Here is a 72,089-nt window from a genome sequence, read left to right as displayed (position 1 = left end):
GACGCGGTGGGATGGCTTTTGTGCTATTTTTTGATCAAAAAATAGTATTACTAAAAACTCTGTTATTTAAATGCACTTTGCTTTTTTACTTAGCAACATCAGGGTTTTTGCTTACTTTTTTTTTTCTCTTGTAGGTATTAAAGTTTTGTGGCCAATGTGAACATGCGTTTAACCTCTGCATGTGTACCAACTCAAGTTAAGCTCAATTTTTGTGTTTTTTTTCTACATAATCACCAGAGCAGCACCGGAAACACAGCACTATACAGGCGGAAGGCAAGTAAAGTGTCGTTTATTTTTTTTTTTACACCGATCTGTGGTGTCAGGCAACATTTTTCTGAAAGGGAACAACCCCTTTAAGTTCAAATCATTGACTTATTTTTATTTCCTTTTCACAATATTTTGATATATTGAAATTAAAAAAAATTAATTTAGTACATGAGTCTATCACTTATATTCAACCAGTCTGGTATTGGCTCCAACACAGAAGTATTATCTTCTATCCCACAACCCTGGTCACTAACTGAATATCTGATAAAGTGAGAAAGTACAAACTAAAAACAAGTGGAACAAGCGCTGCAGAGAGCTGGGAACCGAGGAGGAAAGAAGGAGATCAGACGATATGAGGGCAAGTTCCCATGACTTGACTAGTGAGTATATAGTGGATGTGTTCACCTCACCCCCGTTAACCAGATTCCGGATCTTATTATTACCAGGAGAAGGAGGCTGCCACTGCTACTTTATTGTATTTCTTAAGAATAAAATGTGTTTTAGTTCTTTTGCATATTGCAGAAACCTACTTACCTGTATGCCATATACGCAGACATGGTGGCAGAGGAGACACAATCTGTGCATTCTCAGCCCTTCCTTGTTATTCGTAACAGTGATTGATCTCTGGCTTCCTCACATGCATAGACAATTGGCAATTGTACCATTGTTACCAAACTGTGGCTAGAATCGTAACTGTGACTAAAAGAATGAAAAAAATAAAAATTTATAAAAAAATGGTGTGAGTGAACCTGTACAGTTTTTGGCAATAATTACCTGTACCTTCCCAGGTTGAGCAGGTTATATAACTCACAATATAGTACAGAGTAGACCAGAGGTCTCAAACTGCATTCCTCAAGGGCCGCAAACAGGTCATGTTTTCAGGATTTCCTTGTACTGCACAGGTGATCATTTCATCATCTGCACAGATAATGATTCCAGCACCTTGTGCAATGCAAAGGAAATCTCGAAAACACGCACGGTTTGCGGCCCTCGAGGAATGCAGTTTGAGACCCCTGGAGTAGACCATATCATGGATGCAGTACCATCGATCTTACATTGATGACCTATTGTTACACACCTGTCCCAGACAGGTATCCTGGTCTTCGCTTCCTTCCCCTGGGTCCGCTGCTGTCTGCTGTGCTCCACATTGGGTTTTGCAAGTTGCCCGGCTTGGATCATTTCCTTAAACCCACTAAGACACACATCTGTGTCTTGGGATTGAAACTCTAGACGTAAATTTGGAGTGATGCACCATAATTTTGTGTTTGCATTCATTCCCGCTGGGTTCCACTTCATCCGTCCTACTGTTCCTGACATTGCTCTGTGTGCCAAGCCCCCATTGCCTTCCTGCCTGAGGCATCAATACTCGGGGCCCGTGTGCCCACCCAGACCAGAGGCTTAGAGAATCAACCTCTCCAGGTGAGCCTTACACCTACCCTACAGATAGGTCATCATTTGCAAAGTCCCAGACAACTCTAACCCTCTCAAGATGCTGTGGCATGTCTTGGAACAGGTTATGCACACGTCATTACAGAAATATCAATGTACTGATATGCATTTGCAGGAGAGAATGGTCCACAATTCCTCCTAAATATTGTGTAAATCCAATTTGCAGCTATAAGAAACATATGTGTACATATGAGAATTATCAGGTTACTAAAGTCAGTGGTTCATGTTTTTTTGTGCGTGTGTATGTTTAAAACTGTTTTTAGTGTGTTTACAGTGTGTTTTTATAATTGTGACCCATTCTAGTAGTAATCAGTGCAGAAATAGAAGTAGTTGCAAAGGGTTTACTAACTTTTTCTTGCAACCTTAAGGCCCTCATTCAGGAATATCACGTTAACATTTCAATATCCAAAATCTGGATTTTTCAGCTCCACCCCCAAGAACTCTTCATAACCACTTTAGGGGTAGGGTTAGCATAAGGTTTAGTATAAGCTTTGACTCCTTTGCAAGTCAAACCTCCGGTGAGTCAGGACTTTTGTCCACTGTGTAATGTCAGCACTTTATGAGAACTTTTTAGTCACAGGCAAAAAAACCTCTCAACTCTTCTCCATCCTCCCATTGCCGGAGAAAATACGATGTAGAGTGTACAGAGAGTAACAACGGCTCACTGTTGTCAACCTGACCTACTCAAAACTCAAGTTGTAAAAATCATGTTGTGTAATAATCTGTAGTTTCCTTCACTCTGACACTGAGAAAGTTAAGAAGTTATGGAACAAGACCAGTGAGAGTGATGGGAACCTCCCTTCTGACTTAAAAAAAAGAACAGGAAAAGCCAAGGATTTCTTCAGTTTATATGTTCATGGAATAAAAATGTCTCTCAAAAGCAGCACAGGAACTAGACAATTTGAGGACCACCTAGGCAGACCATAATCCCTGAGCTTTGATCTACTTTACAAGCATGCTCGCACTTCCTTTGCGTATTCTAAACGTCATAATCCTATGGCGCTCCTTGTCCTATTATTTGCACGGAATTACTACAAATGCCCGAGATGAATCCCATATATCTGCATCGTTGATCCTTTATTCATCTATCATCTTTTATATACTTCGTCGTTAGCAGACGTAAAGGTAGAGTCTTCTGTTCTGTGGCAGTGAAGGGTTACTCTTCACATTTCCTGTGTAATTCCCTCCGCTCTTGCTATGCTGTAATTGCTTTCTTGATGTTAAACATTCCCAGGCTCCCATAACCTTGTAGCCTTCAAGCACTGGCCAAGTCTGTCCCAGGTGATCATGTGGGCGAGCCTCCTGTTTGTGAGGATAAAATCTCTCCTTCTTCCTGTCTAGAATGGGCTCGGAATACACTCTGCTCTTTTCGGAGACTTTTTGAGCGCAGTATACGTTAACAGACAACGGCGCGACATCGAAAAAGGAGCAAGATTCATTCATTTTTTATATGGTTTTTATTTCCCAAAGTTCATTTCCTTTTCATATAAATAGGGTTAAGCGCTGGATTTGCTAAACCAGTGCAAAAATCTTCAATGAATCGTTCAATTTTCCTTTAAAAATTATATAAACATTACTCACTTAATAGGTTGATATATTTATTAACGACCTGTTTATATTTTCTCTGGCAAAGAGAACGCGAAGCCTTATATACTTCCCACGTACGACGTCCCATGCTGATGTTATTTGAGCCGAGCGCATTGCAAATTCTTTACTACAAGTACGAGTGTGTCTGGAAACGGCGAACATGGGAAAATGTCACCAGTGGGAAATGATGAAAACAACACAAACAACTCATACGGTGCTTAGGAAAAGTGTTTGCACCCTTCCAGACTTAAGTGATACGTAGATACACTGTTGGTGATGAGTTGACGACCGGTGGGGTGCAGTCACATATTGAAAAGGGTTATGCCGTGAACAACTTTTATCATCTATCTCAACTTTTGGCTCCCTGCCGATCACAAGATGATGCTTTACACGTGGTACTGTGCACTGCTCCAGTGAATCACTTTGGAATGGGTAGTGCATGTGTGATCATTACTCCCATAAAATGTGGATGGATCGGTGGTCATGCATGCAGTCTACGGCTTCCGTCACATGGTGAACATGGGACCACCATTCACGTGATTTTATATGCGTTTCAGTGGCCAGACCGCCGGTGATTATAAAGGTATCATCCAAGGTATAAACACTATTCTACAGCTCTATTTCATTTTTGCCCTTCACTCCGGCTTAAAAAAAAAGTGAGAACAGGTACCCCAACCAGGACCACCAATGTTATCACCACTTATTGGATGTGGCACAAGCAAGATACCCACCGGTACTAACTGCAACCGTCAGCAGGTAACATGCACATGCCATGGCTTATCCTGTATGAAGATACTGTAGAGATATTTAGGGCAACAAGACGAAATTCAGGCTATATTCACACATTGCTTTTTTACAGCGTTTTTTTTCTCCAAGCAAAACCTGCTCTCTTGGCAGTAAACAAGCTGCCAAGTTTAGTGGTAAAGTTTAGTGCATAAAAAAGTATGATGCAACTTCCAGAGGTTCTTGCTCTAAACAACACCCCCCCCCCACCACCACCACCACCTCCGGATACCTGAGATTTTTTGCTGCGTCTTTGCACTTACGCATTGCTTTCTATCAGGAAAAAAAAACAATGTGTGTGCATGAGATTTCTGAAATCTCATAGGTTTTGTTGGTAATGTAGAAAAACGCACCAAAAACGCAACGTGTGAACAAAACCTTAAAGTTTAAGGCTTTAAAGGGGTTGTTCACTGTCACGGTCAGGCTCTCACTCAGCCACCGTGAAGTGGGGTAGGGGGCTAAAGGGGGTCCGCATCACTCTACAGCACAATCTCTCACTCTCACCTACAGATTCAACACAGCGCATACCCCCAACCAGTCCCCACACCCAAGACACCCAATGCTGCCACCACTTACCAAAAGGGCGGTAAGTCCCAGTGTCATGCACCCTATTTACTCATGGCCCACAGGCCATACACAGGTCACATGCACAAACTACCACTTAGTCTTATGGAGACACTTAGGTTCTTTAGGGCTACAAGGCAAACCTATTAAATTTTAGGGTTTAATACATAAAAGATAAGTGTTTAAAGGGGTTGTCCAGTCTAAATTGATATATCTGCAGTCACTCTGTGTGACTGCAGACTTATGAATCTCCCCAGCACACGCACTGTGCACTGCGAGGATTCTCCCATTTCTGAGCCGGGACCAGAGGGTATGTATGAGTTCTACATACTCCCGCCTCAACCACACGCCAAGTCTGGGCGGCTTCGCTCCATCCAAGTGTATGGAAGCGAGGCCGTGGGCACTGGACACGCTCTGGCTGCGAGTATGTAAAATACATACCGTGGCATGTAAAAATGTGGCCACCCATGCTTTCATGCTTAATGGTTGGTGGAATGTTCTTTTCCTTGAATTCTGTGCCCTTTTTTCTCCACACAAACCTTTGATCATTGTAGCCAAAGCGTTCTATTTTAACCTCCACAGGGCTTGTTTCCAAAATGCATCAAGCATATTTATATGTTCTTTTGCATACTTCTGACATTGAATTTTATGTGGAGCATGAAGGTTTTCTTCTGATGACTCTTCCATGGAGACCATATTTGTGCAGGTGTCTCTGAATAGTAGAACAATGTACCACAACTCCAGAGTCTGCTAAATTTTAATGAAGGTCTTTTGCAGTCAAGCTGGGGTTCTGATTTGCCTGTCTAGAAAGTCCACGAGCATCTCTTACTGAAATTTTGCTTGGTCTTCCATACCTTATCTTGACCTCCACTGATTTGGCCTCTCACTTAGCGAAATCAGATCTCATTCTTTGCAATGATGAGGAGCAATACCCCGAAACATTGTGTCTGCAAATTGAGATTCTGGTTTGGCTTTTATCTTAAGTCATATGGCAAGGCTTGTTAAAGGGTCAATATTGACATTTAGCAGGCCTGCGCAAAGTGCAGCCTGCTGGCGACATCCGGCCCGCAGATCAAGACAGCCGAGGGGCTGAAAACAGTGGCCCACGGGCGGCACTGTGCACACCCGCTTGCTGGCTCCGCAGTCACTCTCCGTCCACACTGACTACATTGGCGGAGGAGGGACCTCTGACTCCTTGCTCCACCAATCAGCGTGTGAAACAGCTGACGCAATGATGTCATGTCATTGCATCAGCTATGTACTGCGGCGAGTCAGCACAATGGAGACAGCAGCAGAGGCAGAGAGCCATGGAAACGGGAGAACGGTAAGAATGTGGTTTTAAATTTTTTTTTTTATGTGTGTATGGGATGTTTGGCTGCACATGGAGAGGCTATGGGGGTCTTATCATGGACATGGGGAGGCTATGGGGGTCTCATCATGTATTCGGGTTTAAACGGTATAGGGACATGTCAGCATACTTAATGCTCAATATTAAGTGATATAATTAATATTGATATCTTATTTATATATTATAATAATATGTTGCTATTAATATTGAGCTTAAATTTCAGCGCTCCACAACAGTCACAGTCTCTCATGTGGCCCCTCAGGAAAATTAATTGCCCACCCTTGACTTTTAGGATTCTCCTTCCAATAGGTGGCACTAGAGTTACAGTCCTCTTCCTCACTGAAGAGGCAATTTACATATACAATACATATAAATTAGTGGCCCATCTCCACTGCATTCACTAAGAGACCGCTCCTTTTAGTGCTGAAGCACTGCTATGTATAGCACAGCTGATCGGATGAGCACAGCTTCAAGTCTCCTAAGGGGACTAATAAAGAAAGTAAAAAAAAAAAAGAAAGTTTCTAAAACAAATGAAAAAAAACACACAAAAGTTTAAATCATCCCCCTTTTGCCCCACTGAAAATAAAACAATTGAAAAAAATGCACATAGTTGGAATTGCTGTGTTCAGAAATGTCAAACTATAAAATCAATCAAATCGGTAAACAGCATGATGAAAAAAAATGTCAGAAATACGTTTTCTTTTGGCTGCTGCAATATTGCAATAAAAGGAGATCAAAACATCATATCTACCACAAAATGATATAAATAAAATGTCAGCTCAGGGTGCAAATAATAAGCCATCACACAGCCCCAGATCCCAAAAAAATGGTTCTCCGAAAATGGTGACAAATACACTTTTTTTTGTACAAATTTCAGATTTTTTTTCACTACTTAAATGAAAAATAATCTATACATGTGTTTGGTATCTGCGTACTCATATTGATCTGGGGAATCATATTGCCAGGTCAGTTTTACCATGTAGAGAAAATGGTAAATAAAATCCCCTCAGCTGTGGAATTGCCCTTTTTTGCCTTTTCATAGCACTTGGAATTTTTTTCCTCGTTTTTCCAATACACTATATGAAAATCAATGGTGCCATTCAAAAGTGCAACTCGTTCTGCAAAAAAATAAGCCCTCATACAACTATATTGACGTAAATATAAAAAAGTTATGGTTCTTTGAAGAAAGGGAGGGAAAAGTAAAATTAAAAAAAAAAAAAGGAAAATGGCCTGCGGTTGAAGGGGTTAAACATGAGAACTACATGCTCGATGGGGTTTAGATCTAGTGATGACTCGGCCATCGCAGAATATTTCACCTCTTTGCCTTAAACTCCTGTGTTGCTTTAGCAGTGTATTTTGGGTCATTGTCCATCTGTCCTGTCAAGCGTTGTCCAATCATCCTTGCTGCATCTGGTGGAATCTGAGCAGAACGTACGGCCCTGTACTCTGCAGATCTCATCCGGCTGCTTCTGTCTTCAGTCACATCATCAATGAACATTAGTGACCCAGTGCCGTTGGAAGCCATGCATGCCCATGCCATCACACAGCCTCCACCATGTTTTGCAGAGGATATCGTGTACTTTGGACCATGAGCAGCTTCAAGCCTTCTTCTGGAGAAGGTTCTTCACTTGGGAGGATTTTGTGAAGGGGTGTTTCTTCACCATGTTGTCTTCCATGGACGTCCAGGTCTTTTTGAGTTCCTAAGCTCACCAGCGTTCTTTTTTTCTGAAGACTGTACCAAACTGTTGATTTGGAAGCATGTCTGAAATCTGAAGATAGATTTCTTCCCTTCATTTAGCCTAATGATGGTCTGTTCCTCTTTCGCTGAGAGCTCCTTTGACCGCTTGTTGTGGGTTCACAGCAACAGCTTCCAAATGTAAATGCCAGACCTGGGATCTGCTCCAGACCTTTTACCTGCTTACTTGATTGATGATGGATTAAAGAGGGTGTAGCCCATTAAAGAGATTTTAAGATAACTGTCCAATTACTTTTGGTCCCTTTTAAAATGGGCAGCTATACACTCACCGGCCACTTTATTAGGTACACCATGCTAGTAACGGGTTGGACCCCCTTTTGCCTTCAGAACTGCCTCAATTCTTCGTGGCATAGATTCAACAAGGTGCTGGAAGCATTCCTCAGAGATTTTGGTCCATATTGACATGATGGCATCACACAGTTGCCGCAGATTTGTCGGCTGCACATCCCAAAGATGCTCCATACAAGGCAGGATGGATCCATGCTTTCATGTTGTTTACGCCAAATTCTGACCCTACCATCCGAATGTCGCAGCAGAAATCGAGACTCATCAGACCAAGCAACGTTTTTCCAATCTTCTACTGTCCAATTTCGATGAGCTTGTACAAATTGTAGCCTCAGTTTCCTGTTCTTAGCTGAAAGGAGTGGTACCCGGTGTGGTCTTCTGCTGCTGTAGCCCATCTGCCTCAAAGTTCGACGCACTGTGCGTTCAGAGATGCTCTTAGGCCTACCTTGGTTGTAACGGGTGGCGATTTGAGTCACTGTTGCCTTTCTATCAGCTCGAACCAGTCTGCCCATTCTCCTCTGGCATCAACAAGGCATTTCCGCCCACAGAGCTGCCGCTCACTGGATTTTTTTATTTTTCGGACCATTCTCTGTAAACCCTAGAGATGGTTGTGCGTGAAAATCCCAGTAGATCAGCAGTTTCTGAAATACTCAGACCAGCCCTTCTGGCACCAACAACCATGCCACGTTCAAAGGCACTCAAATCACCTTTCTTCCCCATACTGATGCTCGGTTTGAACTGCAGGAGATTGTCTTGACCATGTCTACATGCCTAAATGCACTGAGTTGCCGCCATGTGATTGGCTGATTAGAAATTAAGTGTTAACAAGAAGTTGGACAGGTGTACCTAATAAAGTGGCCAGTGAGTGTATATTAAAGAGCTATAATTCCTAAACCATTATTCCAATTAGGATGTGAATACCCTCAAATTAAAGCTGAGTCTGCACTTTGAGGTCATATTGATTATATAACTGTATCTTAAAGGGAACCTGTCACTTTTCTGTCCTACCAGCTAAAAATATAATTTTATTCAGTGTCAGCTACGCATTCCCTAAATACTTATGTATTTAGGGAATGCATAGCTGATTTATATTTTTATGATTTATATTTCTCCCGCAATGTATGTAATAGGGTCCGTTCGGTCCGATGGGCGTGGCTTCAGTTCACTCACTCCACCCCTCTCCTCGGCTGCTGCACGAAGTCCTTGACATGGATGACGTAGATCACTGAGATATTGAACCTACACAGTCAAATGGTTTCACGCGCGTGTGCACTTCTGCTTTTTGGCTTTGCCCACAGTTGGGTAAAGCATACTGTGCACTTTTCTCTGTGTGTCTTTATTATTTTTTGACTACTGGGGAGTCTGGCTCTTTACCAGCCTATTAATATCAGCCTGCAGCTATCTACTTTTCCTTAGCTGGTTATTAATAACAAGCTAAGGCAAATCAGACAGCTGCGGGCAGATATTAATAGGCTTGGAAGCTCCATGGATATTGGCTTCTTCCCAGTCTAAAAATACCAACCCCAGCCATTTTCCATCATCTTGTTTTGAAAACTTAGAGGACTGCCCCCGTTGTTTTTTTTTTTTAATTATTATTAACTGTCCGGCCAATCACAGCCATGCCATTACTTGTAAACCTGCCTGAAGAAGGAGCCCCTGTGCAGGACAATGCCAGACCTCATGTGACTGGAGTGTGTCAGCAGTTCCTGCAAGATGAAGGCATTGAAGCTATGGACTGGCCCGCCCGTTCCCCAGACCTGAATCCGATTGAGCACATCTGGGACATCATGTCTCGCTCCATCCACCAACACCACAGACTGTCCAGGAGTTGGCGGATGCTTTAGTCCAAGTCTGGGAGGAGATCCCTCAGGAGACCATCCGCCGCCTCATGAGGAGCATGCCCAGGAGTTGTACAGTAGGGAGATCATACAGGCAAGTGGAGGCCACACACAATACTGAGCATCTTTTCCTTGTCATGAGGCATTTCCACTGAAGTTGGATCAGCCTGTAATTTGATTACAACATGCTTATTTTTGTTTTTTTATTTTTAAGTAAAAAGTCACACCATCCTTTCAATAATGTTGTACGGTAGTCTTCAAATGTGCAAAGAAAAATTAGATTTTGTATTCTGCTTGGGTTTTGGAGTACAACTGTGGGTAAATTTTATGAAATTTCAAAACGTTTCAAATGATAAATTACGCAACAGCATCTGGATAACCCAAATCATGTCTAGTCTTGAGATTTTATCACTAAGGAGCAGTAAACCTGATTCCACGTAGTCCTCCATATTCATAAGCTCTGTATAACCGCACAACCACCACAGATTGGCAGCTTTCTGCCTATGCACAGTGTACACAAAAAGCTGCCAATCAGTGTTATGGGCGGAGTTATACAGAGCTCAGCATTCAGAGAACTGATACATCTACAACAGAGAAAACTAAAGGAACCAGCCAGATAAGTGACACATCGCTGGAATCAGGGTTATTGCCCCTACACCATGCTGCTATCAGATAAGGTAGCAAAAAGTTGGTCACATACTCCCTTTAAAAAAGGTGCGAATTAAATAAGGAATAAGGCACGGATATAAAAGTTACCATTTTTACTTCAGAAAAAGAAAAAGCATAAAAGCAATGATGAATCAGCCCCCAAATGTTCTGCTTGCCAGGGCTTACAATCTGGAGGTGTGGGTCTAAAGTGACAAACGTGAATGCAGTTGTCTACGGCTTCTTTATGCTATTTTAATAAGTACGAAACCTAATTACACTTTCCTATCCTTCCAATCAGTCTGTATTAATCTACAGGCAGAATGATGCACGTCCCACTATATAAGTCTGTATGATAAGTAACACTATAAACCTTCCCCTGGGATTCACCATTTCCAGACCGTGCATCTGTTCCAAGCCAAATACAGAAACCCAGTGACGTGGACTGGAGTGTGGGAACATCTGCCCAGAGACCCACTGCACTTCAACAGCTGCTTAAAATGGGAAAATATGTGGAGACTCGTAGTTCATATCTATAATACACTCCACGGCCTAATGTATGCGGAAAATCACCATTACTGAGTTATGGGGTTTCAAACAATATCTATTGCAAACAGGTGCACAAACTAAAACACAAAGCCATGTGTTCTCTACTCAAACTATAGTAGTAGGATGGGTTGTAATGAAGAGGTGAAAGATTTTAAAGGCCGATAACTTTTGCCATGAAACAAAAAAGATTTTTACATGTTAGTAGCTTTTAGTTAAAAAAAATTGCATTAAGATTCAGTTTGGAATTGTCATTCATGTTTTCTCTTGTGGGAGCGTCTCTCCCAGTAATATAGGCTGGATGTGAGCTGTGTGTGTCTCCAAGGGGCAGCTGTGTACGCACTTGCTTTCATGCATCTGCACAGCTGTAATTTCCTCTGTATGCACTTTCCTCCTTGTCTATAGCTTGTTTTCTTTACTCTCTCTGGGATACTTTCTCCCCTCTCCACCTTGTGGGACCTGTGTACAACTCCCTTCTTCTTCCTAACACTATTGAGAGAAGGGAGGGGGAGAACAGAGCTGTCAGAACCAGGAGCCCTGACAGATTTCTAGAGTTTCTAGGCAATGAGCTAGATAAAGCGCTTACAGACACTACAACAGCAACATGGCAGAAAAGTTTAATGGAAACTATTTAGGAAGTTGCTTAACTTTGCATTTAGGAAGCAAATATTGAATGAATAATTCTGTACAAAGATTTACATGGCCTTTAAACATGGCACTGTGAAAGGGTGACACTTTTAGGGCACACCACACAAGGTTACAGATGGGCTGAGTGCTGCATCGTGTGGTGGGAAAAATTCACTGATCCTCCATTGCATTACTCACTACAGATGGAAATCATTTTGTGAGGAAAAAGAAAAATAAAGAAGTAAAATAATGTGGTTGTATAAATCTGCACACTCCAACTAATAATTTGTGGAAGTAGCTTTTGAATTTACATGTCCTGCACTGTTAACACAGTACATGCAGTACGGAGCAACATCACCACCATCATCTCTAATACATGCAGCACACGAAGGGAACCTCACAGCTCCAGAGAGAAGGAAGCAAACGGACCTACACACGGACGCTTGAGAGAAGAAGACGCAAACGGACCTACGCACGGACGCTTGAGAGAAAAAGACGCAAACGGACCTACGCACGGACGCTCGAGAGAAGACGCAAACGGACCTACGCACGGACGCTCGAGAGAAGACGCAAATGGACCTACGCATGGACGCTCGAGAGAAGACGCAAACGGACCTACGCATGGACGCTCGAAAGACGCAAACGGACCTATTCACGGACGCTTGAGAGAAGACGCAAACGGACCTACGCACGGACGCTTGAGAGAAGATGCAAACGGACCTACGCACGGACGCTCGAGAGAAGACGCAAATGGACCTACGCATGGACGCTCGAGAGAAGACGCAAACGGACCTACGCACGGACGCTCGAGAGAAGGCGCAAACGGACCTACGCATGGACGCTCGAAAGAAGACGCAAACGGACCTACGCATGGACGCTCAAGAGAAGACGCAAACGGACCTACGCATGGACGCTCGAGAGAAGAAGACGCAAACGGACCTACGCATGGACGCTCGAGTGAAGAGGAAGACGCAAATGGATCTACGCACGGATGCCCGAGAGAGTAGGAAGACGCAAAACGATCTATGCACAGACGCCCGCAAGAGGAAGCTACGCAAACGGACCTACACATGGACGCCCGCAAGAGGAAGACGCAACTGGATCTATGCACGGACACCCGCAAGAGGAAGACACAAATGGATCTATGCATGGACACCCGCGAGAGCAGGAAGACATAAATAGATCTACGCACAGACGCCCGCGAGATGAGGAAGACACAAATGGATCTACACATGGAAGCTCGAGAGAGGAAGAAAATGTAAATGGATCTACACATGGATGCCCGATACGTGCTCTGGTCACTGCAAGAACTGGGAACCATACAGGACTGAAGGAGAAGACACCTGCCATACATGAACACACGGCACCGCGCAAACAACACACTACACACGCAAGGCTCCGCACTAACCATACTACACACACACAGCTCTGTGGCGTGTACATTACACACACGGATCTGCCGGGTGCACATAATATGCTCACACAGATCTGACAGATGCACATTACACACTCACACGGATTTGCAGCACATTGCACACACATAGGGATCTTCAGGGCACATTACACACACACAGCTTTGCAGCGCACATATTTAACACAAAGCTTTGCAGCCCACACATTACACACACCGCTCTGTAGGACATACATTGCACACATACTGTGGCATGTAGTTTGGGCACCCCTGGTCAAAATTAATGTTATTGTGAACAGCTAAGCAAGTTAAAGATTACATGATCTCTAAAAGGCCTAACGTTAAAGATGACACAATTCACCTGTATGCAAAAGTTTGGGCACCCTGTACGGTTAGTACCTCGTAGCACCACTTTTTGAATGCATCACAGCTTTTAAATGCTTTTTGTGGCCAGACAAGAGTCTTTCAATTCTTGTTTGAGGGATTTTCTTCCATTCTTCCTTGGAAAATTCCTCCAGTTTTGTGAGGTTCCTAGGTCGTCTTGCATGCACTGCTATTTTGAGACCTAGTCACAGATTTTCAATGATGTTTAGGTCAGGGGACTGTGAGGGCCATTGTAAAACCTTCAGCTTGCGCCTTTTGAGGTTGTCTATTGTGGATTTTGACATGTGTTTAGTATCCTTATCCATTAGTAGAAGCCATCCTCTTTTCATCTTCAGCTTTTTTACAGATGTGTTATGTTTGCATCCAGAATTTGTTGGCATTTCATTGAATCCATTCTTCCCTCTAGCCATGAAATGTTCCCAGTGCCATTGGCTGCAACACAACCTCAAAGCATGATTGATCCACACCCATGTTTAATGGTTGGCGAGATGTTCCTTTTCCTGAAATTTTGTGCCCTTTTTCCTCTACACATACCTGATGATCACTGTGGCCAAAGAGTTCTACTTTAACCTCATCGGTCCACAGGACTTGTTTCCAAAATGCCTCAGGCTTGTTTAGATGTTCTTTTGCATGATTTTGACGTGGAATTTTATGGCGAGAATGCAGGAGAAGAGGTTTTCTTCTGATGACTCGTCGATGAAGACCAGATTTGTACAGGTGTGTCTGAACAGTAGAACAATGTACCACAACTCCAGAGTCTGGTAAATCTTTCTGAAGGTCTTTTGCAGTCAAGCATGGGTTCTAATTTGCCTCTCTAGTAGTGATGACGAGCTAATATACTCGTTGCTCGGGTTTTCCCGAGCACGCTCAGGTGATCTCCGAGTGTTTGTTATTGCTCGGAGATTTCGTTTTCATCGCCTCAACTGCATGATTTACGGCTGCTGGACAGCCTGAATACATGTGGGAATACCCTAACAAACAGGCATTCCTCACATGTATTCAAGCTGTGTAGCAGCCGTAAATCATGCAGCTGAGGCAATGAAAATTAAATCTCCGAGCGCTAACAAATACTTGTTGAAAACCCGAGCAACGAGTATACTCGCTCATCACTACTCTCTAGCAATCCTTCAAGCAGCTCACTGAACTTTTGCTTGGTCCTCCAGACCTTATCTTGACCTCCACGCTTCCTGTTGACTGCCATTTCTTAATTACATTGCAAACTGAGGAAAGGGCAACTTGTAACCGCTTTGCTATCTTCTTATGGCCTTCTTCTGCTTTGTGGGCCTCCACCATTTTCAGAGTGCTAGGCAGCTGCTTAGAAGAACCCATGGCTGCTGTTTTTTTGGCACAAGGTTAGAGAAGGCTGTGTGTTTATAAAGCTGGGAAATTTCCATCATCTCGCATTTCCTAATAATGACAGTGAACAAGCCATAACCATAACTGGAAAATTAAGGTCCGATACCTTGGTCAAAGATTTCTGAGCTCACAAATCTCCAAGGGTACCCAAACTGTTGCATTGTCCCATTTTCATTTTTGCAATTTTTAAAATGTAAAAGATGAAAATATATATAGATATTTGCCTAAGACACAAAGTAAATTTGTCATATTTAACTCTAGGCCTTTTAGAGATCATTTCATCTTCAGCTTAACTGCTCACAATAACATTAATTTTGACCAGGGGTGCCCAAACTTTTACATGCCACTGTAACTCTGCAGTGCACACATTACACACACACACCTCTGCAGTGCACACATTACACACACAGCTCTGCAGTGCACACATTACACACACAGCTCTGCAGTGCACACATTACACACACAGCTCTGCAGTGCACACATTTCACACACACACACACACAGCTCTGCAGTGCACACATTACACACACAGCTCTGCAGTGCACACATTACACACACACAGCTCTGCAGTGCACACATTTCACACACACACACACATACATACACACACAGCTCTGCAGTGCACACATTTCACACACACACACACACACATACACACGCAGCTCTGCAGTGCACACATTACACACAGCTCTGCAGTGCACACATTACACACACAGCTCTGCAGTGCACACATTACACACAGCTCTGCAGTGCACACATTACACACAGCTCTGCAGTGCACACATTTCACACGCAGCTCTGCAGTGCACACATCACACTCAGCTATCTATATACAGACACTATGCTATGACTCGCACGTGATGAGGTCCCGTGTTTCCCGCTCACGTGACCACACGCCTCGCACAGCTACAGCAGCACAGCCGAGCCTGACTCCTCCCCCGCACGTCTCTGGTCACATGATCCTGACGTCACCACAGGTCCTTCACCCTGTAGGATGTAGCTCACCTGCGTGCGGTGGAGGAGGGGTCTGCTATGCATCATGTGCGGGAGGTCAGTGCGGGCACCGCGGCGGCTCCAGGTACTCAGTCTGCTCCGCGGGCGGCGTCCTCTCTGTCATCACCGTCCCCACATTGTACAACTTCCTGCTTCTCTCCTCAGTGTAAGTTTCTTTCCTTCTCCCATGGCCGGTGCTGTATGTGCGGTGTACACTGCACAGCGCAGGAAACCCTGTAATAAGCAGCTTACCGGAAGTGACCGGAGTGTTTACATTCACTGACAGCAAGCAGAGGAAGCAAAGGGGAAAGTTTCACAACTTTATATTCTCCAGTGAACAGACATGAAGCTCCCAGAAGCTGATTCGCTTATTAATGGGGTCCGAAGGCCATTGCTCCATCCGAGACGAGGGTCCGCTGGCCCGCTATCCATCCGATATGAGGGTCCGCTGGCCCGCTATCCATCCGATATGAGGGTCCGCTGGCCCGCTATCCATCCGATATGAGGGTCCGCTGGCCCGCTATCCATCCGATATGAGGGTCCGCTGGCCCGCTATCCATCCGATATGAGGGTCCGCTGGCCCGCGCTCCATCCGATATGAGGGTCTGCTGGCCCGCTATCCATCCGATATGAGGGTCCGCTGGCCCGCTATCCATCCGATATGAGGGTCCGCTGGCCCGCTATCCATCCGATATGAGGGTCCGCTGGCCCGCGCTCCATCCGATATGAGGGTCTGCTGGCCCGCTATCCATCCGATATGAGGGTCCGCTGGCCCGCTATCCATCCGATATGAGGGTCCGCTGGCCCGCGCTCCATCCGATATGAGGGTCCGCTGGCCCGCTATCCATCCGATATGAGGGTCCGCTGGCCCGCTATCCATCCGATATGAGGGTCCGCTGGCCCGCTATTCATCCGATATGAGGGTCCGCTGGCCCGCGCTCCATCTGAGACGAGGGTCCGAAGGCCATTGCTCCATCCGAGACGAGGGTCCACTGGCCCGCTCTCCATCCGAGACGAGGGTCCGCTGGCCCGCGCTCCATCTGAGATAAGGGTCAGGAGGTCCGCGCTCCATCTGAGATGAGGGTCCCCTGGCCCGCGCTCCATCCGAGGTGAGGGTCCCCTGTCGCGCGCTCCATCCGAGACGAGGGTCCACTGGCCCGCTCTCCATCCGAGACGAGGGTCCGCTGGCCCGCGCTCCATCTGAGATAAGGGTCAGGAGGTCCGCGCTCCATCTGAGATGACGGTCCCCTGTCCCGCGCTCCATCCGAGACAAGGGTCCTGAGGTCCGCGCTCCATCCGAGATGAGGGTCCGCTGGCCGGCACTCCATTCAATCTTAGAATTACCAGAGATCTAAGATTTAAAAAAAGTGCAGGAAATTCATTTTAATGATTTGTTTTTCTGAATTTTAAAATAAATTGGAATGTTACTCATACCTTCAGCTGGTTATATGACCTCCATCATTCATGTGACCGCTGCAGCCAATCGCATGCCCCAGAGGTGAAGTGGAACCTACAACATCATTCACCGGCAGGGTGGCTCAGTGGTTAGCACTGAAGCCTTGCAGCCTGGGGCTCTGGGTTCAAATCCCACTAAGTGGGATGTAACTACCAAGGGGGCTTTGAACCCAGAACAACATCTGCAAGGAGTTTGTATGTTCTCCCCGTGTTTGCGTGGGTTTCCTCCGGGTTCTCCATTTTCCTCCCACGCTCCAAAGACATACTGATAGAGACTTTAGATTGTGAGCCCCAATGGGGACAGTGATGATGTCTGTAAAGCGCTGAAGAATTAGATAGGGCTATGTAAGCAATGCATAATAAAATAATAATTACATTCATGTGAGGGTTGCTGCAGCCAATCACAGTCTCCAGAGGTGAAGCTGAACCTATAACATCATTCATGTGACCACTGCAGCCATTCACTGGCCCCGGAGGTGAACCTGAGCCTATAAGTCATATGACCAACTGCAGGACTGGTGGGGACTATGGGAGCAGCAGAAGTTTTTGTGATGCGGAATCCGCATCAAAATCCACCTATAGGGCATATGTGACATTTTGTAATGAGTATAAAAAACGAAACACATGTCACTTTTTATCTCGGTGTGTGACAAGGTTTTTGCTGCAGAAAGGTGCCAATAACCAAACTAAATTAATACCCCCCATATAATGATTAAGAAAGCGTAAAAAAAAGTGTTTTCTTACAAAACGTAGCTAAAAACCAAACATCTTTTACTAGCGGTTCTTAGCTTTTGTTTTTAACTATTGTGAATATTCCCCAAATATTATTTCATTACGTTATCAAGGCTTTTAACCAAGAAGCTCCAGAATCTGAAATAACAAATAGCAATTTCCAGCATTCATGATGGGGTCTCTACAGGAAACGCGCTCCACTTCTCTGCTTTTTGCTTCCTTTCGGAAAAACTGTTACCTACAACAACCATAAATGCTATAAAGAAAAGGTTGAAATTCTTGATGTTCTTGACAGGCGGAATCTTCCGCCTTGGGTACAACCTGGTAATTTTCCTAGAAGTTATCAGGATCCAGAGTTTTCTTAGATGGCAGCGGAGTCGTTAATGACATTCCTAAAACGGCCTTTTATGTATGAATTAATTTCCCTACTTTGATCTTACAATTAAAATGTAATTTTTTTTTTACTAAATATTAATGTCTTAATTTTGCTTGCAGCGCTAGCGCAAAGCTTCAAAGACTCCCGTGTTTTTCTGGCATGTGACGTCCTGGTGAGCTGACCACAGGCACTTACCGCACTTGATCATCTTAGAAACGGGACCCTTTTTTTTTTTTTTTAAATAACTTCTTCAGTGCAATCACAGGAGTCACCGTTGACTTCTGATTTTGTAAAATTTTGTTCCAAAACCTTAATGGGTACTTTTGAGCTTTTCCGACCTACAGTCTGATTCTTGTCCTAGTCAAGTCAAGGTGGCTATCTTTTATAAGATCCCTTCTTTTTTTTTTTTTTAAACCGTTTACACAAAAAAATTGTTAAATTGTAAGTAGAGGTGAGCGACTATCTTCGGCTCCCTCCTTATTTAGCAAACTATAGCGCTTACAGAGGAAGCTGCAGCGGGTACCTGGAGCGCTCCCGATAATCAGCTGTACGGCGCAGCAGCTGCATGTGTTGCTGGTGTGTGCCAGTCACAACACACAGGCTCTCCATGCATTTGTTGTGACTGTCACACAGCCGCGACACATGCAGCTGCGGCGCCGTACAGCTGATTATCGGGTTCCCACTGCAGCTTCTTCAGTAAGTGCTAAAGCTTGACGAATAAGGAGGGAGCAACCAGTGATTGTTTACATGTTGTCGTGACACGTCATCGCTGGAGCTGATCAGATGGGGATCACTATGTTGCTGGGGAAGCACTGAAACTTGAGCGTCAAGGGATTTGGTAAAATGGGTATTTTTGTTATTTTCTCCCATTTTTGTTGTTGTTATTTTACATTATTTAAATTAATGCAAGTGATTGTTTAATCCCTTTAACCAGTATTAGTATCTGTCCCTACCCTGAGAAGACCTAAATATTTTTTTGTATATAGGCGCTACATTTTCTTTGTTTTGATTAGTGATGAGCGAGTATACTCCTTGCTCGGGTTTTCCAGAGCACGCTTGGGTGATCTCCGAGTATTTATGACTGCTCGAAGATTTAGTTTTCCTTGCTAGCCAGGCTGAGTACATGTGGGGGCTGCCTGGTTGCTAGGGAATCCCCACATGTAATCAAGCTGTCTAGTAGCCGCAAATCATCCAGCTGCAGCAAGGAAAACTAAATCTCCGAGCAGTCATAAATAATCGGAGACCACCCGAGCGTGCTCTGGAAAACCCCGAGCAACGAGTATACTTGCTCATCATTAGTCTCGATCCATTAAATGCAGAAATACGGTAATTCACCTTAGCTCTTTGAGGATTCATGGGTGTAAACTTCTGTTCTTTTGTCTTTTTAAGGTGTTTATTTACCTCTGATCTTCTTCTCAGTCTTACGTCAAACAAAAGTTTCCTAGGTAATCATATCACAGAAATGTGTCACTGTAAAATTAATAATAAAGTAGGAGAAGATGACTTACACCCATGAGCCCTCAAAGAGCGAAGTTAGGTTATTTCTGCTTAAATTTGGAAGTAGAGTTTCTGTCTTGCTGTCCTTTTGCGTTTTCTTATTATGGTGATATGTTTTATATTTTACAGATGAATCCAAGATCCACTCTGGATCGACTGTGGCTATGCACTGCAGGAAGACTGTTCCCAACACAACTCACTTTAGAACTATTGCACCGAAAGTGGCACCAAAGATTGTTCCTTCATATCCGTCATCCAGTTATCCTCCCTCCCTTACTGATGTTGCTGTGCCTGGAGCTAAACCTTTGGTTGTTAACACTCAGAACTATACTTTGATGAAAGTTGCTGGACACGATGGTGCATTCTCCTTTGTAGCTTTACCACAAGTCACATCACCAATGGGTGGATCTGTGATACAAACCACAGCTATACCTTTGCAAGAAAATCTCAAATTACCCATTCCAAGGTACCAACCCACTCGCAGCAAGAAGTTCTTTATTAAGAAAACAAAGGGTGCTTGTAAGCCAAAAACAGAAAAGTCTAATGTGCAGGTCAATCATAGTAGACCTTCTCAAGCCTCTCCTAAATTAAACCAGAAGACTGAAACAGAAAAAACGTTAATGGTGGTAGAGGAATCGGGTTCAGAAAGCGAGCTTTTTTTTGGAAGCGGACCAGAACTTTGCAAAGTAAATAACACAATAATTCCTTGTATAAAAAAGAGTCTAAACCCAACTTTCTGCACTAGAAACCCCGTAAATCTCGGTGAGAATCCTGAGAAGAAATTTGGTTCAGGAGACAGTGGGTCATTAGTTAGATATGAAAGCACCAGAGTTGTTGACCCTACAAACTCATTAACCGTTCTCTCGCCGGTTGTTTTTGGCAATCCACTTCATCTACTCCAACCTGTTCCTAAAGGAAAATTGCCCATTTTGCCGTATTCAAAAATTAAGAAACCGATTGCTTTGGAAACTAGTGTAACATTGCCAAATTTGGGTCAATCTGGAGCACAGACGGACCTGTGCCAAGTCCACGTGCCATCTCCTGTGAGTGTTATAAATGTGTCTGCTCTGGACAGGCCATGCCAACCAATTTTGACATCTGATTCGGACTTTTTCAGCAAACAAAATTGTAATTTAGGAAGGAAACGGGGGAAGAAACGAAAAACCTACAGCGACATGTTGGGTTATCAAACAAAAATGAGACTGGTTGGAAACAAGCTCATAGTGTGCAAAGATAAATGCAAAACTGTGGGTGATAGCGGTGATAAAAGCGACGTATCATTGAAGAAGTATCGAAGTATAATGCCAAAGCCGATGGTGGAGATTCACAGCTGGGCATCACTGAATGCCTCTAACCCTAGTTTTCAATCAAACATGGCTGAATATTATCTTAGAAGTAGGCTGATCGGTAGCCGTCTTCACCGATGGAGACAAGGGGACAATTCTTTTTTTACTCCAAAGAGTACAGAGAAGGTGTTCTACAAGTGTCATGTCTGTGATCACAGCTTCCAGCTGAAGCATCACCTCCAAGATCACCTAAACAGTCACAGCAACAAGCGGCCCTACCATTGTCGTCTGTGTCGTAAGACCTATGTGCACTCGGGTAGTCTCAGCACACACATGAAGCTCCACCACAGCGAGAGCCGTCTCAAGAAGTTAATGTGCTGCGAGTTCTGTGCCAAGGTCTTTGGACACATTAGGGTTTATTTCGGGCACCTTAAAGAGGTGCATAGAGTTGTTATAAGCACTGAGTCTTTATATAGGCAACCAGAGAAGAGAAACCTGACTCTCAAGGCAAAACCTGAAGATAATTTCTCACTACATAGGTAAGTGTTCTTGTAATATTTTATTATCACTCCATGGTGCAGCAAAAACTCTTCTCTACATACCTTGTTCTTTCACAGTTACAATTTCTTACGCCTTACACTCATATATACAAGCCGTGCTTCTCCATCTATTTTGCATCCTTTAAAATATACAATATTTCTTTTAAATGTTTTTAATTTAAAGGCTATGTACACCTTAGCACCGATTTGCAGAATTGGGCAGCTTTCTGAATGGTCTTTATTAAAAATTTCCTACCATTTTGCTGCAGCGTTTAAAAGCTCCCTTACACGGGCCGATAATTGCCAGAAAGAGCGCTCGTAAAAACACTTGTTCCCAATCATTGGGCTTTGTAAACATGGCAGCAATTAGCTGATGAACGAGCAAGACACTTGTTTGATTGGCCGGATCAATTATGCGGCCTAAACCAGAGATGTGCTGTCTACAGTATGGAAACTGTATTGACCAATCATATTAACGATCATTCCAATCCCATAGACATGTACCCATTTTAACGAGTCAACTTGAAAGTCGACTTGTGCTTGCTATTGGCAGAAGTCTGTCCTTGTAAACCCACTTTTAGTCCTTCATTTATCTTCATTGGATTGAGGTCAAGTCTCTGCGTCCAGTTACGTTGTTCCACACCAAACTCCCCCAATCATGTCTTTATGGACCTTGCTTTGTGTTTTGGGACACAGTCATAGGGAACAGAAAAGGCCTTCTCCAAACTGTACCAACAAAGGTGGAAGCTACAATTGTCCAAAATGTCTTATATGCTAATGCATTGAGATTTATCTTCATTAGAACTAAGGAGCTGAGACCAACCCTAAAAAACAAACCCATAGTATTATCCTCCTCCACCAAACTTTACAGCTTTCACATTACAGTCAGGCGGGTAACATTCTCATGTTATTCACCAAACCCAGTCTTATCCATCAGATGCCAGGTAGCGAAGCGCAATCCATCACTCCACAGAGCATGATTCAACTGCTCTAGGGTCCAGTGTTGGCATTCAACACTTTGGATTGTGCTTGGTAATGTAAGGCTGCATTCAGCTGCTCAGCCATGAAGCTCCCGGTGGGGGCACATTTTTTGTGCTGATGTTAACACCATATGAGGTTTGAAATTATGGAGTCAGCAGAGCATTTGTGACTTTTCTGCTCTCTCCCTCTGGGCACTTGGTGCCTCCACTCTGTTTTGTTATGTGACCCCATATGGTGGCTGAGTTGCTGCTGTTTCTCGCAAATGATCATTTCTTAATATCAGTCACAGGAGATGGAATATTTAGGAGGGAGGAATTGTCAAGTAAGGACTTGTTACACCGGATGCTATACATCAGGGCTGAATGTTATACACCGGGGGCACTGGGGCCAGATGTTATACACTGGGGCCGGATGTTATACACCGGGGCACTGGGGCCAGATATTACACACCAGGGGCACTGGAGCTGGATGTTATACACCAGGGGCACTGGGGCTGGATATTACACACCAGGGGCAATGGGGCCGGATGTTATACACCAGGGGCACTGGGGCCGGATGTTATACACCGGGGGCAGTGGGGTCGGATGTTACACAGCGGGGCACTGGGGCCGGATGTTACACTCCGGGAGCACTGGAGCTGGATGATATACACCGGCGGGCAATGGGGTTGGATGTTACACAATGTGGGCACTGTGGCCGGATGTTCTACACTGTGGGGCGCTGGGGCCGAATTTTATACGCTGGGGGCACTGGGGCCTGATGTTATACATCTGGGGCACTGAGGCCGGACGTTATACACTGGGGGCAATGAGGCTGGATGAAACCCCTGATTTCATTGAGGTGGTGTGTGCCCAGTCTTCTATCCATATATTTTAGCTCTGGGTGCATGAGTGGGTGTTGTACACACCAGAAAGAGATGAAGACTTTGCATTATAGCAGCGCCACAGTTTTGGTGTCAACTGATCCCAGTCATCAGAATCCTCCACACAGCCCTGATCTATGAGATACAGTGCCTTGCGAAAGTATTCGGCCCCCTTGAACATTTCAACCTTTTCACACATGTCATGCTTCAAACATAAAGATACCAAATGTAAATTTTTGGTGAAGAATCAGCAACAAGTGGAACACAATTGTGAAGTTGAACGAAATTTATTGGTTATTTTAAATTTTTGTAGAAATTCAAATATGCAAATTGCCTCTTCTGAGAAAAAGAGGACTTAACTCTATAGCGCCACCTGTTGGAAATAGCGATCCTACAAGTCACAATCAACCCTTTAACGAGTCGTGCAATATGACTTAGGATAAAAGCCAAATCAGTATCTCAATTCGCAGACACGGTGTTTCGGGCTGTTGGCCCTCGTCAGTGCGAAGCATGAGAACTGATTTGGCTAGGTGAGAGGCTCTGGACTGGGGTCTAAGGGGTAACGTTTCTCCTTATGGAGAGTGACATACCAGCTGAAAAGTGGGGCGTGCAATATTATTCGGCCCCTTTACTTTCAGTGCAGCAAACTCACTCCAGAAGTTCATTGTGGATCTCTGAATGATCCAATGTTGTCCTAAATGCCTAATGGTGATAAATATAATCCACCTGTGTGTAATCAAGTCTCCGTATAAATGCACCTGCTCTGTGATAGTCTCAGGGTTCTGTGTGAAGCACAGAAAGCATCATGAAGACCAAGGAACACAGCAGGCAGGTCTGTGATACTGTTGTGGAGAAGTTTAAAGCCGGATTTGGATACAAAATGATTTCCAAAACTTTAAACATTCCGAGGAGCACTGTGCAAGTGATCATATTGAAATGGAAGGAGTATCATACCACTGCAAATCTACCAAGACCCGGCCGTCCCTGTAACTTTCATCAAACCTCACTGAGCTCGAGCTGTTTGCCAAGGAAGAATGGACAAGAATTTCAGTCGCTCGATGTACAAAACTGATTGACATACCCCAAACGACTTGCAGCTGTAATCGCAGCAAAAGGTGGCGCAACCACAATGTCTCGTCTTATGATGCTTTCCCTGGATGTAGAGTTGGCAGATCAATTGACTTAGGATGTAGAGTTGTGCAATATGACTTAGGATGCAAATTGAGATACTGATTTGGCTTTTATCCTAAGTGATATTGCACGACTCCTTAAAGGGCCACTGTCACCCCCCTCCAGCCGTTATAAACTAAAAGAGCCACCTTGTGCAGCAGTAAAGCTGCATTCTACCAAGGTGGCTCTTTTAGTTTGTTGCTGTTATTCCCCAAATAAAGGTATTTATAATTCTGCCCAAATACCATTCTTTAGACCTGGAGGCAGGTCTGAACCCCCCTCTTTGAAGCGCCAAACTGCCGTCAGTCATATCTTCTGGGGCGCTGGTCGCCGCCCCCTCAGCGCTGTTATCCTCGGAAATCCGGCACCTGCGCTGTGCTCTTATGCCTTGGGCAGGCGCATTGCGCATTGGCCGTCTGACCTCACCTGCTGGGTTGCAGACTGCACCTGTGCGGGCAGTGCGGCCACCCACCTTTGGAATCCCAGCCCCGCACTGTGTTATGCATTATGCACAGTGCGGGGCTGGGATTCCTGGGCATGCGCACTGCGCTTGTCAGACGGTCCCCCGCCTTCCAGCCCTGCACTGTGCATAATGCATAACACAGTGCGGGGCTGGGATTCCAAAGGTGGGTGGCCGCACTGCCCGCACAGGTGCAGTCTGCAACCCAGCAGGTGAGGTCAGACGGCCAATGCGCAATGCGCCTGCCCAAGGCATAAGAGCACAGCGCAGGTGCCGGATTTCCGAGGAAATCAGCGCTGAGGGGGCGGCGACCAGCGCCCCAGAAGATATGACTGACGGCAGTTTGGCGCTTCAAAGAGGGGGGTTCAGACCTGCCTCCAGGTCTAAAGAACGGTATTTTGGAGAAGTTATAAAACGCTTTATTTTGGGAATAACAGCAACAAAAACTAAAAGAGCCACCTTGGTAGACTGCAGCTTTACTGCTGCACAAGGTGGCTCTTTTAGTTTATAACGGCTGGAGGGGGTGACAGTGGCCCTTTAAAGGGTTGATTGTGACTTGTAAGATCGGAACTTCCAACAGGTGACGCTATAGAGTTCAAGTCCTCTTTTTCTCTGAAGAGACAATTTGCATATTACATTTCCCAGAGGAGCATTGCACGGCGAATAAACCTCCTTACCTTGACAAGCCAGAGCTGGTGTATCAGTCTCCACAAGGAGAAACCTTAGACCCCATAAAATATTTGAACATTTAAGTCTCACTTTTATATATTGAACTGTGCATTTGTATACACTCACTGGCCACTTTATTAGGTACACCTGTCCAACTTCTTGTTAACACTTAATTTCTAATCAGCCAATCACATGGCGGCAACTCAGTGCATTTAGGCATGTAGACATGGTCAAGACAATCTCCTGCAGTTCAAACCGAGCATCAGTATGGGGAAGAAAGGTGATTTGAGTGCCTTTGAACGTGGCATGGTTGTTGGTGCCAGAAGGGCTGGTCTGAGTATTTCAGAAACTGCTGATCTACTGGGATTTTCACGCACAACCATCTCTAGGGTTTACAGAGAATGGTCCGAAAAATAAAAAAATCCAGTGAGCGGCAGTTCTGTGGGCGGAAATGCCTTGTTGATGCCAGAGGTCAGAGGAGAATGGGCAGACTGGTTCGAGCTGATAGAAAGGCAACAGTGACTCAAATCGCCACCCGTTACAACCAAGGTAGGCCTAAGAGCATCTCTGAACGCACAGTGTGTCGAACTTTGAGGCAGATGGGCTACAGCAGCAGAAGACCACACCGGGTACCACTCCTTTCAGCTAAGAACAGGAAACTGAGGCTACAATTTGTACAAGCTCATCGAAATTGGACAGTAGAAGATTGGAAAAACGTTGCTTGGTCTGATGAGTCTCGATTTCTGCTGCGACATTCGGATGGTAGGGTCAGAATTTGGCGTAAACAACATGAAAGCATGGATCCATCCTGCCTTGTATGGAGCATCTTTGGGATGTGCAGCCGACAAATCTGCGGCAACTGTGTGATGCCATCATGTCAATATGGACCAAAATCTCTGAGGAATGCTTCCAGCACCTTGTTGAATCTATGCCACGAAGAATTGAGGCAGTTCTGAAGGCAAAAGGGGGTCCAACCCGTTACTAGCATGGTGTACCTAATAAAGTGGCCGGTGAGTGTAAGTATCACATGTCCAGAAACATATTTTCATGCTCTGGAAATACAGTGAAGTTTTCTACTGAAATGGCTGCAAGTAGAGATCTTAAAAAATAAATAATAATAATAGAGAAAGTTTATTGGAAAATTGCACAAGTCTTATTCATTGTATAAAGAAATGTTTGCTGAAATTAGAATAACCCCCTTAATGGGATAATAACGGGAAAGTGTCATCAAACAATGAACTATCAAGTTTTTAGGTTAAACATATATTTTTCTTTTATTTTCTATATCACTTTTCAAAATCAAACAATATATAATTATGTAATTTTCACTAAGGTTAAAGTGTTGTTCCCATCTTGGTCGTACATGGCTGAGACGGGAATAACAGCGACCAAACTCCGGCTACATGAGGTGGGTCTATGGCAATGGGCGATTGAGGTGGGTATTATGGACGCGGTGTAGCTCTGCTAGTTGTGCTATTCTCATGATTCAAGTCTTAGAGAAAGGGCATTGCTCTTTATGCTACACTGTTTCTGTTTTCTCCGCAGGTCCATTTCCACTGTATGATTATCATTCTCAGGAACACTTGTTTCCCGATAATCGGCCACTGGAACCAGGCTGCCGGTCAGCCAACGAATGAGCAAACTGGGCAAATGTGCAGCACAAAAGATCATCGTTCTCGGCAGCGCATCGCTCTGTGTAAACAGGACTTGTGCTGCCGAGAATAATGGCAGACTATGTGTACAGAACGATCATTACGATTATTATTGATAATTTTGTGCGAATGTAAGAATAATAATTTTATTCCTATACCGGCAACATATTCCGCAGCACTTTACAATTAAGTAAAGCATGGTCTGTTTGTGTGAGCATCAAATGTTTAACCCTGTGCATGGATCATTCATTTCTATGAGAGTTATACATTTGTGTAGCTCAGCTGCAGTTAGCTGAGCTACACCCGTCAACTGTGGCTGCAGTTTGTTCAGTTATTCCCATTTTAGCAGTGATCTCATTATCATCAGAGGCAGGATTACAGGTACCACCTCTGTAACACAGGATCCATCATTTATAATAAGCGATGGTCACATCTCGCCTCCTCCCCCTCCCTGCACAGGTCACAGAGCATGCCTAGAACACTCACCTGCAGGAGTCGGTGAGATGGATCTTGTACGTTGCTGCCCACGGCCCATGTGGCTGCGGTAAAGCGCATCTCTAAATACTCTGACAAGGTGGTCGCCCCGTAATAATGGGCAGAAAATAGAATTGAAATCATTCGGTTGGGAGCTAAGAATTGAAAGCAGGTTGAAAAGATGAAAAAATCTGTATCGGTATCTGATTTTATTACATCAAAATAATCTAGGCGATACATTCTCTAAGTTTTTATAGACAAGTTTAAGGACTTGTGACACAGAGATCCAAAGGTTGGTCGTTTCTTGAGATGACTGACTGTGGTTTTCTTTCCAGGAATAAGAGCATCACCAATGAGGATGACGCCATCACCGGATCTACCGATGAGATCAAGTTACAGATCAGATGTGGACGTTGTCAATTCGCAGGGCCGACTTTTTCTGATATGAAGTTCCACTTGCTCAGTGTTCACGGAGATGAATCTCAAGAAATATTGCCCGAAGGAGTCCTGGAAAGCCGTCAGGGAGTCCAGGAGGAGGTGGTTAAACAAGCCACCCATCACTGGAGGTTACTGAATGAGAGACGAAACGAGGCCAAGGGCGGGAGCAGTGACAAGATGTCGGCCGGTGCGGGCGGATTGACGGAACCGGTCTTTGATCCTGACGTAGCCACTTTTGAAGTCTCTGAAGGCGCGTTCTCTCCATCAGCGGAAGCGAAGGATGACCGGAGCCAAAGTGTCATTCCTTCATCGCCAATCAGATTCCACCACAGAAACCACTACAACTGCTTGCTCTGCACGCAAAGGTTGGAAACCCCAAATGAACTCTTCGAACATTGGGAGAAGAAGCACAACTGTGAGAATCCCTTAACGCTGTGGACAGTCTTCAATTCATTGCCTAAGGATGAAGAAGAAATCACTTGAAGAGCCTCTTAGTCCACCAGGAAATCATTTTCTGCACTGATTTGTATTTAACGTGACTTCAGTTTTGTCTTCTTCTTTTTGGGTTTTATATTGTGTTTTAGATTCAGAACTTTTAGAGATGTCGATTTTTGTATAGTAATTTATTGTATTCAGGATTGTTTCTTAATTGAAGTTTTTTGGAAGTGGACATTTTGCCACTTCATGCAATGCCCAAAGTCACCACTAGGATACCTAAGCTCTTATTTTTGGCATAAAAGTAGTGGGCACTCCTCATATTAGGCTTTCATAACATAGCACTTGGACAGGAGACCACACAGTATCCCAAGAATGAATATTTTTTGCTATTTTAGATTTACGTACAGATGTACAGTATTTTGCAGAAAGTCTTGATCCAAAACCCAACAGTTATGTTATATACATAAAATTATTTTAGTTTGTAGCCACCACTAGGGGGAGCTAAATGCCATGTGGATTTATAGGACTAGTGTCGAGCCGGCTGTTTTTTTGTAGTGAGCTCCCTATAAGAGTGTCTACAGGCGCACTGATGGGAAGAAGGAAAGCGGTTCATTTCCTGGCCCCCTCTCACTGGCGGCTGTATAGAAGTTATTCGGTCTGCCTTCATATCAGGCACAAGGTGGTATTTCTGCATGAGAAAAATGAGGGTTGAATACAGTATTCTAAGTTGTAAAATCTTTTTACATCAAGAAAGTTCTTGAAATTAAAAATAAGAAAATAATTGGTATAGATGGAACACATTAAAAGTCATTTCTATTTCCCTGCAGCGCCTCCGCAGGGGAACTAAAGCATTGCATGGTGCCCATTTACATCAGTGTGCTGTCTGTGTAATGCAGGACAGGTCAGGTCCTCCAGACGCTCCTTATAACGTCTCTCCATTCTAGCCAGGGAATGAAAATCCTTAATGGTGAACTCACCTTTATTAACCAAGGATTCCTAATTTCTAAATCCAGAGACCCCCTTTAATGTAACAAAGACTCCATTCAAAGATTTTTTTCACACTGATCTATGATGCTGAAGTCACTGTTCCTTACGTTTTAGCCATTTTTGTTTTAGTGTTGATTTGAAAAAGTAGAAGTGCCTTGCAGTGCCTTTGCTTAGACAGGACTGTGTAAACTGATTTTTTTTTTTGCTTTAATGTATAGTTTATTGGCATAGCATATTGTGCCGATCTATTTCTTAATACATCTTTTTAGTTTTCAGGGCTCAGTTATTCTTTTACACTGATCCAAATATCCTACTTAGACATAAAATTAAAGTAAAATTCTGGCTGCCGTTAGCCACCACTAGGGGGCGCTTACGTGCTTAATGTTTTATTGCTAAGTTTAAAACTATGTTTTGAGCACATGTTGTGGGGCGTCTTATCAGACCCCCATCTGATGAACAGCACTCCCATAAAATATGAGAATATTATATTTATTAAATATATTAATATAAAAAAGCATACCTATTCAGCAATCCTCCAATTCTTCAGCGCCGCACCTTGGGATCCTTGCTGGTCCAGCAGCAATGACGTCATATGCATCATTCATAAAAGCACAGAGGCCAGTGGTTGGCAGCAACATTCACGTGAACGATGTATGAAATGTCATTGATGCAAGACCGGTGGGGATCACGGAGCCAGCAGATGTTTGCATGGGCAAGTAACATTTTTTTAAACTATTATTTTTATTCCTTTTTATGTTGTTACCCTGTTTTTCTAAAACATCTCTGACAATCTATACTTTATATTAACTGTATGCGGAAAGCTCCCCCTAGTGGTGGCTAAAAGTAGTTAGCGCATAAAATTCTAACTGCCAGGCTGCGCAGGGAATGTGGAGCTCTGTACTGGAAAAATATAGTTATAATATTAATTAGCACAAAATGTTGCACTTATTTAGATTTAAATAAGCAAAATGGTGTTCAAGGATAATGTTAGGTACTTAGTGGTAGTTAGAATCTTAATCATAGCTAGTATTCCTGTCTACATTTGTTTCACCCTGTTGTGAACGTCTCATTTTGTATGTTTTTCATGTATTGCAAGTGCCTTAAAAAAAAATCAGGAAAAAATAAGTACATTTTCCACTAATGAAAGAAAGAGGTTCTGTTCACCAAATATGACACTTTAATAATGTTATAGAATTGTTTAATTTTGTTAGATAAGTACAACTAATAAACAAGTTAAAATGATATATATATAAATTTTTTAACATTTGGAGTTATAGACTAACATTTGTTACTCCACTTTGAATTGTTTTCATTTTTGTACAATGACAATCTAACCATTCCTTGTTCTGTGAATGTATAATTCCAATGTGATTTTAATAACCAGAGTAGTAACCTCCAGCAGGAAATGTCACAGTAGAACTATCCCAGCAGGGTTTTAGGATTTCCTTTTATATTACAGTTATATTTTAATCTGTGTGGGTCTGTTTTTTTGTTGAATATGGTCACACAAAGAAAAGAAAGAAAGTTGAAGATTTTCATATGCACAGGTGCCAAACTATAGCAGCATAGATTGCTTTAGAAAATTTAGCCACAAACTTGTCATTTAGATCTGCCAGAAAATCCTAATTTTTGTAGATGCAATGTGTGTTCTTTACTACATACATAAAAATAAAGCATTATTCATATACTTTCCATAAAAAAGAAAAATATATATCCCAGAACATATATATGTGTAAATGTGTGGACAGGTTCTGGATGGGAGGTATGTGTCACCATGGTGCCAAGCCACGGTGATGTACGACCTAGAGAAGTAAGCTCCAGCTTGTATAGTGCTGAGAGGTGTTTTTTAATCAGCCCAGATTTTGGGTCCAGGTTTAAGGAACGGCCATTAGAGCTGGGAGGGACTGGCTGTTCCATTACCTCCTGTTTCAGAGCTTGGAACAAGCCATATAAGGCAGTTCAGCTGCCTCATTTAGTGCTGGCAGTTGAGGTGGAAACACTCCAGGTGTGCTGATCAGCTCTGCAAGAAGCTAACCAGGTCTGCAAAGCCTGTTTCATTTATATGGACTGTTTTGTTTATGTTGTTCCTTTTTGCCGAGACAAGGCTTTTTCAGTTTGTTGGAGGGATTTATGGAATAAACTCTCTCGTTTGCACCAAGAGACTTTGTGCCTGTGCCTACCTGGAACCGCTGCCAATGAGTGAGGGGAGTTAATCCGTGCAATATATATAGTTTTTGTAAAGTTTGGGTTTTTTTACTGCATTTTCAACCTTAAAGTGAATCTCCAGGAGAAAGCTCTTTCTTTGAGGAAGGGTACGTACCTCTCCCTTAGAGTAAAGACCCTCAAACACAGAGTAAGTCGTGGGGATTGGCGAGCAACAGTGTAATGTGTTTGGGGTCTTCCCAACTCTCCCCGCCAGATTATGTCAGGGGAGAGAAGGATCCAGTCTGTTGAATTTCACCTGCCATCCTTTCGATCTCTTGATCGCCGCCAGACGAGACCCGCGGTGGCTCTTTCATAGCACAGGAGCACTTAGCTGAACATTCCTGTTTATGGGATAGTCCTGAGAGCTACTTGTCTAATTACTGTCGTTCCAGACATACACATCTCTGTTTGGAAGGTATGGCAGAATACTGAGGTCCTGCATGGTTATAATGAACCATACTCCTTAACGGAAAAAGAAAATTTCTATAAAGTAATACACCTTAGATATACTGTCTGTTTTTCATCTACTGGAAAGAGATCACAGCAAAGCAACATTGATATTACTGCTCCAATCTACTGGGACCCCTTCCCATTCTTAACAAGAAAGATGTTTTTGGAACAGAGCAAGAAAACAACCTTTTCAAAACACCCTAAATCTGTAAAAAAAAAAAAAAGTTTTCCAAGTACTTAAATTCTAGATTTTGGTTGGTGTTTCATTATTTTTCAAACGTTGTAGTTATTGAATTCTATGTTCACCTTATTTTACTTCTACACACACGAGCACTTCCATGTGTTTTCAGTGGCAAGAGAGGAGAACGCCACTGCCAAACCTTTCTGGCAACAGCTTTTACCCCATGGTTGCAAAAGTATCAGCCCCTGAGATTCCAACTGCCCATTCCTTCTGTCCCTCAACTTCATCTGTCGGAGGAGAGGCAGGAGGTCCCACCAAAATTGGTGGATAACTGACTTTCATCTTATGTGTACGGGAGCTTTTACTCCACTTCTTCTGCTTCTACACTGTTGTCTGTTAGAGAGAGGGAAATAAAGGGTTAATTGGACTAAGACCTCATTGCTCACAAGGTTTGTAGTCGGTCATCGTAAAGATTCATTTGTCTGCTCTGGAGCTAAAGCATGGACTGGCCACATGTCTCCTGACCCGAGCGTGACAGCTTCATTTATTTCTATGATGCTGTCAGGCTGGAGTCAAGAGACCGGTGTCCAGTCCATGCATTACTGTCCCAGATCCGACAAATATTTAGAATTGAGAGTCCTCAGTGGTTGATACCTATTAATGGCTAACTGAATAGATGGTAACAAATTGAAAGCTTTCGAGACTACTCAGGTCTTTGCTTTAGTCTATGCCTGATGAAGAGACCTGAGTAGTCTCGAAAGCTTGCAATTTGTTACCATCTTTTCAGTTAGCCATTAAAAGGTATCAACCACTGAGGACTCTCAATTCTAAATATTTTTCTTTCCACTGGCTAACACGGTACCAAGATATATATCTTTCCTGTCCCAGATCGGACAGAAATTCATGGACATCTGAATGAGTCTTAATACTGTTACTGTTAGTAACTTCTGCAGCAGATACTAAAGAGTCTCGGCCACTTATCACAGCAGGTCTCATTGACCAAGGAAGATATTACCAGCCTACTCTTATTTTAGCTGGATAATGGAAAATCGAGACAAAGTAGAGGGATAGATTGTAGCCCCATGATGGCGATTATGGACAAGTCACTAAAGGAGTCTGATGTTTTATTTCTAAAAATGCAAACTGATATGTATAAGGGGGAGCTACAAGTTATTAAATATCATGTACTATAAATGAGGGCAGGTCGATTTGCTCCTGGTGTCTACCATTGTGGGACCTAAGAACTGGAAATATTGGACTTAAAGTGTGACTGCGCTGTTACAAAACATTGGTCATGTCCTAGAAAGTCATAGGAGATGGGGTGCTGATCATTGTATCACATAGACAGAAACAGCAGAGCGTTGCTCTCCTCGCTGACTGACAATGGACCCATTAGAAAGTCTATGAGCTCTTCTCTCTGGAATTGTGGGGAGCAATGCTTCGCACACCTGCCCATTAACTTTAATAATTGGGGTCTCACCACCCAGGTCCCACCAATCAAAATGTCTCTACTTCTAAATGTTAAAATCTGAGAGTCCTCAGTGGCTAACTGAATAGATGGTAACAAATTGCAAGCTTTCGAGACGACTCTGGTCTCTTCATCAGACATAGAATAGACCTGAGAAGTCTCAACATTTTGCAATTTGTTACCATCTTTTCAGTTAGCCATTAAAAGGTATCAGCCACTGAGGACTCTCAGAATTTAATATTTTTCCATCTACTGCCTAACACGGTACAAGGATATATATTTTTCCTACTCAATGACTTGCCAAAGTTTTATTTAAGTTTTGGGTGCAACTTAAGCATTCCTGATCATATGTTTCCTAGAAGATGATCTTACCTGGAGAGGTTTGGCAGAAACTTTTCATACAGAAGTGATAGCAATCAGGTTCTGCTTAAGAAACTACTGGATTGGATTCCATCATCTATTTTTTTACCAAAATAGTTTCCCATCGCATTAAATTTTTTTGCTGCATTCCTTTCATCTTGAAAAAAAAATAAATAAAAAAAATAGGGTCTAATGACAAGCGAACATTCTTGGATAAGGTGTTATCTGATTGTACTCGGGTGCTGAGTGTCTTCGGTGTGCTTGAAAAATAGGTGTGAGTCCCCGCTGCTGCTTGGAAGTTTCCATCTCTAGTGCCTTACATGCCGATGGTTTATGATCCACTGAAAACACAACTGTCTCAACGCACTTTGAGCTTTTGGCTAAAGCAACAAGTCACACTTTGGTGGTTATAACCCAAGAGATTATCTACTAGAAATACAACCTTGGCCATGATCTAGACAAATCTATTTCCCTCATTTCCATCTGTCTCACAGCCAATTATTAGTCCTAGGAAATCCAACCAATATCTCTAGGCCACATATCGTGAGACATTCGCTACTTACCTGTGCAGGTCTATTCTGTATCCAACATGCACGTAATATGAGGATTTTTGCTTTTGCAGTTGGTGGGTTTTTCTACTGCTATTGCATTAATGTATTATTTTTTTCACTTTGCCTTAAATAACTATTTGGCCTAAAGGGTTTGTATGAAAAAAATTGAAACATGGTTGCCTCCTTTTACAGGGAATTTATAATCAGAAAATGACCTATTGTTTAAATCACGTTTTTGTGTTGAATGTATTTGTTAAAATATGTTGGCGGTTTTTCTTATCACAATCTGTATTAAAAAGAAACTTGCAAATTTAGACTCATACTTTCTTTTCTGTATAGAATACTTTTCAGTAGCCTCATTATCAGCAGAGACAGGATGATACTGACAGCTCACATGTCTTTACACAGCAGCCTGATCATCAGAGACAGGATGATAATGACAGCTCACATTTCTTCACACAGCTGAATACACAGGATCCACAATTTACAATAGGCAATGTCACATCTGACCCTGTTCCCCCTCTTTTTACAATGACCTTTGCACACAATCATTAGTTGCTTTAATACAAAAAATAGGGTATGAGTCAGCCTGTTGCTGCTAATGTTCATGTGAACATTAAATATAAGTCTAGAATATGACCAGTGTGAAAATTGCAAGATTTCTATTTTTTATACAAAAAAAAAAAAAATACCATTACCAAAAAGTTGAAAAATATTTAGCAAAATAATTTCTAAAGGAAAGCAGCCATGTTTTTCTAACCTCATATAACCCCTTTAAGAATGGATTATCCTTTTCCAGCTCTATTGTCCTGATCTTTGCTCTCGCATGGTAACTGACCATACTCGTGGACATTCTGGCTTTGCACAAGTATTGGATATGACCATTGTTTGCCGTGGTCGTCTTATTTGTAGTTTAATGAATAAGTTAATAAGCCATTGATTAGGAAAAGTGACACAATGTTTTTGTCCTATTTAAATTTTGTTAAAGTTATATTAATATGTATATTTTATTATCATGTGTCAGTTATTCGGAGTTCATAATATGTATCCATGTTGTTTGTGGCGTCTTAATTCTTTATTGTGTTCAACAATTTAAGAAAATAAAAATATTTTGACATTTATGAGAATTTTAAGAGTTTGTTTCTGCCAGTATTCTGTGTTTACTTCATTGTAAATCTTTATAATGATTTGCGGCTGCTAGACAGCTTGAATGCATGCGGGGATTGCCTGTTTGTTAGGGAATCCCCACATGTATTCAAGCTGTCCAGCAGCCGCAAATCATGCAGCTACGTCGACAAAAACTAAATCTCCGAGCAGTCATAAATACTCGGAGACCACCCGAGCATGCTTGGAGAAACTCGAGTAACGAGCACACTCGCTCATCACTAGTCACAATGTGTCCGTATTGGCTGAGCCATTGGTTACTGACTGACCCCAGTGATCAGCAGGAACTTTATTCACATGATTACTAGCATGACTATGGTTAACATGACCATTACCGTCTACTGGAGGAAACGCCAGAATGTAATGGGTGGCAATTGCACTGATGTCACCTGTCTCTGGTGCCAAGTGCCAGGGTGAGTGGGCATGAAATAGGCACGTCTATAACAATCAAATGTGCTCAGTAGACTGATGGTTTCATCTGAGATTGAAAATTATCTAAATTCAAAATTTATCTAGCCCTTGAAATGATTTTCCTATCATTACGTTATCACCTATCCATAGGATAGGTGGCGCAAATGCACAGCCATCACTTAGTTAAAATGAGGCACTTCTGAGATACATTCCTGGGATCAGTGAGACCCCCCTGTTCTTGGTATCAGGAAGCCGTTCCCTATGCCATGATAAGTTGGGACAAGTCTTTCAGGTGTGGAAGGAGAGTGTTTGTTAGAACCACATCGGCGCCCCTACATGAATCCACTTCCTCCTCTCGGCAGGGGCGTCGGTGTGTTTACTCGCTCTACCTGTGCACGACACGCAGGTCTCCTGGGAGAATGCTTAGGATGTGCACGCACTTCCTGCTTCTTAAAGGGGCCACACACGCGCTTTTGTATTTATGGCATCCTCCCCTATTGGGAGGTGACTTAACAATGTTAGTATCAGTATAGTTCAGTTAGCTAGTTGTTCGGTCACTGTCCTGCACTTCCCGAATCTGACCCTGTCTCTCCTGTCTGCACTTGATCCTGTCCATCCTGCTTTAACCCGTTCCTGAGTCTGTCCTCTCTCTACCTACGGCTAGAGTCACACTTGCCGTATAAAAAATTGGTCCGATTATGACGGCCGAGAATTGCACAAATGTTCCCGAACAGTGATCCATGTGTAATCCGTTTGCTATGTGATGATGCGATTTCCTCGCATCTAGTAACAGTGTGCACCACCACATTATGGGTGTCAGGTCTGAGCATTCCTACTTGAACAGTTTCCTGGAAAGTGGATTGGTCGTCGTGGGCCAGTTGAATGGTCACCAAGGTCTCCCGATCTGACCCCCTTACACTTTTATCTTTGGGGTCATCTGAAGGCAATTGTCTATGCTGTGAAGATACGAGATGTGCAGCATCTGAAACAACAGATACTGGAAGCCTGTGCTAGCATTTCTTCTGCGGTGTTGCTATCTGTGTGTCAAGAGTGGAAGAAGAGGGTTGCATTAACAATCCAACACAATGGGCAGCACTTTGAACACATTTTATTAGTGGTCATAAACTTGTAAATAACTCATGATAGAATAGAGTTATGTTAAAACCAAGCACATAATTGTTTTTCTTGTGAAATTCTCAATAAGTTTTATGTGCCACATGACCTTCTTCCCATTGAAAAAAATAAAGTTGGATCGAAAATGGCTGACTTCAAAATGGCCTCCATGGTCACCACCCATCTTGAAATGTTTTCCCCCTCCCATATACTAATGTGCCACAAACAGGAAGCTGATATCACCAACCATTCCCATTTTATTTAGGTGTAACCATATAAATGGCCCACCCTGTACTTCTGTTGTGTTAGCGATTGTTAGAGGTTTCAAGATCCCTGTCAATCCAAACTTCTTAGATCTGAAAAAATTAAATTTCACTGTAAATGTTATTTTGATGAAGACAAATTTTAAAGAAAGTTGAAGAATCTTTTTTTCCAGTTCAATTTTATTACAGACAAAGCTTGTAGTGTGAATGCTGATGAAGTCGTACTTATGATATGCAATTACAATATTTTTTTCAGATGTGTGCGCAGAAGATTGATGCAATTACAACACAACGTAATACTAGATCAAGCGAAATGTAATGTTGAAAAGATGCATTTATTTTGGCTTTTTAAAAACAAAGCATACAATCTTGTGGACCAATTTACATAATTAAGTGGCATTCGCATAAGAAGCTTTTCTTTATTGATAATTAGCAACATGAAAACCAAAAAAGGAGGCAGGAATAAGAGGAAACTGCTAATTAGGCTCTCCAAGAAAGAAAGAACAAGCAAAAGGGGCAATCAATGTGCAAGATGTGAAAAGAAACTATTCTAAATATATGAAGTTTCTTAGTGTGATTTTCACTTATATTAAAATAAAACACCATTGATATGCTAGTATGGCTGACAGCAAGTAATAAGAGCCACAATGCTTCCCTCACCAAGAAAATGTACTCCTGACTGTCTTATCTGCATATATAAAGAACAATGATAAAATCATATGTCATATATAATGCCAAAGTGGATGAGGATTAAATAAGAGCTGAAGGTAGATTAGAAGAACGCTGGTCAACTTTCATATGGTGTGAAGATGGACGATGACCAAACAAGAGGAACATACTGTATAAGATCATTTATGGTGCCAAGATTGAAGATGTTCAAACGAGAGGAAACTATGCCACAAGATTTGCTACTAGTTGCATTTCAGTTTTGGATTCCCCTTGTCACGAGTGTCTCATGTCCTCCTGGGAGGTCTAGGGTTAGGCGATCATTATGTATTGTGAATCGCAGGTCTTCAATCTAGAATGTGTGTTTTGTTCCTCATACTAAATGGACTGGTTAGAGACATGCAGGTCCATCTCACAGCTGCTCCTGACCTGCTAATTTTCTCTCTATAAAACCTGGCCAGACCTTCTCCCTGACTGTGAAAGTTTACTTCCTGGCTTGCTGGAGTTGGTGTGCTGAAGTTAAGAGTTCGTAGTTGCTGCTGGAGATTGTCGTATGCTTTCTCCATTATCCTATTTCCGTTTGGTTTGTACTTTTCTATTCCCCTTTTTCCTCTCTACCTTGGTGAGTGTTTTTGTATGTAGGTGGCTTTTTGTTATCCCTGTTTGTCTTACATGTAAAGACACTAACATATCTGTCCCAGGCCTCCTGTGAGAGAGGATAGCTTAGTACATTAACAGGAGAATAGTAGGGTCAGAGACTCAGGCCTCTCTACCTAAAACTACCCCCTGGACAAGGATAGTTAGGGTCCCAGTTCTAGGGACAGTTTGAGGTTCCACTTTCTTAGGCTAGGTTCACATTGCGTTAGGGCAATCCGTTTAGCGCTAGCGCTAGCGGATTGCGCTAACGCAATGTATTTTTCGGGGCCGCGTTTAGGGGTCGCGTTAACGTCCCCGCTCTCGCAGATCCCCGAAAAAGGCACGCGCTAGCGATGCGCTACAGGCGAAATTTACATTGCTGTCAATGGGTGCGCTAACGGACCCGTTGCACGGCGTTAATTGCGACATTTTCGCCGTGCAACGCTGTCCGTTAGCGTGCACACATTAACGCAATGTGAACCTAGCCTTACCGAAGACCGTCACATCGTGGCACCCGTCTGGTGATCCTACTCCTGCGACGTCTTTTACTGCGAACTTGTAGGTTCCAACCTTAACTTTCTTGTTCTTCAGCAGAAGTGTTGGGTACTAAAGGCAATCAGAGCCCAAGATGACTGTGGAGTAGGCTGCCATTGAGTTGTTGATTGGTAAAAGGTACATCTTTTGGTAGATTCCTTTCTGTTTCCTTCTGTATTTCTGTTGTGTTTGACTTCTATCTCTAATCTAGATCTTGACCTTAGCTTGTCCTTTGGATTGTCTGTCTGGGATCTGTGTTCTACTCCCGGTTCCAAATCCTGATACCATGGTTGGTTTATCATTTGATCTGTTGCATTCTTCTTTTGACCTTTTGGTGACAACACTTTGCTGTAATGTTAAAAGAACATGGCAATCTGAATAGTTATGCTGGAAAAATGTTTAATGGTAGCATTCTAAACTCTCAGCTGGGATTCCTGACCATGCTATTGTTCCATCAGTAATACCACCACTATTCTATGACTATTCTGTGGGCTGCGTGATCTGGTAATCCCATACATTCATATCTGCATGTATGGTATAAAGAGCAAAACCTGGGAGTCCATACCCCAGTCCAGCACTTTAGCCAACATCAAACAAAACTCACATTCCGATAAGTAACCATAGCAAGAACACTAGCCAGTTGTGATGTATGGCACAAAGATGCTGCATAAAACTTTTGACATGTTGTTATGCACGGTGCTAAGATACAGTCATGTTCAACTTAATAGCAGTGTGTTTAAAAAACATGATTTCATCACAAAATCTTTATATTAGTTTTTATTTCCAGTATTGGGAACATTGCCAAATTTTTAACTACTTTAAAAAAAATAACACATCCCCTTTCAATTAATTATTCTAATACGCAGGCTCAAAAACCTGCAGATCATGAATGTGGTGTCTGGTGGTTTTCGTAGAATCTACTGCACCAACTGGTAAATTGTTTGACATGTGGAAATATAATTTATACCAAAAACACTGATTAATCTGGTTAGTCATATTGGACTGATAGTATTTTGAACAATAGTGTAAGTGATGATCAAATGCAATGAAGATATTTTTCAAGAACATTGGCCTGTTGCTATGTATGGTGCCAAGATGGGCGATGCCTTAAAGGGACCCATAACACTATTAAACTGACTCCATTACATTTTAGAGCCTTTTTCTGCCATTACGATGTTTTTATTGAGGCATACATATGCATATATTTGTGTAAAATTAAGTTATAAATCACCACTCACTGTGCAAATGAATCCAGGTTAGTCGAGTGAGGTGTTAGTCAGCTAGACTAGTCTGGCCTGAGGAGCTGCAGTCATGCCCACCTGGGTGTATTTAATAGCCCCTGTATTGTCACTTCGTAGCCCACCTCTGATTCTCACTATTGCCAGTTTGCTCTCTTCTCGGCATCCCTGTTTCCTTATCACAGTTCTGTTCCCCTGTCACACGTTGCTCTCAGGACACGGCCACACACAGACAAGGGGAGCCGGTTCAGGCACTGGTCACACATGGACCAGCGGAGCAGGTTCATGCACTGGTCTCACGTAGACCAGGGGAGGAGGTTCAAGCAATGGCTGCACACGGACCAAGGGAGCAGGATCAGGACACTGGCCGCACAAGGACCAGAGGAGCAGGTTCTAGCTATGGCTGCACGCAGACCAGGGGAGCAGGTTCAGGCACTGGTCAAACATGGACTAGAGGAGCAGGTTCTAGCAATGGCTGCACACAGACCAGAGGAGCAGGTTCAGGACACCGGACACACAATGCGAATTCAGGACCCTGGCCACACCAGTACCAGGGGACCTCACTACTCACTAGTAGGAGAAACTACATACTAATTAATTTTATTGCTTCGGTGACTCCCTATGGGGGAAGGAGTATTTTATACAAGATGCCTCCCAGCTATTGTCTGGGAGCTGTCTTCAGGTGTACTCTGATACTAGATGCCTCCCAGTCATTCGCTGGGGGCATTTTACTATGTTCACACACTGCCCCCCCCAAGAACGAGGGAGCACACGCGTGCGCACACTAGACGTGCTGCCCGGAAGTGCGGCGTGCAAAAGCAAGAGACATGCCAGCAGAAGAGACCACGCCGCAGGGCCGGAGCAGTGAGTATACCAGCGTCCCTGCATGGAGGGGGAAGAGGAACCAGTGTTACAAACACATTGTAATATCATCAAAATGCTCTAAAACATTATCATGTATAGTAGAAGGATGGGCAGTGAAAAAACATAAAAAACATACTGAGGTGCTAGTTGAATAAATAAACTTATTAAGAACCATGGGGCATGTACAACAAGCTCAATTACATGGTATATATTATTATCAGGGTATTTGAAGAGCTTGAAACACTGATCAAAAAGATTAAAGATGAAAAGTCAACTAAGAAAGTGATAAAAAAAAAACTAAGAAAGCTCAGTTTCCAGAAATGATGTGGAGGGAGAGAAGGATAAATATCGCAGAATAGTGCTCTGGTTGCCAAATCTTTACGAGATCCATTGCACCAAGAAGTGTGTGATAAATGTCCCCCTACATAAGGCGATTGCCTGAGCCTCAGTGACTGTCATCACAGCGAGAGGTCTACGTTTCCAAACCATGGTCTATGGCTGAATATTGTTTTCTAGGCTAAACATAACCGGTATCAGAATGGAGCTTAAAAGCATATTTAGGTCATGGAGCTTTGTGGAACATATTTCTACAGCATTGTAATGCCATGTTGGTGGAATTATACAAAGCGCTACAAAAAGACAGGCATTAATCAGTTTATTGCTAAGATTCCCTGGACATATTAAACAGTACGTGTCCTCCTTTAGCAAATGATATTATTTGGATTAGAGATGGATACATAATGAAACAGAGATGAAACTGATACTTTCAGAAAAATGGGGGAAAAAATATAAAAAGTGACAGAAAATGAAATTATTAGACTTTTCTCAAATATACAGTGGGGCAAAAAAGTATTTAGTCAGTCAGCAATAGTGCAAGTTCCACCACTTAAAAAGATGAGAGGCGTCTGTAATTTACATCATAGGTAGACCTCAACTATGGGAGACAAACTGAGAAAAAAAAATCCAGAAAATCACATTGTCTGTTTTTTTAACATTTTATTTGCATATTATGGTGGAAAATAAGTATTTGGTCAGAAACAAACAATCAAGATTTCTGGCTCTCACAGACCTGTAACTTCTTCTTTAAGAGTCTCCTCTTTCCTCCACTCATTACCTGTAGTAATGGCACCTGTTTAAACTTGTTATCAGTTTAAAAAGACACCTGTGCACACCCTCAAACAGTCTGACTCCAAACTCCACTATGGTGAAGACCAAAGAGCTGTCAAAGGACACCAGAAACAAAATTGTAGCCCTGCACCAGGCTGGGAAGACTGAATCTGCAATAGCCACCAGCTTGGAGTGAAGAAATCAACAGTGGGAGCAATAATTAGAAAATGGAAGACATACAAGACCACTGATAATCTCCCTCGATCTGGGGCTCCACGCAAAATCCCACCCCGTGGGGTCAGAATGATCACAAGAACGGTGAGCAAAAATCCCAGAACCACGCGGGGGGACCTAGTGAATGAACTGCAGAGAGCTGGGACCAATGTAACAAGGCCTACCATAAGTAACACACTACGCCACCATGGACTCAGATCCTGCAGTGCCAGACGTGTCCCACTGCTTAAGCCAGTACATGTCCGGGCCCGTCTGAAGTTTGCTAGAGAGCATTTGGATGATCCAGAGGAGTTTTGGGAGAATGTCCTATGGTCTGATGAAACCAAACTGGAACTGTTTGGTAGAAACACAACTTGTCGTGTTTGGAGGAAAAAGAATACTGAGTTGCATCCATCAAACACCATACCTACTGTAAAGCATGGTGGTGGAAACATCATGCTTTGGGGCTGTTTCTCTGCAAAGGGGCCAGGACGACTGATCCGGGTACATGAAAGAATGAATGGGGCCATGTATTGTGAGATTTTGAGTGCAAACCTCCTTCCATCAGCAAGGGCATTGAAGATGAAACGTGGCTGGGTCTTTCAACATGACAATGATCCAAAGCACACCGCCAGGGCAACGAAGGAGTGGCTTCGTAAGAAGCATTTCAAGGTCCTGGAGTGGCCTAGCCAGTCTCCAGATCTCAACCCCATAGAAAACCTTTGGAGGGAGTTGAAAGTCCGTGTTGCCAAGCGAAAAGCCAAAAACATCACTGCTGTAGAGGAGATCTGCATGGAGGAATGGGCCAACATACCAACAACAGTGTGTGGCAACCTTGTGAAGACTTACAGAAAACGTTTGACCTCTGTCATTGCCAACAAAGGATATATTACAAAGTATTGAGATGAAATTTTGTTTCTGACCAAATACTTATTTTCCACCATAATATGCAAATAAAATGTTAAAAAAACAGACCATGTGATTTTCTGGATTTTTTTTTCTCAGTTTGTCTCCCATAGTTGAGGTCTACCTATGATGTAAATTACAGACGCCTCTCATCTTTTTAAGTGGTGGAACTTGCACTATTGCTGACTGACTAAATACTTTTTTGCCCCACTGTATGTTATTAGCAAATCTGTTAATTTCCTTTTGTAGTACAGGGATACAGATTATACTGCAATTTGACGACAAAATCGAGTTATATTATTTACTTTAGAATGTACTCTCTGTATAGTGGGATCTCACTGTACAGGAATTGGGGGGATACAGCTGATTCTAAAGGGTTAATATGCAAGAGGAGAACATAGCTGCATCTAAAGGGTTAATCTACAGGAAGGGGACATAGCTGCATCTAAAGGGTTAATCTACAGGAAGGGGACATAGCTGCATCTAAAGGGTTAATCTACAGGAAGGGGACATAGATGCTTATAAAGGGTTAAGCTGTGTCTCTAAATTCATTATTTAAGCAGAAAACAAGATGAATAAATCTAGATGTGGGGAACAGAGCGCACGATAGGGTGATACCATGTGGAGGGAGAGTGGGTAAGTGCTGGTTACGCTCACCTTGTGGAGTTGTGACAGACAACTCCCATATAGGCATGGAAAAACAGCTGCCCGGTGGCTGGTGGAAAAATCCTCCAGGAAATATTTCACCCATCTGGATGAAACACGTAGGGTGGGCTATGCTCCTGTAGCAAATAGATTCTTCAACAAAGATGATAATGAGGTTTTTAATTCACATCGCATTTCATCGCCGTACCGACATCTTTATCGGGTGAAGAAAACAAAATGTGACATTTGCTTTTTTCACTTGATATAGATGCAGGTACGGCTTTGAAACACATTGTAAATAAAAAAACTTATCATTGTTGAAAACTCGATTTATTCCAACAGCGTAGCCCACCCTACGTGTTACATCCACCTGGATCCAACAGAAAGCAAAACGCACACAGCAATAAAGCTGTGCCAGGATTCACCTCAGTTGCTGTTTCTTTACTCCTCCTCCTCCTCTTACTGCTGCTCTATAATACACAGGAATCCATCTTAAACTGCCTGTTTATAATAACTTTCAGCATGGCGTAAGAGTCTGCAGTTAGTACACTTCCAGCTTCCCCCCTACGCATTGGTATCTCCCACCTCAGAAGAAGGAAGTCTCTCTTCGCTGACAAAGTAGTAACACAGCAGAGAGTCACAACTTCAGTCGTCTTTTCTTAAAGGTCCAGAGCTGTTAGTACTGAATTAGATGGGAATTTTATAGTTTATGTTCTTCATATCTAAGATAGGTTTTAAATTTTAGTTTCTTAACTTTATGAAGTTTTTCAGGAGGCGATAGGTCCTATTTAATTCTATATTTCTTCGTAGTTAATCATTAGTATAATGTTGTGAATATTAAAGGAGTATTCCCATCTCTAAGATACCACCCCAATATGTAGTAGGTGTAATAATGATGATATTAACAAATACCTCCAATTACAAATCTAGTATAGTTCTTCTGATAAGCTATACTGTTTACCCTATGTGCAGGACATTGCAGTAGCTGAGGTATCTATGGTTACGATGACTGACAACTAACTGTCACCATGGATACTAAAGCTGATGAAATGCCCTGCATATGGAGTAAGCGACATAGCTTATCAGAAGAACTATACTACATTTCTAATTGGAAATATTTGCTAATATACCAACTACATATTGGAATGGGATCTTGGAGATGAGAATACCCTTTTAATATAAGTATTCCTTTTTCATTTTACTTTGATTGGGACTGAAACTTCAATTTTATACACAGCCTGTGTACAAAAGTATATCCTTCTAGTTAGTCTCTAGTTGTCCCATTCCCTAATTAATTCTAAGGCTGGGGTCACACTGCATTATGGCAGTCCATTAACGCTGCAATTAACCGCTATTATCGGGCGCATCGCCAACACATGCCATAATCGTCATGCGCTAGCAATGTGCCGTCATTCAGTGACGGAGCCTCGGACGCGGTCTGCAGAGTCTGAGGCTCCGTCACCGCTAGTGCAGATAAATCATCTGCGCTAGCGGTATAGCATAACGCAATGGTGTCTATGCTATAGTGTTAACGCAACCCGTCAACGCTATACGTTGAACGGGCTGCTTAATGCAGTGTGACCCCAGCCTAACATGTACCATGAGAAAGAGAACCGTGCGCAGTGCGCACCACTATATGAGGTGCCAATAATAAGAAACCCTACACTCAACTTTGAAGTGATCAATCTGGTGATTTAATATGATTCACTGTAGTAGTCAAAAAACGTTTCAGTCTTACATCAGACCTTCTTCAGTTACAAGTTACAGTGTTCCTATTGGTTTGATAAGCTAGCGGTGGACACCGCGTCCTCTCCTAGCCACTGCGGCACGCCATACTCCTCATCTAGCAGCAATCAGATCCAGTGATCTGCTACTGCATCTATAGGCATTATCAAACCAACAGGAACACTGTAACTTGTAACTGAAGAAGGTCTGATGTAAGGCCGAAACGTGTTTTTGATTACTACAGTGAATCATATTAAATTACCGGATTGATCACTTCAAAGTTGAGTGCCGGGTTTCTTCTTATTATTGATAACATGGTGACAATGGAAAAGTTCACATTTGCGCTGATGTCGTTTATACAGACTATTGATAATAGATTATGGTGTTTTTATTTTTTATCTAGTTTCAGATACAGCCCCTTCCCTGCAGGTTCCCTATACAGCTGCAGAGTTTGCCTACCCCTTATATGACATGCCAGCCATTCAAATCACTGATCACTGATCACACAGAACATGGATTTTCTGAGTTTTCCCACAATGATAGATGCTCTTCATTAACGGTTCTCCTCTTTGATGGTGCCAAACAGAGAACATCTATATTTTCTATGAGATATGGAAAGGGGTTGTCGTCTTTCATTTGTGGAATACAATAGTCCTTTATTTTCCCTTATCTCTATGATGATATGTCTATAATCAATCTCTAATTTTACCTCTTGTGACGAGTTAGATCCGTTGACCTGCGAGACGCGTCTTCTATTGTTTTATCGCATCTTTTTTCTTACTCTGTGTAGTGAAGTCCGGCGTCACGTTGTGAATAATAAATGATCATAAATAATGTGCGCTGGAAGCAGCGACTGGCACGTAACAAGGTATTTCATAATGACCCCCTGGGAGACTAATGTGCCGCGTGCCGACTGCAGCCATTGTCTTTCCATGTTGAGAGGTCGTTCTGTCACTTTACGCTCTTTTGTCTGAAACCAGGATACTTTTGTTAAAACAAAGTTTCCATAAATACAAATAAGAAATAAAACTACTTTTCTGCATATCTGTTTTCCCATTTAGGAATTGTTATATTTTTATAGCAGAATTACCAAATAATGCTACTTTACCGCATGATAAGTGTAATTATCACTAGTTTACAGATTAAACGGATTGGAGTAGAAGAACAATAAGATCCTGTATTCCTCAAAGGCTGTGACTTGTACATTTTCTAAGACAACTGGACTTCTTTCATTTTTATCACATGGAGGTTATTATGTAGAATTTAAAGAGAACTTTGCAGGAGCCCTGACTGTCCCCAAACCCCACTATAGTTTTTCATTTGATCCTGTCTTTTATGTTGCGCACTCCCTCCGGGAATCATTGAAAAATGAATTTTTATCCTGTAGCGTCACATGGGCTTATGAAGCAGGGCTATTTCAGCTGAGAGTCACTTCATTCCTGTCTCAGATGTTCTTGTCTTCCCTAGGAGTGATTGACAGCCCGCGTAATGGTTGTGTCGTAACGAATATTGCATACAAGCTGTCAATCAAACCCAGGTATAGAATCCATAGAATGTTACAGTTGGAAGGGACCTCCAGGGTCATGGAGGATGCAGGATTCACTAAACCATCTCAGACAGATGTATGTCCAGCCTCTGCTTGAAGACTTTCATTGAAGGAGAACTCACCACCTCTCGTGGCAGCCTGTTCCACTCATTGGTCACCTTCACTGTCAAATAGTTTTTTATAATATCTAATCTGTATCTTCTCCCTTTCAGTTTCCATGAAAACAGAGCTTGTTAAATGCAGATAAAAAATCCATTAATAAAACCATTTTTGTTATTGTGAATTGCAACGTTCTTTTGGGTCACAGGGACTTACAATTAAAAAAAAAAAAAAAAGTGTATTTCATCTGTAAAAATCAAACTTTTTGAAAGGTATTTTTCCTGAATTTATGTGGTTTATTTCCATCTGATTCCAGGCACAACTTTTCAGTAAAGCTACACGTCTCCCTGTGCTTTAGATCCGGCTGTTCAGATACTTTACTCCTGGAAGTCGCACCACGCGGGTAACAAGCAGTGTTTTTCTATCGGCATATTAATTTGTCCTTATTCATAGACTGAGATGTCTAAATGATATGTGAAGAAGATACCATGAATCAATATGTGCTTAACTAAACTACAGTACGCTGTCCAAAGTAGTTTATATCAGCCATTAGATATCCGCGGCATCTGCATTTTTCTACACAACAATAAATTGTTCTAATGGAAATTGATCCTCTGGACAATAGGATTTAAGTTTGCAAATTTATCATTTATTGAAGTGGGAAAAAAACAATGATAAATGACAGCGCTGCGCTTCATGTATTAAAATGTTCCTCTGTGATGTCACTAGAGGTGTCCTACTGCACGGCATCATTGTGACATCACCAACTTATCTCTCATAAGGAACAAAGTATGTTATATTGATGTTCGAACTCGTGCAAACACTGACATCACTCACTACTTACATATAGGACACTGACATCACTCATCTCACTCCCTGACGTCACTCATCTCACTCCCTGACATCACTCATCTCACTCCCTGACGTCTCTCATCTCACTCCCTGACATCACTCATCTCACTCCCTGACATCACTCATCTCACTCCCTGACGTCTCTCATCTCAATCTCTGACATCACTCATCTCACTCTCTGACATCACTCATCTCACTCCCTGACATCACTCATCTCACTCCCTGACATCACTCATCTCACTCCCTGACGTCTCTCATCTCAATCTCTGACATCACTCATCTCACTCCCTGACATCACTCATCTCACTCCCTGACGTCTCTCATCTCACTCCCTGACGTCTCTCATCTCACTCCCTGACATCACTCATCTCACTCCCTGACATCACTCATCTCACTCCCTGACGTCTCTCATCTCAATCTCTGACATCACTCATCTCACTCTCTCACATCACTCATCTCACTCCCTGACATCACTCATCTCACTCCCTGATGTCACTCATCTCACTCTCTGACATCACTCATCTCACTCCCTGACATCACTCATCTCACTCCCTGACGTCTCTCATCTCACTCTCTGACATCACTCATCTCACTCCCTGATGTCACTCATGTCACTCTCTGACATCACTCATCTCACTCCCTGATGTCACTCATGTCACTCTCTGACATCACTCATCTCACTCCCTGATGTCACTCATCTCACTCTCTGACATCACTCATCTCACTCTCTGACATCACTCATCTCACTCCCTGATGTCACTTATCTCACTCCCTAATGTCACTCATCTCACTCCCTGACATCACTCATCTCACTCCCTGATGTCACTCATCTCAATCTCTGACATCACTCATCTCACTCCCTGACATCACTTATCTCACTCCCTGATGTCTCTTATCTCACTCCCTGACGTCACTCATCTCACTCTGACATCACTCATCTCAGTCCCTGACATCACTCATCTCAGTCCCTGACGTCACTTATCTCACTCCCTGATGTCTCTTATCTCACTCCCTGACGTCACTCATCTCACTCTGACATCACTCATCTCACTCTCTGACATCACTCATCTCACTCCCTGACGTCTCTCATCTCACTCCCTGATGTCTCTCATCTCACTCTCTGACATCACTCATCTCACTCCCTGATGTCTCTCATCTCACTCTCTGACATCACTCATCTCACTCCCTGATGTCTCTCATCTCACTCTCTGACATCACTCATCTCACTCCCTGACATCACTCATCTCACTCCCTGACGTCTCTCATCTCACTCCCTGACGTCTCTCATCTCACTTTCTTACATCACTCATCTCACTCCCTGATGTCACTCATCTCACTCTCTGACATCACTCATCTCACTCTCTGACATCACTCATCTCACTCCCTGACGTCTCTCATCTCACTCCCTGATGTCTCATCTCACTCCCTGACATCACTCATCTCACTCCCTGACGTCTCTCATCTCACTCCCTGATGTCTCTCATCTCACTCCCTGATGTCTCTCATCTCACTCCCTGATGTCTCTCATCTCACTTTCTTACATCACTCATCTCACTCCCTGATGTCACTCATCTCACTCTCTGACATCACTCATCTCACTCTCTGACATCACTCATCTCACTCCCTGACGTCTCTCATCTCACTCCCTGATGTCTCATCTCACTCCCTGACATCACTCATCTCACTCCCTGACGTCTCTCATCTCACTCCCTGATGTCTCTCATCTCACTCCCTGATGTCTCTCATCTCACTCCCTGATGTCTCTCATCTCACTCTCTGACATCACTCATCTCACTCCCTGATGTCACTCATCTCACTCCCTGATGTCTCTCATCTCACTCTCTGACATCACTCATCTCACTCCCTGACGTCTCTCATCTCACTCTGACATCACTCATCTCACTCTCTGACATCACTCATCTCACTCCCTGACGTCTCTCATCTCACTCCCTGATGTCTCTCATCTCACTCTCTGACATCACTCATCTCACTCCCTGATGTCTCTCATCTCACTCTCTGACATCACTCATCTCACTCCCTGATGTCTCTCATCTCACTCTCTGACATCACTCATCTCACTCCCTGACATCACTCATCTCACTCCCTGACGTCTCTCATCTCACTCCCTGACGTCTCTCATCTCACTTTCTTACATCACTCATCTCACTCCCTGATGTCTCTCATCTCACTCTCTGACATCACTCATCTCACTCCCTGATGTCTCTCATCTCACTCTCTGACATCACTCATCTCACTCTCTGACATCACTCATCTCACTCCCTGACGTCTCTCATCTCACTCCCTGATGTCTCATCTCACTCCCTGACGTCTCTCATCTCACTCCCTGACGTCTCTCATCTCACTCCCTGATGTCTCATCTCACTCCCTGATGTCTCATCTCACTCCCTGATGTCTCTCATCTCACTCCCCTGACATCACTCATCTCACTCTCTGACATCACTCATCTCACTCCCTGACATCACTCATCTCACTCTGTGACATCACTCATCTCACTCTCTGACATCACTCATCTCACTCTCTGACATCACTCATCTCACTCCCCTGACATTACTCATCTCACTCTCTGACATATTGCTGACCTCTCAGTCCATATGATGAGCCTGTATGACAGAATCCAGCGTCCTTAGTGAGTCATGTTGTGCCAGATCTCGGATAAGTACCCTCAACGTGTTTCCCTCCATTAGTAGAGAGTTTTTTAGGAGGATTAATGGGTCCAGAAACAATCCATGAGGCCCTTCAATCAGCTGCCTGTCGATCCCTCTGTCACACATTTCTAGTTGTCGGTGTTTTATGAACAGGTAACCTGCGGAAGGTAGGATCTGTGCAATGCTTTATTTCTCCTTGGAGAACGTTGTAGAACTGAACGTTTGCTGTTGAATTCTCACAGATTATATCTAAACACTGTGGCCCCAATTCATCATTTGTGGGGTTTTTAAATGACTTTCCTTTATGCCTTGTGATATTCGTTACCGTTTTTGACACCAAATTCACCAAAATGAATTTTGCTGTTTTCTCCTTGCCCATAGAAGGGTCATTATATGCCCATATGTTGGGGTCAACGTTGTTTCCTTGCAAATGGATGGTTTGTTACATTTCTACTTACCCCGTTCACTTTTATCGAATAATATTACGTACCCATTAGTAGTTGTGGTCACTTGATAATATGCATCTAAAATACTATATGATGGGGTGTAACATTTTCTCCCTTGCCATATTTTCTCTAGGTGTCATGCTTACCTGGTGCGTCTGCACATTTTTTGTACAATGTGATGCTCTTTTATGATTCTGTATTGCATCATGATGGCTTCCTCATCCATGACCCCTACAGAGTGATTCCACGAGGACCTAAAGTCTGGAGCAGTGCACATGCCTCAAACTTCTGCCAAAGTGCCCCGGATTTCTGTGCGAGCCCCCTTTGAACTCTTCGGGCATCAATATGACGCTGATACAGTTAGGTCCTGTGGTGGAGCAGGGAGCCAGAGCTCTCGGGCCCACCACTCTCTGTCCTGTAGGTCACAACTTTACGTCTTACAAGATGGCAGCGGCCCGGTACAATTACAAAATTGCATTGCACCACCGGTCTGTGTGTAGGGGGAGAAGAAGTATTGGTTGATAGGATTAGATAAATAAGCCCTAATTTTCTTTTTTTTTTTTATTTTTTTTTTAGCAAGGGTGGCACCAGTACTTTTGAAGGTGGCACTTGAGTTTTCAATACTTTTTAAAGAGACGACAATACTTTCTAAAGTTCTAAAGAAGGCACTCAGGGGGCATTGATATTGGAACAGGGGTGCAGTTCTTGTCATGCCCCAGGTGCAAGTAACCCATGCTATACCACTGGCAGAGGGCGCGTATTGCAGATAGAAAGTCACCGCTGCACCCCCGGAGTGACAGAGGCCTTAACTAGACAGTAATGCTTATTAAGCCAGGGGCAGACGTACCATTGATGCTATCTGTGCAGCCACACAGGGGCCCAGAAGGTGAGGGGCTCATTACCATCTCCAATCAGGTGGAATTGTGGATTATGATCAGCTATTTCCTACAGAGGGCCTGTATATTGTGCCCTAATTATGTCCACTACAATCTTTAGCGCATCGAATCCTCCGTGCCATCACTGCCCCTCAGTTAGCGCCACCATCGTAGCTGCAGTGATGAATGTTGCCGCACATACTACATATCACGCCTGCTTTTCAGAGCCAGATGCTGTACATTAAGCATTCAGATACATTGTGATTTTGCAGACACTTGAAATCCTCCAGAACACCCCTCCTGCCGTGAGATTATTGCCTATCCCTCGGTGATCTAGAGCTTTATTAATTAAGCATTAATTAGCTATTTACTTAACACTGTGGGGACTATTTGTGACACACTATATGAGCCAAAAACAAATCTGACTGCGATGGCGCAGAACGTGCAAGATGCTATGAACGCATTAAATATAATGCCGTCTGCAGCAATAATAAACATCATTAGTGACGATGACGATGATTGCAGAATAACCCGAGATTATATGACTATGTGAGATTAATAATAGCCGATTAGGTAGAAGTTAGGTTCTCTCATCAGTTTTTATGTAAAACATACCCCGTTACTAGCAGAAGCCCCCACGGGGCACGTGGGCCGATTATATACTCAGCTGATCGAGCCTTATTACTGAGTGGTGTAATAACTTGGAGCAAAGTCACACAGTGATGTCATCAGAATGCAGACAGTGATGTCACTGGTTTATGATTTGCTTTGAGGCCCAGTATCTTCAAGTCATTTGTGTCATAGTGATATGTTATAACATGTCGTCACATTATGTAAGATGCTTCATATGTCTTATACCTTTCAGGCCTCCTTCACTTGTCCTAGTGAGTCCAGTACCAGGAAAAAAACAGTACTGGTGAGAACCGTGGTCCGTGTGCCATCCATGTGTACGTAGGTGACATCCGCGTGACATCCGTGTGCTGTCAGTGTGACATGGAATAGAATGTTATGTATTAAAGAAGTTCAAAAAATAGAGATATTGATGAGGAACATAGATAGATACAGTGGGTACGGATAGTATTCAGACCCCCTTAAATTTCACTCTTTGTTTCATTGCAGCCATTTGGTAAATTCAAAAAAGTTCTTTATTTTTTCTCATTAATGCACACTCTGCACCCCATCTAGACTGAAAAAAACAGAAATGTAGAAATGTTTGCAAATGTATTAAAATATTTTTAAATCATGTCTAAATGTGGATTTTATGACTTTTTTCTATGGTCGATAAAGAAAAAAGATTGCAGATGCCAATTGAAGTCAATGGATCGGGGAGGTGGAGCCGAGTGAGAGAGTTAAAGAGACACATCCTGTATGTGCTGCTGCTTTCTAGTAAGTGTTTTATCTCACCTGAGAGCCGGATCGGATCCTCAATGCTGTTGCTGCGTTGGAAATTGTGATATATAGAGACAGGAGAGCGGGAATCCCTCATAGCTGTGTATGGGAGACATCATAGCAGCTAGTCCTTACCCACTAGCTCAGAGACAACAGGAAATTAGAGATGCGGCCTACAGAGGTGAAAACTGGTAAAAATCCAGGATCACGAGTTATATGATGGTCAGAAATGGACTTTTTTCTAATCCTGAAATGTTACTGGACGCTACAGGTACAATTTAAGCACCATTGTTTTTACAGACTTCTATTCTAGATAGTTTGCAAAAAAAGGTAACAGTTGGAAGATATGAGTGAGAGAGTAGACCCAGGAAAGAAAGCTGCTATCCCATAATTAAATCCTCTGCCCAGTTTCCATTACATTCTTTACTGCAGTGAGGGGCGGCTGCAATACCTGACAACCCGTAGACAAGAGTGGCGCTGTTTTTGATAAAAAGTTTTTTTTTGTTTTTTTTTTAATTCATGGAACTTTTTTTTTACTTTTGGAAGTTTTGCATTCTAGGGTCTATGCTCCTTAACAAAAATGTATTTCAGTGACTTGAACCAAACATTTATTTATGTAACTGATGTGTTATATGAGGTTTGCTTAATAGATTTAGCAAATGATCTACATAAGAAACGCTGTGCATATATATAATCTTTTTGTGGCCGCAGTTAATATGTCACTTATGTAAGGAAAAAAGGTTTTATTTTGTTCCCCCGGTGATGTAAATTCTGCGCTATTCACCCCCCTTCTATAACCACATACTATTTCACGGCAAAGTAAAACCATGTGAAATCCCTCACGAGCGTCCAACTTTAAATTACAGGAAATTAAAATCAGCATGGAAAATGCAAAATTTAGGATAAATTCTCAGATCAGATGTCATCGGCTGGACCCTGATAACCACAACTATAGCTGATCTGGAATGAGTTCAGGTTTTTTTTGTTTTTTGTTTTTTTTTGAGCTGCCGTCATACATGCAAAGTCATAAGCAGACACAATAATGTATGGATAGTTTTCAGCCTTGTGGTACAATGTGAATACTTCCATTTACACCACTGAATCAGTGGCATAGCAAGGGTTAACAGCGCCTGGGGCAAGACAAGTGTCCCTTTCACCAGTTCAGCATTGTACCCAAAGTACATGTGTTGTAATTTAAAGGGAAGCTGACAGTAAAATCAACCCCCAAAGCTGTATACATGTGTGTATGGGTCTTTGAAAGGTAAATCCATAGACACCTTTATATCATCTATCTGTTGCTGCATTCCTGAGTAATTAGCCTTTACATTCATAAGCAAATGAGGAACTAAGTGCTCTGGGCTAGACAGACCCTCTGTCTTCCCAGGTTGTTTCCCCACCCAGTACTAACCTCTTTAGCTTGATTGATAGTTCACTGTATGATTTCTTTTTCTAGCACAGGCAACAAGCTATCAATCAGGCTAAACAGGCTGGTGCTGGGCAGGGAAATAACACCGGGCGGCAGAGGCTCCGAAAGTGCTCTATCACTGTCAGAGCACTAAACACCTCATTTACATATGAATGAAAATGCAAAGTATTCAGGAATGCAGCAACAGATAAAAGATATAAAGGTGTCAGTGAATTTTCATTTCAAACACCTGCTTGCCCATGTATGTGGTTTGAATGAGTGATCTCACCCATAGATCCCCTTTAAAAGAATGCTGATGTAATTATAGTTTGTCCTTGGACCTGAAATCTGACTTTTAATTTTTTTGTTAAGTTTTTTTTATGTAACTGTTTTATATTACCCTAGCCCTAATCCTAGTCTTAACAGTAGCCCTAAGCTGGTCAAGCTCTGTCATCTCAGTGGTTGTCTAAGCAGAGTGTACCATCCGATGAGAAACTCATCTCGACAGCTGCACTCTGCACAGGAACTGGCGGCAGCGGCCAAGATGACAAAGCAGCAGGTGCCTACTTTATTCATCCAGCTCTCCGGCTGCCGGACAGTCACTCACTGCGTCGCAAGAAGAAGTGGCACGGACGAATCTTGCTTCCCCAATGAATTTGGCACCTTTCCCCCCATGCTTTGCTACCACAATGCATATACATGTTTTATCTTGCATTTCTTACGACATTTTTTTAGGGAACAAAATGCAACATTTATTAGATGTCAGCTATGAATTCGCTGGGATGGTAGACTGATGACATGGAGATTAGATGGGAAGACGTCACACTGAACATGCTCTATCTACAGGCACCATGTTATAGGGCAGGAGGAGCTCAGCAGATTGATATATAGTTTGTGGTTCATTAAACATCACTTGTAATTCACTCATTAGATTACTCATTCTAAGCTTAGGACTCCATGGGGTGGTCCTCATTTGTCAATCACTAATTTGGCCCGCCCACTGGACTCCTAAGCCCAAAAGAAGTAGCAATATACTGAATATTTCTCTATAAATTGTATCATAAATTAAATGCTTGCTGACTCAGCACTTCTTTAATGTGACAGTTTCCCATTAATTTACAAATGATTTCATTAAAGAGTCTACTAGTTACCTAAGGCCAAACTGATCTAGGAGTATGTGGTGATAATAGGTTTATGTAGCGCCATACTCAGTGAACTGCTATGTTTGATCAGTAGTCTTTAATTGACTGTCCTAAGCTGGTATCTAATTATTATTTGTGGTACATTAAATGGGACCATACTTGGGACTATAGAACAGGAGAAGGACTTGGGTATTCTGGTTACAAGTAAGCTGAGCAGCAGTACTCAATGTCAGGCAGCAGCCGCAAAAGCAAACAAAGTTTTAGGAAGCGTAAAACGAGAGATAAAATCCCGCGATCCCAACGTATTGTTATTCCTCTATAAATCACTGGTGAGCCAAATCTAGAATATGGGATCCAGTTTTGGGCTCCACATTTTAAAAAGGATATTCGCAAGTTAGAGTCAGTTCACAGGCGGATAACTAGATCTTTACAAAGGATGGAAGGCCTCTCATATGATGAGAGGTTGGAATAGTTAGGCTTGTTCAACTAAAAAAAAAGACGCCTCAGAGGAGATCTCATCTATATATATTGTGACAAAGTCACTGGCTAGGTGCTGGAGGGGAGATGTTACGCTGAGGCTAATGGCTTCAGTGATTTAAAACTCAAAAGTTTTTCTCCAGCACATTAAGTGTGGAGAGGGGTTAATTAGCCATTTTATTGAAAGACTGACTTTTTGTGGACAACCATACAGCAGGTGGGAAGTTATCCAACTTATCTCCACCCCAGGGTGTGGTCTAGGGCTTAAATAGTCGGCCTCCAGAGGCAGTCAGTGGGTATGGTCTAGGGCTTAAATAGTCGGCCTCCAGAGGCAGTCAGTGGATATGGTCTAGGGCTTAAATAGTCGGCCTCCAGAGGCAGTCAGTGGGTATGGTCTGGGGCTAAAATAGTCGGCCTCCAGAGGCAGTCAGTGGGTATGGTCTAGGGCTTAAATAGTCGGCCTCCAGAGGCAGTCAGTGGATATGGTCTAGGGCTTAAATAGTCGGCCTCCAGAGGCAGTCAGTGGCTATGGTCTAGGGCTTAAATAGTCGGCCTCCAGAGGCAGTCAGTGGCTATGGTCTAGGGCTTAAATAGTCGGCCTCCAGAGGCAGTCAGTGGATATGGTCTAGGGCTTAAATAGTCGGCCTCCAGAGGCAGTCAGTGGCTATGGTCTAGGGCTTAATTAGTCGCCTCCAGAGGCAGTCAGTGGCTATGGTCTAGGGCTTAAATAGTCGCCTCCAGAAGCAGTTAGTGTTCAGTAGGGCTGAAAAGAGGAACTCCAGCGTTTTGTGTCTTGAGAAAAAAACTGAACCAGTGTGTGGTTATTATCCAGAGTGAGCCAATCCCCCAGATGCAGAGACTGTATACCATTTTGTTCCTCCTGTTTTGCCCAAAGTGCTGTGTTTATTTTCACTTCATTTCACTTCACGTTGGTGAATGCTGCCTGTATAATAAACCAATGGAAAGAGACAGTGTTCCCATTTCTACCTCCGTGTACCGCTGAGTGAGCTGATCTACCACAGTATAAATATATATATGTGGTCATACAAAAGACTGGAACATGACTTATTCAAAGAACCACGCGGCATTCATTATGTGTGGATGAAAAGTGATCCCGACAGCTAAATAGGAAAGGGTTCTTTACAGTTAGAGCAGTCAGACTGTGAAATGTCCGACCACAAGAGGTAGTAACGGCAGACACTATAACGGTATTTCAGAAGAACCGGATTTTTTTCACACAATAAATGGCATTTTAGGTTGCGGATAATCTAGCGATAGAGAATGTATAACTGGTGGAAAAGGTTGAGCTTGATGGATCTAAGTCTTTTTTTCAGCCTATAACTATGTAACTATAGTCATCTATGGCTACTAATAATCCTAGTCCTTAATTTGAGCTGAGTATAATGATTCTTGCAATGATTCCAACCTATAAACTGCGCACGCTACATGAACCAGAACAAACTACACTAATGGGTCCACTAGTTTTACTTTACACATCCCAGTAATTAGTGTAGAAGTGTGAGACCTGATCTGTTTATTAGATATAATCTTGTAAAGTCAGAATTAAATCACCTTGTAGTTCTTGGCTTTTCCATGAGTTTCTTACAATGCACACGTGGAGATTGAATGAAGTCCAAGGATTGAAAAACATACTGGATGGAACGAGCTGATTCTTCTTGTTCCTGGCACCCATTTAAGCAAATTTCTGTGATAAAATATACCGTATTAACTTTTTCTGTTTTCATGGGTACTATTGATTTATGAAATACAAATTAAAACAATGGTTACCTTTTAATCTAGAGATTCCATCTGGTGGTCCAGATTTAATAGTAATCTGCAAAAACACAACAAACACTCCATGGCATTTTTGCCAATTTTTTCATAACGTTCTGGAGGCTCCCGAAAAAAGGAAGGCCTTCAGTACTGCCGGAAGATGTAGCTAATCTCCTAGGTAAGTAGACTAACAAAAACAATAGTGTGAGGGATATAACAAGGGTCTAACATAAGCAATGCTGACATTTCAAGCCTCATATTATGGATCACCCTCTGATGTCTCCTGATGAAGCAGCACCAACGAAGGGGATACATGTCAAGGTCCCGGTGAACTGTAGTTACAGTCATGACCAAAAGTGTTGGCACTCTTTAAATTGTTCCAGAAAATGAAATATTTTTCCCTGAAAATTATTGCAATTACACATGTTTTGTTATATTGTTTATTTCCCATGTGTGTATTGGAACAACACTAAAATAACTGAGATAAAATAAGGTAAATTGGACACAATTTCACACCAAATCACAAAAATGGGCAGGACAAAATTGTTGCCACCCCAACTTAATATTTGGTTTAGCATTTATCTGTGATGTTTTTGGAATAGTCACTTTATTGCCCGTGTTTATGGATGTTCTGTCTTCCTTATATCAGGAAATTTAATTCATATTAGGGGTTTGTCTTTATACAAGGCTCCTTAGGGCATCTAGGGTAAGTTGACGGTGAGCGGAGGTGCCAATCTTGCATGCCAACCTCCGTGGTCAGGTAGGGCCACCGATAGCATTCATTGTTTAAGGAAAGTATCTAGGCCTTTACTCCCTTGCCATCCTGACCCCATGAGTCCTGTATTTGTGTGGCCTAGTAGTGGACATTATAACCACCTGGGCCTTTGAATATCTAATTTTTCAGGAATTTTATGCTATTTTCCGTTTAATCAAATCTCTTAGTTAAGGTCAAAAACTCCCAATACTGGAAAGCAATGTTTTCTGAAAGTTTCTTGTTCATCGTGCTGGGATGCTCCATCATCACACAAAGCCCCAGTGTCCAGACAAACATTCAATGGACTGGAATTTGGGGCGTAGAAGGGTCATGACCTTTAAAAGGGGGCATGGCGATGAGTAGAAATTTCCAAGCTTTTGTTTATTGCATTCCAAAATCTATTGAATCAAGTGTTGGCAAGTTTGCTCTAAGTAGGTCGTGCCTCAGCTCTGTGACAAATGCAATGTTTTTTGATAAAAATAACTGTCTATAGACAATGACAACTAAATCCGGAACGTGTTATTGCAGCCCTGATTTGCCTTTTTTTGCATCTCCAGTCACTAAGCTTATACCACCATTGGTGCATTTCTGGCACACACCGTTCCATATTCAACCATGCCCCTTCCGTCAATCCATCCCTTTTTCCACTAGGCCACATCCCTAAAACACATATTAAAGCTTGTGCACTAATTTTTGTTTGTTTTTTGGAGGTGGAAATATAGCGAGAATTCAGCTTAATATATCTCCATCATTGTAGAAATAGGACAAAAAAAAGCCACCTCACCACTGGTGATGCAGTGGACACCACAGAGAGTTCCCCCGGGTCATGTCATGGCCCCTGAAGCTCGACACTGGGCACAATGCAACGCATCAGAGGGCTCCTTTAAGGCTGCCAAAAATCATAGCCCGTCCTGAGAAAAATGACAGTATATTCCGAGCATTTTACACATGTTCAGTTCTGGAAGCCTTTCTGTCGCCATTCCCCGCTGTACTAGACGCTGCCAGCGCTTCTCTCACGTGGTAATTACTATAGGCATAAATGTAAGTATTTCTCATTAAGGCACCACTGATATTGCCATGTGTAATGAAGCCAGGAAAATGTCTTTTTAGCTTCCCTCTTTCAAGTGCTCTCTGTGCACTGCACATTAGACCACGGCGCTTGTTACCAAATCGGAGAATTTAAGGATTAATGCTATCTGGGCAAAACTAATATTTTAATCTAATTCAGAATTGGCCGAGTCCCTGAACGGAAAAGAGACTGTTTAGAAGAACGTAATCCACCGAATCTCAGCGCTGGAGGAGTTATCTCTTCAAAATAGTATTCCACATTAATTATTCATTGATGTTTCTGCTACAAACTGCTCCCTGAAGCCTTGATTCAATTAAAAGAAAGGAATGACCCCATCCATCTCCGCTGCACCGAGGCTTTACATTTCACTGTCATGAGTGGGCACCACGCGGAGTGTCTGGATGATCCGATGATGACTCACAAATAGCTGGATTTAGAGTCATGGTCGTACTATTGAGTCTCCCAGCCAGGGCAGTGGGGTACTCGGTACCGGGTCCGGTCGGCTATTAAAGGGAATGTCCCGGTGGCTGCGACCCGGTCCGTGGCCCTGGGGCTCAACGTTAAAGGGGAACGGTCTTTAAAGGGGAAAACGTTTATAAGTCTGTCGTGACGCCACCTGTAGTGTTCGGTCAGTAGTGGGACCGACGCATCCCCTGGGGGATGTTGTGGCAGCAGGGGTGTTACACTTCCCACAGGTGAAGCGGGGTCTACAGGGGTCCTATGGTGTGTGGCCAAGATGATGGTATGTGCCGATGAATAAATGGAGGAGACAAGTTGTAAGTCTTTACCTAGTTTACTGCAGATGGTAGGCCACAGTCCAGGGCACCGGCAACAGGTAAATTAGGAGTTCAGGCAGTCCAGAGACAAGTGGAATCCCCTTGGCATGTCAGGTTGGAGGCCTTACACTCTGCACTTGCTGTGTCTGAGGTCCCTGCTGCCACTAAGTGCTCCAAACAAGGTCCTAGTTGTTTCAGTTCTTTCCCCTTTCCTGGGACAGGTACCTGTATGGTAGGCAGCTTGAGCCGTACCTTCTGGGGGTCTCCGCACATTGCCTCCAGGCTCCAGGGTGCTGCTGTACCACAGGTGCAAATGGGCAATGTCTGTGTAATCCTATGCCCTCCGGTTCTGCTCTGTGTCTTAGTACTCCACAAAAGCCTCGGGCTCCCGGTACCCGAATTCTGCGCACTGACTCCCTGGAGGCCTACTCGTAGCCTCCTGGAGTCCTGTAACTCCTCTCTTCTCCCTTCCTGTCTGTCCTCACTCACAGACTCTCTGTACCAACTGATCTAGCTCCTCCTCCAAACCAGGATCTTTATCCAGGGAAGCTGCCCTAAAACAGGGTTTTGAGCTCCCCTTCCTGGCCTGGATTTGGAAGGTGTTGTGTGTGTGATAACCTGCCAAAGGGAATCTCACTTGTCTCCAGGCATAGCACTACTCTCCCCGAGAAGCACTACTGTGGTACCCGAACACCTAGGGTGCCACACTATAGGGTCAGATCCATAGGATGGACCATAGCACAATGGACATCCTTAAAGTGGAACTCCACCTTTAAACACTATTTTGTATCTAGGTCACATTTGACAGATCTTTTTTTTTAAGTTTTTTTTCTTTTACATTCCATACATTGATAGCATAGGGGTCCATCTTACACCAGTGCTGCATGCAGCTTCTTCATTTTCCGGATTGTTGGGGGTTCCAAAGGTCTGACCCTTTATTGATAATATATGCCATCACTTTAGGACACATGAAAGCTCTGTTCACACTTACTTGTGTTTGCATGAGTGGTGTTGGGGCAGTCTGCTGCACTATTGATCCACTGACGCATGGCTGACATCTGCTCTCTGTACAGGTCTATGACCTTTTGAAGGACATCATATACTTGCCCTATATTACCGCCTCCTCCCACAAATGATACGAGTCAGTATAGTTTCTTAGGATACTCAGGTTCTGCAAAACCTATAATGAATGACTGTGTTTATATAATATATATATATTATATTATATTAATATATCTTTAATGACAAATAAACAAGATAAAAAGTCATAAAATGACATGTAGATAGTAGTAATGGGTGATAACATCATGGAGAAAACGTATTCCAGAGAAGATTAAGCTGTAACTATTGAGATATACAGTACATACATTATTGAACCAAAATTGTTGTACAGAACCAACACAGGTATGAAGGATGCAAGATATTGAATAAGAGCAGCTTGCCTCTATTCGGTGTGAAAATTGAGTTGTGTTTTAGAAAGTTCTGCCAAAATATTCTCCGTGCTTGCCGATCTGCAATATTTTAGTATTTTAACATTAGGGTACTATTAAGGAGAGCTATTGGGTGGATACCGGATTTTTACACGCATAAAAAGGAGTAGAAAAAAAGCAGACAAAACATCAAAAATTAAAAAAAAAGCTAAATATTTTTTTTTTTATAAACTCAGTATAATAAATGTAATATAAGATGTAGAAAAGCGTGCCTCTCCTATCTCCGAAATATCTCCTTAAGATCACAGTATACAAGTGCCAGGTACCTCTCTGCAAAGTTCAAGCCGCTCATAGCCTTGGACAATCTAAAATTCTGCTATGACTTCGAAGCAACGATTCCAAGTGACTCACTTTCCCAAGGGAACCATAACTGAAAAACACTTGTAATTGTAATATATATATATTTTTTTTACTGTCTTGCTTTATTAACGCAAAGAGATTGTTACTAAGCGAAGAAAACCATGGGTGGGAACCTGAATACAAGTTTTACCAGTGAACTCATCGTGCAGCTGCTTTGTTACACACCTATGAAAAATCAGCCATTACATGCATCAAATAGTAATGACCGGGGAGGCGCGTGCTGGACACTGTCCTGTGTCTCTTTTTCCATGTGTTGTTTTTCCATCAAATGCATAAAATTAATATCATATGGCACAGAACAGCTCTCCACACATTCCTGCTGCCAGGGGTTGTTGCAGCGTACAGGAGAACGCCTCCTGGCTTCATGACTGGTATCAGCTCGCAGATCAGTTACCGGGCTAGAGAGGCCATTGCCACATTGGCAAAGAGCGTTTCATTCTTTTGCCTTGTAGGATATGTAGCTCAATGTCGGGTTATGTAACGCCGCAGTTCACACTGCATACTGAATTACCAACATAAACACAGTTTGCTCAAAACAGATGGTAACATGACGTGGCACAAACTGGCAAAACACTTCTGAAGCTTTTCTTTCACTTGTTTTAACTGCAAAAAAGGTTCCTAGCTTGGCATTTGTCTTATGCTTTGAGCTGATTTTTTTATACAATTGTCGAAAAAACTGTAAAAGTCCAAACTTCAGGTTCTTATAAAAGATGAAGAAAAAATATGTGTTTATCATTATATTTATATCCCCATCTTCTTTCTAGAATTGTCTATGGAAATCCATTCATCAGTAAGTAAAATGGAAAAATAGAAAGGTAGATGGATAGATGAATGGATAGATAGATAATAACTAGATAAATAATAGATAGATAATAGAGGGGCTTGTATGTTCTCAACGTGTTTGCGTGGGTTTCCTCCAGGTTCTCCGGTTTCCTCCCACATTCCAAAGACATACTGATAGGGAATTTAGATTGTGAGCCCCATCCGGGACAGCGATGATAATGTGTGCAAAAAAACCACAAATGTAAAGTGCTGCCGAATATGTTGGCACTATATAAATAGATTATTATTTATTATAAGTATTCGGCTCCCTTGAACTTTTCAACCTTTTCCCACATATCATACTTCAAACATAAAGATACTAAATGTAAATTTTTAGTGAAGAATCAACAACAAATGGAACACAATTGTGAAGTTGAACGAAATTTATTGGTTATTTTAAATTTTTGTGGAAATTCAAAAACTGAAAAGTGGGGCGTGCAATATTATTCGGCCCTTTTCCTTTCAGTGCAGCAAACTCACTCCAGAAGTTCATTGTGGATCTCTGAATGATCCAATGTTGTCCTAAATGCCTAATGATGATAAATATAATCCACCTGTGTGTAATCAAGTCTCCGTATAAATGCACCTGCTCTGTGATAGTCTCAGGGTTCTGTTTGAAGCACAGAGAGCATCATGAAGACCATGGTACACAACAGGCAGGTCCGTGATACTATTGTGGAGAAGTTTAAAGCCGGATTTGGATACAAAATGATTTCCAAAACTTTAAACATCCCAAGGAGCACTGTGCAAGCGATCATATTGAAATGGAAGGAGTATCATACCACTGCAAATCTACCAAGACCCGGCTGTCCCTCTAAACTTTCATCTCAAACAAGGAGAAGACTGATCAGAGATGCAGCCAAGAGGACCATGATCACTCTGCATGAACTGCAGAGATCTACAGCTGAGGTGGGACAGTCTGTCCACAGGACAACAATCAGTCATACACTGCAGAAATCTGGCCTTTATGGAAGAGTGGCATAAAGAAAGCCATTTCTCAAAGATATCCATAAAAAGTGTCCTTTAAAGTTTGCAACAAGCCACAAAGGAGACACAGCAAACATGTGGAAGAAGGTCCTCTGGTCAGATGAAACCAAAATCGAACTTTTTGCCAACAATGCCAAACGATATGTTTGGCGTAAAGGCAACACAGCTCATCACCCTGAACACCATCCCCACTGTCAAACATGGTGGTGGCAGTATCATGGTTTGGATCTGCTTTTCTTCAGCAGGGACATGGAAGATGGTTAAAAATGATGGGAAGATGGATGGAGCCAAATACAGGACCATTCTTGAAGAAAACCAGTTGGAGTCTACAAAAGACCTGAGACTGGGACGGAGATTTGTCTTCCAACAAGACAATGATCCCAAACATAAAGCAAAATCTACAATGGAATGGTTCACAAATAAACGTATTCAGGTGTTAGAATGGCCAAGTCAAAGTCCAGACCTCAATCCAATCAAGAATCTGTGGAAAGAGCTGAAAACTGCTGATCACAAATGATCTCCATCAAACCTCACTGAGCTCGAGCTGTTTGCCAAGGAAGAATGGACAAGAATTTCAGTCTCTCGATGTACAAAACTGATAGAGACATACCCTAAGCGACTTGCAGCTGTAGTTGCAGCAAAGTATTAAGTTAAAGGGGCTGAATAATATTGCACGCCCCAGTTTTCAGTTTTTGAATTTCCACAAAAATGTAAAATAACCAATAAATTTTGTTCAACTTCACAATTGTGTTCCACTTGTTGTTGATTCTTCACCAAAAATTAACATTTGGTATCTTTATGTTTGAAGTATGATATGTGGGAAAAGGTTGAAAAGTTCAAGGGGGCCAAATACTTTAGCAAGGCACTGTAAAAGATAGGTAATAGATAGATGATAGACAGATAGATAATAGATAGAGATAGATAGATTAGATAGATAAAAAATAGATAGATAGATAGATAGATAGATAGATAGATAGATAATATATAGATAGATAGAGAGATAGATAGATGATAGATAGATGATAGATAGATAGAAGATAGATATAGATAGCTGTTGTGAACTATACTTCTTGGCTCCCTCTTGTGGTCACTAGTGATTTGGCACTTGGATTGTCTTTTACCAGGTTGGTACTCACCTGCTTCGTTAGGCCTGGGGTGTTGCTATTTAAACTTCCTGGATTCTCAGTCCAGTGCCTGGCATCGTTGTAATCAGTTCATTTCTGTTTGCTCCTGTCTTCAGGTCCAGGTTCTTTGCAAGATAAGCTAAGTCCTGCTTTCTTATTTTTTGTTATTTTGCTTTGTTCATATTTTTGTCCAGCTTGTACAATATGTGATTCCTGATATTGCTGGAAGCTCTAGGGGGCTGATATTCTCCCCCCTCACCGTTAGTCGGTTTGGGGGTTCTTGGATATTCAGCGTGGATATTTTGCAGTGTTTTTTGCTGACCATATAAGTCATCTTACTATTTTCTGCTATTAGTCAGTGGGCCTCTCTTTGCTAAAATCTAGTTCATTCTTACGTTTGTCTTTTCTTCTTACCTCACCGTTATTATTTGTTGGGGGCTTGTATTACTTTGGGGTCTTTTCTCTGGAGGCAAGAGAGGTCTTATTTTCCCTGATAGGGTTAGTTAGTTCTCCGGCTGGCGCGAGACGTCTAGGATCAACGTAGGCACGTTCCCCGGCTACTGTTAGTGTTTGTGCTAGGATCAGGTATATGGTCAGCCTAGTTACCACGTCCCTATGAGCTGGTATTTATGTTTGCAGACTTTTGCTGTAATCTCTGAGATCCTTGACATTGGGATCATAACAGTATGCCAGGCCATGAATAGTTAATGCATTGCAGAAGTGGGATTAAAAGAAAAGGAGTTCTGAGGTTTTTTTTCTCCTCTTTCTTCCTTTCCCTTTTTCTCAGAGTGGCTGTAAGCTTTGCTGCAGACATGAATGTTCAGACCTTGATTACTAGTGTGGATCAGCTTGCTGCACGAGTGCAGAGCATTCAGGATTTTGTTGTTAGCAGTCCTATGTCTGAGCCTAAGATACCTATTCCTGAGCTGTTCTCTGGAGATCGGTTTAAATTTAGGAATTTTAGGAATAATTGTAAATTGTTTCTATCTTTGAAACCTCGTTCGTCTGGAGATTCAGCTCAGCAAGTTAAAATTGTTATCTCCTTTTTGCGTGGCGACCCTCAGGATTGGGCTTTCTCGTTAGCGCCAGGAGATCCGGCATTGGCGGATGTCGATGCGTTTTTTCTGGCGCTCGGATTGCTTTATGAGGAGCCTAATCTTGAAATTCAGGCAGAAAAAGCTCTACTGGCTATCTCTCAGGGCCAGGATGAAGCCGAAGTGTATTGCCAAAAATTTCGGAAATGGTCCGTGCTTACTCAATGGAATGAATGTGCTCTGGCCGCAAATTTCAGAAATGGCCTTTCTGAAGCCATTAAGAATGTGATGGTGGGTTTCACAATTCCTACAAGTCTGAATGATTCTATGGCGCTGGCTATTCAGATTGATCGGCGTTTGCGGGAGCGCAAATCCGCTAATCCTCTGGCGGTGTTGTCTGAACAGACACCTGTTTCAATGCAATGTGATAGAAACCCCGATCCAGCAATGCAATGTGATAGAATCCTGACTAGAACCAAACGACAAAATCATAGACGACAGAATGGGCTGTGTTTTTACTGTGGTGATTCTACACATGTTATATCAGCATGCTCTAAACGCCTAACCAAGGTTGTCAGTCCTGTCTCCATTGGTAATTTGCAGCCTAAATTTATTTTGTCTGTGACTTTAATTTGTTCATTGTCTTCCTACCCTGTTATGGCGTTTGTGGATTCAGGTGCTGCCCTGAGTCTTATGGACTTGTCGTTTGCCAAGCGCTGCGGTTTTGTCCTGGAGCCTTTAAAAATTCCTATTCCTCTCAGAGGAATTGATGCTACGCCACTGGCGGAAAATAAACCGCAGTTTTGGACACAAGTGACCATGTGCATGACTTCTGAACATCGGGAGGTGATTCGTTTTCTTGTTCTGCATAAAATGAGTGATTTGGTCGTGTTAGGTCTGCCATGGTTACAGACCCATAATCCTGTTTTGGATTGGAAGGCTATGTCTGTGTCGAGTTGGGGTTGTCAGGGAATTCATTGCGATTCTCCGCCGGTGTCTATTGCTACTTCTACTCCTTCAGAGGTTCCTGAGTATTTGTGTGACTATCAGGATGTATTCAGTGAGTCCAGGTCCAGTGATCTTCCTCTTCATAGGGACTGTGACTGCGCTATAGATTTGATTCCTGGCAGTAAATTTCCTAAGGGACGATTATTTAATTTGTCTGTACCCGAGCATGCCGCGATGCGTTCTTATGTCAAGGAGTCTTTGGAGAAGGGGCATATTCGTCCATCCTCTTCCCCTCTTGGTGCGGGATTCTTTTTTGTGGCCAAGAAGGACGGGTCTTTGAGACCTTGTATAGACTATCGGCTTCTGAATAAAATCACTGTTAAGTTTCAGTATCCTTTGCCACTATTGTCGGACTTGTTTGCTCAGATTAAGGGTGCCAAGTGGTTCACCAAGATAGATCTTCGTGGTGCGTACAACCTTGTGCGCATTAGGCAGGGAGATGAATGGAAAACTGCATTCAATACGCCCGAAGGTCATTTTGAATACTTGGTGATGCCCTTTGGGCTCTCTAATGCTCCTTCAGTGTTTCAGTCCTTTATGCATGATATCTTCCGGAAGTATCTGGATAAATTTATGATTGTTTATCTGGATGATATTCTGGTTTTCTCGGATGATTGGGATTCTCATGTAAATCAGGTCAGGATGGTGTTTCAGGTTTTGCGTGATAATGCTTTGTTTGTGAAGGGCTCAAAGTGTCTCTTTGGAGTGCAGAAGGTTTCCTTTTTGGGTTTTATTTTCTCCCCTTCTGCTGTGGAGATGGACCCAGTCAAGGTCCGAGCTATTCATGATTGGACTCAGCCCACGTCTGTTAAGAGTCTTCAGAAGTTCTTGGGGTTTGCTAATTTCTACCGTCGCTTTATCGCTAATTTTTCTAGCGTTGTTAAACCTTTGACGGATATGACCAAGAAAGGTTCTGATGTGGCTAATTGGGCCCCTGCAGCCGTGGAGGCCTTCCAGGAGCTGAAGCGCCGGTTTACTTCGGCGCCTGTTTTGTGCCAGCCTGATGTCTCACTTCCCTTTCAGGTTGAAGTGGATGCTTCTGAGATCGGTGCTGGGGCTGTTTTGTCGCAGAGAGGCTCTGGTTGCTCTGTGATGAGACCATGTGCCTTTTTCTCTAGGAAGTTTTCGCCTGCTGAGCGGAACTATGATGTTGGTAATCGGGAGTTGTTGGCTATGAAGTGGGCATTTGAGGAGTGGCGTCATTGGCTCGAGGGTGCTAAGCATCGTGTGGTGGTCTTGACTGATCACAAAAATCTGATGTATCTCGAGTCTGCTAAGCGCCTGAATCCTAGACAGGCTCGTTGGTCATTGTTTTTCTCTCGTTTTGACTTTGTGGTCTCGTACCTGCCTGGTTCGAAGAATGTTAAGGCTGATGCTCTTTGTAGGAGCTTTGTGCCTGACTAACCTGGAGTCTCGGAGCCAGCTGGTATTCTTAAAGAGGGAGTAATCGTGTCGGCCATATCTCCTGATTTGCGACGTGTGTTGCAGAGATTTCAGGCTGGTAGACCTGACTCTTGTCCACCCGACAGACTGTTTGTTCCTGATAAATGGACCAGCAAAGTCATTTCCAAGGTTCATTCCTCGGTGTTGGCAGGGCATCCGGGAATTTTTGGTACCCGAGATTTGGTGGCTAGGTCCTTTTTGTGGCCTTCCTTGTCACGGGATGTGCGGTCATTTGTGCAGTCCTGTGGGACTTGTGCTCGGGCTAAGCCTTGTTGTTCTCGTGCTAGCGGGTTGCTTCTGCCCTTGCCCGTCCCGAAGAGGCCTTGGACACACATTTCCATGGATTTCATTTCTGATCTTCCGGTGTCTCAGGGAATGTCTGTCATCTGGGTGGTGTGTGATCGTTTTTCCAAGATGGTCCATTTGGTACCCTTGCCTAAGTTGCCTTCCTCTTCCGATCTGGTTCCTTTGTTTTTTCAGAACGTGGTTCGTTTACACGGCATTCCGGAGAATATCGTGTCCGACAGAGGGTCCCAGTTTGTGTCCAGATTCTGGCGATCTTTTTGTGCTAGAATGGGCATTGATTTGTCGTTTTCATCTGCCTTCCATCCTCAGACTAATGGTCAAACGGAGCGAACTAATCAGACACTGGAGGCTTATTTGAGATGTTTTGTTTCTGCGGACCAGGATGATTGGGTGACCTTCTTGCCATTGGCGGAGTTTGCCCTTAATAATCGGGCTAGTTCCGCTACTTTGGTTTCGCCATTCTTCTGCAACTCTGGTTTTCATCCTCGTTTCTCCTCGGGTCATGTTGAGTCTTCTGACTGTCCTGGGGTGGATTCCGTGGTGGATAGGTTGCAGCGGATTTGGAATCATGTGGTGGACAACTTGAAGTTGTCACAGGAGAAGGCTCAGTGTTTTGCCAACCGCCGCCGCGGTGTGGGCCCCCGACTTCGTGTTGGGGATTTGGTTTGGTTGTCTTCTCGGTATGTCCCTCTGAAGGTTTCCTCTCCTAAGTTTAAGCCTCGCTTTATTGGTCCTTATAAAATTTTGGAAGTTCTTAACCCGGTTTCTTTTAGTTTGGATCTTCCGGTGTCGTTTGCCATTCACAACGTGTTCCATAGGTCTTTGTTGCGGCGGTACGTTGTGCCTGTGGTTCCTGCTGTTGAGCCTCCTGCTCCGGTTTTGGTTGAGGGCGAGTTGGAGTACGTGGTAGAGAAGATCTTGGATTCTCGTCTCTCTAGACGGAGGCTTCAGTATTTGGTCAAATGGAAGGGCTATGGTCAGGAGGATAATTCCTGGGTGGCCGCCTCTGATGTTCATGCGGCCGATTTGGTTCGTGCCTTCCACGCTGCTCATCCTGGTCGCCCTGGTGGTCTTGATGAGGGTTCGGTGACCCCTCCTTAAAGGGGGGGTACTGTTGTGAACTATACTTCTTGGCTCCCTCTTGTGGTCACTAGTGATTTGGCACTTGGATTGTCTTTTACCAGGTTGGTACTCACCTGCTTCGTTAGGCCTGGGGTGTTGCTATTTAAACTTCCTGGATTCTCAGTCCAGTGCCTGGCATCGTTGTAATCAGTTCATTTCTGTTTGCTCCTGTCTTCAGGTCCTGGTTCTTTGCAAGATAAGCTAAGTCCTGCTTTCTTATTTTTTGTTATTTTGCTTTGTTCATATTTTTGTCCAGCTTGTACAATATGTGATTCCTGATATTGCTGGAAGCTCTAGGGGGCTGATATTCTCCCCCCTCACCGTTAGTCGGTTTGGGGGTTCTTGGATATTCAGCGTGGATATTTTGCAGGGTTTTTTGCTGACCATATAAGTCATCTTACTATTTTCTGCTATTAGTCAGTGGGCCTCTCTTTGCTAAAATCTAGTTCATTCTTACGTTTGTCTTTTCTTCTTACCTCACCGTTATTATTTGTTGGGGGCTTGTATTACTTTGGGGTCTTTTCTCTGGAGGTAAGAGAGGTCTTATTTTCCCTGATAGGGTTAGTTAG

The 72,089-nt window shown here is 42.9% G+C and overlaps 1 protein-coding gene across 3 annotated transcripts; it reads left to right on the top strand.

The window, feature by feature from the left end:
* Positions 1 to 15,794: 15,794 nt before the first annotated feature.
* On the top strand, positions 15,795 to 33,259 carry ZNF438 (zinc finger protein 438). 3 transcript variants are annotated; one of them, XM_077268479.1, is made up of 3 exons: positions 15,795 to 15,924; positions 20,029 to 21,724; positions 28,328 to 33,259. In XM_077268479.1, the coding sequence occupies exons 1-3, from the start codon at positions 15,879 to 15,881 to the stop codon at positions 28,911 to 28,913; spliced, it is 2,328 nt and encodes a 775-aa protein (XP_077124594.1). In that variant the 5' UTR covers positions 15,795 to 15,878; the 3' UTR covers positions 28,914 to 33,259. The 3 variants fall into 3 exon arrangements, with proteins under 3 accessions (XP_077124594.1, XP_077124592.1, XP_077124595.1); XM_077268477.1 differs by having other exon boundaries at positions 15,828 to 16,005; XM_077268480.1 differs by having other exon boundaries at positions 15,853 to 15,896.
* Positions 33,260 to 72,089: the final 38,830 nt, after the last annotated feature.

The sequence above is a fragment of the Ranitomeya variabilis genome, chromosome 6 (genome assembly GCF_051348905.1).
Source record: "Ranitomeya variabilis isolate aRanVar5 chromosome 6, aRanVar5.hap1, whole genome shotgun sequence".
Taxonomy (NCBI): Eukaryota; Metazoa; Chordata; class Amphibia; order Anura; family Dendrobatidae; genus Ranitomeya; species Ranitomeya variabilis.
Note: the sequence above shows the minus strand (reverse complement) of the source record. Positions and strands in the feature narration are given on the sequence as shown.

Bases quoted from the DNA above. Each gene is read 5' to 3' on its own strand.
- ZNF438 (XM_077268477.1), top strand. From the start codon at position 15,879: ATGCATCATGTGCGGGAGGTCAGTGCGGGCACCGCGGCGGCTCCAGGT. The intron at 16,006-20,028 runs GTAAGTTTCTTT...TATATTTTACAG, and splicing joins TTCCTGCTTCTCTCCTCAGT to ATGAATCCAAGATCCACTCT. The intron at 21,725-28,327 runs GTAAGTGTTCTT...TTTTCTTTCCAG, and splicing joins GATAATTTCTCACTACATAG to GAATAAGAGCATCACCAATG.